General features: G+C 33.6%; 4 protein-coding genes and 1 non-coding gene across 10 annotated transcripts in view; 1 reads left to right on the top strand and 4 right to left on the bottom strand.

Annotated features, from left to right (window-relative positions):
- Positions 1-520, bottom strand: part of LOC115701096 (ubiquinone biosynthesis protein COQ4 homolog, mitochondrial) — a 2,580-nt gene extending 2,060 nt beyond the window's left edge. The window contains exon 1 of the mRNA XM_030628792.2: positions 300-520. The gene's annotated coding sequence lies outside the window, so the exon portion shown is untranslated. The remainder of the gene's footprint in view (positions 1-299) is intronic.
- A 24,704-nt stretch (positions 521-25,224) lies between these two features.
- On the bottom strand, positions 25,225-28,310 carry LOC115698869 (putative methylesterase 11, chloroplastic). The gene is made up of 5 exons (XM_030626075.2): positions 27,591-28,310; positions 26,821-27,060; positions 26,470-26,613; positions 25,890-26,021; positions 25,225-25,773 (listed from the first exon to the last, which is right to left on the bottom strand). The coding sequence occupies exons 1-5, from the start codon at positions 27,969-27,971 to the stop codon at positions 25,495-25,497; spliced, it is 1,176 nt and encodes a 391-aa protein (XP_030481935.2). The 5' UTR covers positions 27,972-28,310; the 3' UTR covers positions 25,225-25,494.
- A 1,459-nt stretch (positions 28,311-29,769) lies between these two features.
- Positions 29,770-36,576, bottom strand: LOC115699635 (pre-mRNA-splicing factor ATP-dependent RNA helicase DEAH10). 5 transcript variants are annotated; one of them, XM_030627138.2, is made up of 14 exons: positions 36,295-36,576; positions 35,552-35,645; positions 35,437-35,483; positions 35,247-35,327; positions 34,873-35,089; positions 34,143-34,545; positions 33,592-33,795; positions 33,061-33,221; positions 32,305-32,490; positions 31,589-31,820; positions 31,137-31,333; positions 30,877-31,011; positions 30,465-30,674; positions 29,770-30,375 (listed from the first exon to the last, which is right to left on the bottom strand). In XM_030627138.2, the coding sequence occupies exons 2-13, from the start codon at positions 35,629-35,631 to the stop codon at positions 30,491-30,493; spliced, it is 2,127 nt and encodes a 708-aa protein (XP_030482998.2). In that variant the 5' UTR covers positions 35,632-35,645; positions 36,295-36,576; the 3' UTR covers positions 29,770-30,375; positions 30,465-30,490. The 5 variants fall into 5 exon arrangements, with proteins under 5 accessions (XP_030482998.2, XP_030482999.2, XP_060958724.1 ...); XM_030627139.2 differs by having other exon boundaries at positions 29,770-30,351; positions 36,295-36,567; XM_061102741.1 differs by having other exon boundaries at positions 36,258-36,499.
- Positions 36,577-45,911: 9,335 nt separating this feature from the next.
- LOC115701178 (uncharacterized) lies at positions 45,912-50,785 on the bottom strand. 2 transcript variants are annotated; one of them, XM_030628900.2, is made up of 14 exons: positions 50,613-50,785; positions 50,183-50,525; positions 49,894-50,087; positions 49,653-49,788; positions 49,004-49,282; positions 48,804-48,901; positions 48,275-48,386; positions 47,985-48,090; positions 47,556-47,649; positions 47,191-47,363; positions 46,894-46,993; positions 46,703-46,819; positions 46,525-46,581; positions 45,912-46,370 (listed from the first exon to the last, which is right to left on the bottom strand). In XM_030628900.2, exons 1-14 carry the CDS (start codon positions 50,691-50,693, stop codon positions 46,257-46,259), a joined length of 2,004 nt encoding a protein of 667 aa, XP_030484760.2. In that variant the 5' UTR covers positions 50,694-50,785; the 3' UTR covers positions 45,912-46,256. The 2 variants fall into 2 exon arrangements, with proteins under 2 accessions (XP_030484760.2, XP_030484761.2); XM_030628901.2 differs by having other exon boundaries at positions 50,183-50,519; positions 50,613-50,779.
- A 56-nt stretch (positions 50,786-50,841) lies between these two features.
- Positions 50,842-50,913, top strand: TRNAT-CGU (transfer RNA threonine (anticodon CGU)). Its single transcript has one exon. It is a non-coding gene; the product is annotated as a tRNA-Thr (tRNA).
- The last annotated feature ends 21,176 nt before the right edge of the window (positions 50,914-72,089 follow it).

Raw genomic sequence — 72,089 nt, 5'->3', positions numbered from 1 at the left:
GATTCATAAATAACAAATATTCATATTATAACTTTTAAACGGTAATAATATACAGAATTTCTAAATCTTAGAAGTAAACAATATCATGTTTTTGTTAGCAAAAAAAAAAAAAATATGGGAAACCTAACTATTATTAAAAAAGAAGAAAAGGAGAAAAGAGAATTGGATAGTAGCTAAATCATATCCCACTAAAACGCCAATGTAGAAATCTATACAAAATAGAGAGAATCACTTGAAAAGAGTCAAAGAACCAGACAAAGTTTTCATTCCATCGTCTCTCTGTATTTAATCCTCAGTACCTGTTGTGAGTGAAGTAATTGTTTATCCGGCCAATGAGTGAAACGGAATTCCTTCTCTCCGATCAGTTAGTGAACTAGGTTGGTAATAATTCTAGGGTACCGCTGATGAGTTAGTGACAAAACCGAAGAAAGCAGAAAAGGCCGAAAGAGAGAGCCAAGAAGTTATGTGCTATGAGTTTGGAAGGATAAAATGAAAGCCACCTTGGCTTATAGGTGCGCTAACTCAAACAATACAACATACCCACAGGATTGCTATTACCCACACTACAAGCCCGTTTAGGTGGGATAAATAATCCCATACAGGTGAGATTTTTTTTTTTATCGTTTTTTTTTTAATTTTAATTTTATTAATATATTTTAAATTTAACTATTATTTAAAGGAAATAATTATCACACATTTATTTATACATTTTCTTTATCAAAAGCTTATTCATTAAAATGAGTGAAAATGTATAATTTTAAATTATTATACATAAGTTTTTAAAATTTAAAATATTATTAATTAAATAATAGTTACTTAAATTAATTCTAAGAAAAAAAATATGACAATAAAATTATATATTATTTTTAAATTACTAAAAAATTTATATAAATATTTTAAAAAATTAATATTTATATTAAATTAGTGTTTAAGATAAATAATTTTATATTATTCAAGTATTTTTATTTTACTATTTTATTATATATTTATCATATATTCTTAATTATATATGATGTATTATTTTTTTTGCTACGAATTATTTATTTTTATTTATTTATTATTATATATTTTAATTTTAATTTATTATTATATATTTTTATTTAATTTAAATTTAACTTTTTCTAAAAAGAAATAAATAAAATAGTCCAGTCCATTCTTAAACCAAACACAGGATTACTTTCAGCATAATCCAATCTTGTCCAGTCCAGTCCAATCTTTTTCAATCCAATCCAGTCCAATCCTGCGTACCAAACGGGCCCTACTAGAATTAGCCTTTGGTTAGCAACCATTCATAAAAATTATTATATATTAAATTATACTTAATTATACTAATACATTTATAGAATTTTTACTAGACACCAAATTTAACATTTTTTTTTATATTTTTTTATTTCAGTTAGTTTTTTAATTTTTTTTTTTTATAATATATTACTTTTTTTTTTTAAATTAAACTCTTATTAACAATAATCAGAGTTTAATACATCAATAGAAAATGATAAAAACTATCAATCCAAACTCGTTCACAATCCACCCTAAGTGCATGCACAACTAATTCATGAACGGAGACATGAACTAGGGATGCCTCAAAAAAACTGGGAAGTAAACTAGCCAAATCAGCTAAGAAAGTGATCAAATCATTACATCAAACAAAATGCTTAGAAAAAGCTGAGATCAAAACTAAACAACCAGACCCTAAAAATGAACAGAAAGCTCCAACAAATAAGAGAGACCAATCTAACCCTTCCATCAAAATAAATGTTCTTTGCTTGAATGACTGAAAATTTCCCTACAATAATAACAAAACAAAAAATGAGTTCTTACGAAATATCTTGTAAGATGAGGTAAACTAACTATAAGAAACAATCATAAAATAAACAAAGGAAAATAAAGCTTATCTCATGTAAGTAACTCCAAAAGTGACCTTGAAAACCTCCATAAATAAGCACCAAGTAAAACAAACAAAACAAAACAAAAAGTACCATACTATAACATAACATACACAAACATAAAAAATAATCTTAATAAACTTAAATTATTAATAATTAGTATATACTATAATTAATTAATTTAACAGTAATAAAAACTTCTAAAAATTTTGAAATTCGTATTAACACCATAAAAAATAACTAACTTTAAGATTTGCAAAAAGATTCTTAAAAATCACAATAAATTAAAAGGTAAAAGAAAAAGAAAATAATAATAATAATTGAAATTACAATTTAGTTTCTTACTTAGTTATTTTTAAGAAATTATAAAAAGTTAAAATAAACTATTGAATAATAAATTAGATTAAAAACTTTACTATGAAAAACTAGAGAAAACTTAGCTAATAATTTTTTTGAAATACTGATAATTGACTACAAATAATTGAGAGGAAGAGAATAATATAATAAAAATATTCTTTGTAAAGGATTTGATATTAGAGCTTTTTTCTCTCTGGAACTCTCTAGTAAGTATGCGAACCCGTTCTTCTCCTGGTGTGAGTCTGGTCCCTGTAATGAGGGTTTTGGTCCATCCAGATTGTCTCTGTGGTGGCTTTCTCTTTGATTTCATGTCTAATCGAGGTTATCCTCTAATAAATGAGACCATTAATTGCTCTAAGTATTATACTCCTCTTTCCAATCTCGTTTGTCCTACTCCGAGCATTTATTGCATTTCAATTCGTCTTCTTCTTCTAATTAATCCAACCTGTCATTTCTCTTCCACTTCTTCAAATCTTTGCATTAAAAACCATCCCTTCACCTTCTCTTTTGCCCTTGAAAGTCGTAAGATGGAGGCGGAGGAAGGATTTTTTGAAGCTCGTTAGATTTTTTTATCATTGGGGCTACCCCGACTAAGTTTAGGGTTATGATTAAGGGATTTTCGAGAGTCATCCTACGGGGTTATTGGTTCTACCTCTATAAAGCAAGATTAAGGTACATCACTATTTTCTCATCTCTTACTTGTTTTTTGTCCTTCGTTTTCTTTGCTGTCTAATTTGTCTTTTTTTAATATGGATGAATTTCTGAGTAGTGTTTCAAGTTCCCTTGTCCTTTCTACTGATGAAAATACCATATTTACCCATGATGCTAATCCCTCAAATGATTCTCCAGCCCCTATTAGTTTACTTCTCAAACTTCACACTGTCAAACCCTTTAATAGGCCTTCCCTCATGGAAACCCTCTCGGGTATCTGTTCATCGCAGTGTAGGTTTCATGTCTGTCTCTCTGAACATGCTGATGGTTTGTTCATGGTTACATTTGGGTGTGAAGGGGATAAGGGTAGAATCCTAGAAGGCCAACCTTGGCACTTTGCTCAAAGTATTACTATCTTTGCTGCCCCCTGAGAGCTCTTTTCCTATCACCCCTGATAATCTTTGTTATGTCCCTTTCTGGATACAAGTGTATGGCATTCATTTTATGTGCAAATCCCACGAGTTAGCTAGGTTTATTGCCTCTGAAGTAGGGGATCTAATTGAAGTTGACAGGGATACAGTTAGGGAGGGTGTAGGGCCTTATTTGAGACTTAGGATCCTCTTAGATGTCAATCTGCCTATTAGAAGCGATATCAATATTCGCTTTATCAGAATGGGGAGGGAGTTCATCAAGTGGCTTGATTTTTGCTTCTATTGTGGTCGCCTTGATCACACTAAGAGGTATTGTCATGCTTTCTTGCAGAAATGCGATGAAACTCTTTCTGAACCTCTCTGTCCTTTTACCATTTTATTGAGGGGTAAGGAGAAAATCTCTGATAAGAGTGTGTCTTTCCAATATCCACACCCACCTGCAATAACTTTGCTTGATATTCCTCCTGTTGACCTTAATATTCTTGCCAGGGGTTCTCTGGGGCCAACCATTAGATTCCTTCATTCTTTACTAACCAGGTTACTTCTGGTTTCCATTTTACCCCTTCCCACCAATCTGTTGTTGTCATGATCCCTACGCCCCTCAACCCCAATGTTGGTGGGATGATTCCACCTTTTGGTAGGTCGGGTATTAGTTCTTCCTCAAACCCTTCTTCTTTCACCTCCTATTCCACTGATTTCATTTTGGTTGCTGATAGAACAAACCTTGCTTGCTTTGAGTCTATGAGAGATGCCTTTCCCACTCAAATCAATACCCCTGCCCCAAGCTGTGGAGGTCTAGCTCTTGGTAGCAATACTATGGAGTTGGAAGTTGGTGCTCTTACAGGCCAGCCAGATCCTTCTGTGAAAGGAAAGAGTTTGGCCTCGGCTTCAGGGGTTAAACGCCCTTCCTTTCAAACCCATCAAGCTGTTGTTGGTGGCTCCTTGAGGTCTACCCTCAAGCGAGCTTGTGCTGGTGACAATGAAGATGGCTCATCTGCAACAACTTTGGAACCTGAACAGACAGGTGATGCGGAGCACACCCGCCCAGAAAAATTAGTTTATTAAGCTAGAATGCATGTGGTTTAGGGAGTACACGTGCATTCAGACGGCTCTCCCTTTTGGTGAAAGATCACAAACCTCTACTCCTTTTTTTGATGAAAACTCAGCTTCCTATCCATGTAGCGGACAAACTCAGGGTCAACCTTGGCTTTGACCATGCTTTTGAATTCCCTAGGAAGTATTTTGGAGGGGGACTTATGCTTTTGTGGAAGGATTGTGTAGATGTTAATATTTTAATTTTTTCATGTAATCATATAGACTATAATACAACTCTTAATGATAATGAAATATTTTATTTCACTGGCTTTTATGGTTTCCCTGCTGCTTCTCAATGTGTTTTTACTTGGAATCTTCTTGATGAAGTTTTTTATAATGCTCCTAATCTCCCTTGGCTCATTATGGGGGATTTTAATAGTTATCTTTTTCATAGTGATAAAATTGGAAGTAGTTATTTTGATAATAATATAGACAGTTTTTCTAACATAAGTTTCAACTGTTTCCCCTTCCTTTTATAGGTCACAAATATACTTGGTAAAATAATACTATTTCTGAAAGATTAGATTGGGCTATTGGGTCTGATTTGGTGTAATCTATTTCCTTATGCGGTTCTCTATCATTTGCCATTTTATGGTTCTGATCATAGAGCTCTTAAGGTCATGATTAATCACCATAGTGATTAATCATGACCTAAAAACATTTGTTGCATCCTTTTCACCAATAAACGGTTCCACTTTGAAAACATCTGGTTTGAGAACCCTGAGTTTTACACCACAATTAGAAATTCTTAGGACATAGGTACTCATGGGATGCATAATTCAGGAGTTTACTCTAGGTTCATTTCTTGTTAGAATGCTTGCATTTCTTCTCTTAAATCCTGGGGTAACTCTATTAGACATATTTTTAAGTCTAGGATTACAACTCTTTAACAGGAAATTGATAGGCTTCAATCTACTCTTCCTAGTGATAGGAATATTATCTCACATGTTAAACATCTTCAGTCCCAACTTGATGCTCTCTTATATAAGGAGGAAGTTTATTAGAGACAAAGGGCTAGGGTTCATTGGCTTAGGGCAAGAGATAGAAACACAACCTTCTTTCATCGTTTTGCTTCTCAAAGGAAGAGAAATAATACTATCAAGTTTCTTAGGGATGATAATGGTACTGTCTTTAGCAACCTTAAGGATATGAGTGATTTAATTATCTCTTACTTTGGGGATCTTTCCCATTGCAATGGTTTCGATATTGAGGTAGTCAACCACATTCTTAACTATTTAGGTCCCCCTCTTGAGGATTCTGAGGTTGATTTCTTAGGTTAGCCTTTTACTTTTGATGAAGTCCGCCAGGCTATTTTCTAGCTCTCTGGTGATAAAGCTCCGGGTCTTGATGGCCTTAATGCTTACTTTTATCGAAAGCACTGGGATACTGTTGGTACTGATTTTGTTTAGGCTGTCTTAGACTGTTTTAACAATGAGACTGATTTCTTTGAGATCAATTCCACTCTAATTGTCCTTATTCCTAAAAAGCAAAGGGCTAGCACTCTCAAAGATTATAGGCCCATAAGCCTTTACACCACTTTTTATAAGGTCCTTTCTAAAGTGTTAGCCAATAGGCTTAAAATGGTGCTTGATAAACTTATCTCTCATTTCAAAGTGCTTTTGTGGTTGGGAGAGTCATTTTTGATAATATTTTGATTGCTCAGGAGGTTATTCATGCTATCAACTCTCGAAAGCATGGTAAATGTGGTTGGGCTGCCTTAAAGCTTGATATGGCAAAGGCTTTTGATAGGGTCAACTGGCATTACTTGAAGAGCGTTACGCTTCATTTAATATCCCTGTCAATTTTGTTTCCCTTATTATGAAGTGTGTGACCACTTCTAGCCTTTCCCTTTCAATCAATGGGGTTGTCTAAGGGTCGATTAAACCTTCCTAAGGCCTTAGACAGGGAAATCCTTTATCCCCTTATCTCTTTCTTCTCTGTGCTGAAGGGTTATCCTCTCTCCTTCGTGCTCATCAAAATGAGGGTCTTCTCAAAAGGGAGTTTCCATATCTAGAAGGGCTCATTCTATTTCCCATCTCTTTTTCACTGATGACATCCTTTTTTTTTTTTGTTCTGCTAATAGGAACTCTTGTAGCTCTCTAAGGGATATTTTCCAGCTCTATTCCCATGCATCTAGTCAGGCCATTAACTTTTCCAAATCTTCCATTTTATTTTCTCCTAACACCCCTTAAGATATTAGAAACCTTTTTTTCACCACTTTTGACCTGGAAGATAGGCCTTTCATTAGCAAATATCTAGGTTTGCCTCATTGTCTTACTCGATCAAAATATCATTCTTTTGCTTTTTTTAGGGACAAAGTCCTTTCTGTTCTCACTAATTGGTCTGCTAAATTGTTTTCTAAGGCTAGTAAAAAGACACTTCTCAAGGCAGTGATTCAGGCTATTCTTGCATATACGATGACTTGTTTTAGACTGCCTGTTAAATTATGTAAAGGAGTTGAAGTTGCGATGGCTAGATTCTGGTGGGGTTCTTCTGGTAGTTCTAAGAAAATTCACTGGAAATCCTGGAAAATAGTATGTCAATCTAAGTATCTGGGAGGGTTGGGTTTTCGCTCTTTAATTCATTTTAATCAAGCTATGTTAGCAAATCAAGCTTGGAAAATTTTTAAAAACCCTAACTCTTTATTGTGCCAGATTCTTAAAGCTAGGTACTTCCCTAACTCCTCTCTTCTTGAAGGTATTCCTGGTCATAACCCCTCTTATGCCTGGAGGAGTATTCTGTGGGGGAGAGATCTGATGGCTTCTGGTCTTATTTGGAAGGTTGGGGATGGGGATAACATTCTAACCATTGAGGATCATTGACTTCCCAATAATAAATATATCTCTTATAAAGATGGCAGCTTACCTATTTCGTCTAAACTTTCTTATTTTATTTCTGACTCTGATCATTAGGATGTATTTAAATTAAGGAATCACTTTGACGAGTCTATTGTTCATGATATTCTAGAGGTTCCTGTTACTGGTTTGCCAGGTAAAGATGATGTTATTTGGTCAAGGGAGAGTTCTGGTTTTTTCAGTGTCAAGTCAGCCTATCAATTAGCTCTCTCTTCTCAAGATATCCCCTCTTCCTCCTCCTTTGTCAGTTCTAAGAAGTTTTGGAGTAAGATTTAGCACTCTAAAGTTCCTCCTAAAATTAAACATTTTGTTTGGAGGGTGGTGTCTCATGCTATTCCGGTTGCTTCCTCCCTTTTGGCTAGACATACTATTGATTCTCCACTTTGTCCTATTTGTAAAAACAGCCCTGAAACAGTTCATCATGCTTTGCTAGGGTGTTCCAAATTGAGAAAAGCTTGGAAATCTTCAAGGTTTGTGGATCATTATTATAAAATATAAACACCTTGATATTAGTAAATTTTTATTATGCTCTTTTGATGCTTTGGATAAGGATTATGTTAACATTCTGTTTTGTTTTTTATGGGCTTTTTGGAATCAAAGGAACAATCATCTTCATCATAACAATGTTATCCCAGCTTCTGAGATTTTTGATTGGTGTGTTAGTTACTTTTTCAAATACTTAGATGCACAATACACTAATCACTTAATCAGCATCCTAGTGCTTCAGTTCATTTGCAAAACAGAGTCTCGGATGCTTTGTAGGAGGGTTCTCTGCAGGTTTACACTGATGCTGCTCTTGATCATCATAACAAGAAGCATAGTTATGGTATTGTTGTCGTGGATGAGCTTGATAGAGTGAAAGCTGGCATAGCCAAGCCTTGTGTTGGAAGTGCTCCTGCTGCCATAGCTGAAGCCAAGGCAATTCATCATGCTATTCAATGGATTCAATTGCTTCATCTTCCAATAGATGTTCTAAAAACGGATTGTAAAACCATTGTTAATAAACTTAATTCTTGTAATTGGAATGTTAGTCCACTGAATGATATATTAATTAGTATTAAACACTTGTTATCCTTCGGTCCTAATCTTAAGGTTGTGCATGTGTATAGGGATTCTAATCAATTGGCTCATAAGATTACCAAACTAAGATTAGGACTAGATAATTAGTTGGTTTGGAATGGTCCTATACCTTCCATGTAGCTTGTTTGCTTTGTACTTTCATTGTCTATTCTAATGAAGCACAAGTTTTTCTCTCAATTTTTTTTATAATATATGTTTTTCATTTTTATATTTCAAAAAGTTCTTTATTTACAAAATTATTTTTTTTGATGTTGTTATCCTTCTTCCCCCATTTTCTCTCTGTTACATGCATGTCATCTCTCTCTCTCTCTCTCTCTCTCTCTCTCTCTCTCTCTCTCTCTCTCTCTCTCTCTCTCTCTCTCTCTCTCCATTTTCTGTTCATTTTTCTTTCTCTGTCCATCATCCACAATTAGATTTTTGAAACCGTCCCAACTTCTGCCCTAATCCAATGATTTCCCAACTTCCTATTTCAGTTACGACTTCCTCTCTTCCATAACACCTCTCTCTCTCTCTCTCTCTCTCTCTCTCTCTCTCTCTCTCTCTCTCTCTCTCTCTCTCTTCTTCTTCTTCTTCTTCTTCTTCTTCTTCTTCTTCTTCTTCTTCTTCTTCTTCTTCTTCTTCTTCATTTCTCAACTATTTTTGTTTTATTGTGTATAAGTGACCATCACTAGGCCAGGTTCGATGTCCCCTTCCCCTACTAAAAAAATATCTAAGAAACCTAAGAAAGCTCCTTTAAAGTCCACTAATTTGAAGGTTGGAGGTGAACCTAAAATGGATATGAAAAGTATTGCAAAGAAGGAAATGTATAATATCTCTTATGTTCCAGAGGCTTCTGGTTCTGAAAAAATACCACTTCCATCTAAGGTTGAAGCTCATAAGGCAAAGAGAATGAAGTCTTTGAAATTTGTTAAGGATGTAAGGCTTCGATGGTTGTTTTTATGTATTTTTTTAGTTATTTTTGTGTTGTTTAACTTATTTTTATAGTTAACAATTTTCTAAGTCTTTTTATAGTATATAAGAAAATGTTTCAAAAACTTCCAAGAATGTTGAAGCAACTGTGCATATATTAATGATTGAGAAATGTGTTTGATTTTAGTTGTATGCACTGAAGAGAAACATTTTTTTAAGAAATTTTGCTTTTATATTTTTGTAAACTTTTTTCTAGTTAATTTCACATGTATCTTGCATGGAATATTAAACATTATAATTTTATTTAATTTGTTTATGTCTTTTAGTATAGTGAAAAACAATTATTCTGTTAATTTTACATCAAGTATGGGTATAATTATTTTCTTTTTTCTTTTTTTTTTTAGAAAAAAGACAATAGTTGTTAATAGGTTTTTTTCACTGTTAATAACTATTTATCAAAGATATAAAAATATAAAAATAATTGTATAAATAATTTAAGGAATCTATTAATTTTAACCACTGAAATTTAACATTCAAATAATGTAAAAGCAACATGTTTAAAAAGTAATAAAATTAAACAGCCTTTTTACAATTTTAAAACAATTGTAAAATGCTATTACTAAATATAAGTAATTTTTCTTTAGATTTACAATCACTTTTTATCAATGCCTCCACTTGATTTAAAATCAACAAAATGCGTGTTTTCTTATTATTTTCCATGTCTGAATGTAAAAGATAAGATAAGTTTTTGTTTTGACATGTAAAAATCTATTCCTTTTGTTGAACAACCATTGTAGTGTATAAACAATTCATAACAAACTTTACAACAACATGAAAACAATTTGATTTTATTTTCAAGTTGAAATAAGATGTTGCAAAAATAATATAAAAGAAGCTTCACAATAACATGAAAACAACTTAATTATTCTTTTGTAGATATTGTGTATTTTTCAACCAAAACACAATATCAAACGATAAACAAATAATAATAGATTTTTCAATATTCAACATCTTCGGGTAGCTGCCGAAAACGATTGTGATTCTGTGTTGCTGAATGTGTTCACGCACAATGGATATCGTGTGAAATCAATTTTCTTATTAGTTAATAGCTTTATGTAAAATAACAGACTTTTGTCATCTTTGATTTGGAGTGGTTGACAACCTTCCGTTAGTTGATATTTTAGTTGTTTTTGAATTGTTTCACGATTACATTGTAGTTTTTCTATTATTATCTGCACTAGTTTAGCAAAGCGCAATCTCTTAATATTATTTCTCCAATTGATTCGTAATCAACTTAGTACATTAGTACTTGTTGTTATTCCAATGACTATTGCTCTGTACCGAAATTTGCAGAGATTCCATACTTAAAACTAGTGTATCAATTAATCATGACATAATCAGTAAATGACCTTAAATGTATCACTATTTTTTTAAGTGTGAATTATTTGCACTAATTTATTCAGATCTATCAATTTTACTTTGATCTACTTCAAAAACATTAAATAACAACCTAATTATGAAAGAAAACACTTAAAGAATTGGTACCTTATATTTTTTGATAGTATAGTATAAACAACTCATAATAAACTTTACTACAACTTGAAAATAACTTGGTTTAATATAGTATTTTCAAGTTGAAGATAAAATGTTGCAAAATAACGCAAACGAAATTTCACAACAACATGAAAATAACTTTTTTATTATTTTTTTTTATATTTTAAAATTTATGTTTCTACTTTCGTCTTTTCAATTTTTAATTTTAATGTTAAAAATTATGGAAAGATTAATCTTACTGAATAAACAATTTAATTATTTTTAGATGGGATGAGTCAAGATATTATAATACAATATATATTTTTCTTTTTCTCTTGTGGTCAACACAATTATTTCTTTATTTCATTATTTATTATTCTTAATAATAAAGTTACATCAATTTCTCATTATTTTTGTGTTGTTATTGTATTTTTCATACATCTTTTATTTTACGATCATGGACAACCAAAAGAAAACATGACAATAACGTTAAAACAACATAGTTTTATTTTGAAATTTTAAAACACACTCACTGTTCTCATTATACTACCCAAAAACTTCAATTCATTGTTTTCATTCCATATTTTCGAAAAATACCAAAAAATACTAAAATATATGAACTAAAACCACCAATATATGTAAATCAACTAAACAACAACAACTAATTAAGAAAATAATTAAAGCAAATATACTAATCAACATCAGATTTGTTTTTAATAAGAAAATCTAGAAAATTTGGCAAGTAATTAAGCATTTATGGAGATTTACCTCAATCGTGATCTTCTCTTGTTAACTTTTCATGGAGATCTCTATTGTTGGTCGTGTTGCCATGGCTGATCAGAAAAAGCTTCTTGTCAAAGTTCATGGTGGTCGGTAAAAGCTTTCTCGTTGGCATTCATGGTGATCGGCAAAAGTTTCTACATTATTGGTGGTGTTGTTTGAAGAAGCTACGTCGATTATGGAGTAGATCTTAGATTATTTGGGTGAGCTCATGATGATTTGAGATCTAAATATTTAGAAAAGTCATTTTGGGAAGGTCATTGTAGATACCGTATTTTTGAAAAAAAAAAACTTTGAATTTTTCTTTTTTTGTTTAATTTTTTACATGAGAGCAAAAAATTAAATTTTTACCAAAATAAAGCTATATGAGAAAATTTTCTCACATTTAATTATACCAATAATAATATTGCACTTCAAAAGATATTAGACATATCTTTTAGCATTTCTCTAAATAAAAATAGAGCTTTTTTCAAGTATATACAAAAAAGGCAACTAAATTATAAAAATACTGTGAACCAGCCCTTTAAACATTTATCCAGCCCACAAATCTTACCAAAAATCTTTAGTCACACGAACCAAAACTCTTACCAACGGAAGCTTCAATCGATCAACCCAAAAATACAGTCAAAATAAAACTCAAGCAGGCATAAAACTACCATTATTTCTGACGACTTCACCTGAGAAGAAGATAAGAATCAATCCAAACAAATTTTGTTTCGTATTGATGAAAGAAAGAGCAAAAAAAATGGTTCGAAACTAAAATTCAACCCTGAATTCCGGTTTAATTCGCAGAAAACTAATCCTCCTAATATCAATTTTTAGATTCATAATATGTAGATCTCTAACAAACAGATCTGGAGCTCCCGATCAATCTAAATCGGGTATATTTCGAAAAAAGAAAAAAAAAGTATTAATACTACAACTAATGTTTATATTGTTGCATTTACGTTGTTTTACAGATTTCTAATAGTGAATTTGTTAATATCAAATAACAAAAAGTATAAACTCGCATGCATCTACAACCACATACATCTACATATGGTTGTAGTTTTTTATGTTGCATTATAGTTGCATTATGATTTCATTAAGGTTTTGTTGACGATCAGAATTTGAAATATGAATGACTACAAATTGAAAACGTAATAATGGTGTTTATTAAATTTATAGGTGCTTCATTTGTCAGTATAAGAGAAATATCTTTAAAGAAACTTCAATAACATGGTTAGTTATATGTATATATTCAATTGGTTGAAATTTAAGTTAGTTTACATATGTCTAAGAGTTGTTTATCCATATATTACTAACAATGTACAATTGATTGTTGTTAAATGTTTTAGAAAAATAAACATAAAGTTTCTTCAAGAAAACCAGTTACAAAACCTTAGTTGCATTTTAGTTGCATAATAACTGAGCTACAACAATAATAATTTATAATAAATACAGGACTCAGAATTGGCAATACATGACTTGCATGTCGATAGTAGTAAGTTTCTTTTCTACTTCATACGAATATTATTATTTTTCTTTTTTTAAGTTTTTATGATAATTTGCTCTCAGCATATATAACAGTTGCATTACAGGTTTATTACAGTTTTCCACAAGTTGACTTACATAAATTAAAAATTTATAATTTCATAAAAAAGACAAAATTCCATTCCTCATCTTTTGCAATGGACAATTTGATGATGGAATGAATTATGCAAATTACGAAGCTAGTGGGCAATTCATCTCAATTAATTGTAAATATGATGAACTAATACACAAGCTGAAAGAAATGCTGGAATGCAACCAAGAAAACATTGACTTCCAACTGAAATACCAAGTGAAAGGATACCGACCGTTAAGATTAAAAGACGATCAAAGCCTATACTTCTACATACAACTAAAACTGAAGGAACCTAACTTCACAACATATCCATTGTGTGTGAATGTGATCAACAACAAAACAACAACAAACAATCCATCATTCTTGGAAATGAGTAACTCATTAGTTGCACAAACAAATGTAATTGCAACAAAACAATGGCAATACACCACCAACAGAAGAATCAACAACTCAACAACAAACAATGTAAGGAACAATGCCGGAAGATGGTGAAACAGTGTTTGACTTCATGGACTATGCAAAATTGGTGGCTGAGGAAATAGTTGAGCAACTTGAAAACAACCCAGATAGAGAGGCAGAAATCACTGATTATGACAAACTACTAATCACAGATTCGCAAGATCCTGAAATAGAAGAAGCACAAATATACAAGGACAAAGAAACACTTCAAAAGTGTGCTTAGTTTCTATGCAATTAGAAATAACTTCCAATACAAGGTAAAAAAGTCTTTCGCAAAAACATACAAAATTTGTTGCTTGGATCTAAAATGCAAGTGGGCACTAATGACATCTAGAAACGGACCGACCAAGTCTTTCATAATCCGTAAATATGACAGAAAGGTGATACACACTTGTGATCTAAACATAAGATGTGTAGACAAAAGACAGACTACAACAAAATTGATTTGAAACTACATCAAGCCAAGATTTACTAACATAAAAACTACTCAAACGCCAGAAGACATTAGAGGAGAAATGAAAATAAGTATGGCGTAAAAATAAACTACAAGAAAGCATGGAGAAGTAAAGAGCACGTGCATGAAGAATTACGCAGAAAAGAAAAAGAATCATACAACCTACTGCCAAGTTTTTTGCACATGCTACAGAAAACTAATCCAAGAACCATAGTACACATGAAAACTGAAGAAATTAATAGCTTCATGTACTTGTTTGTGGCAGTAGATGCTTCAATAAAGGGATGGAACAAGTGCAAATCCATAATCGTGGTTGATGGAACTTTACTAAAATCAATATATGGAGGGACATTGCTCTCAGCCTATACCCAAGATGCAAATGGACACATTTTCCCCCTAGCTTTTTCTATTGTGGATTCAAAAAAAATAACAACTCATGGCAATAGTTTTTTACAAAATTAAGGGAAGCATATGGGGTCAGAGAAGAATAGTACTTGATCTCAGACATACATGAGAGCATAATTAAGGCAGCTGCTAATGTATTTCCAGAAATAACTCATGGCTACTGTGTATACCACCTATTAAGCAACCTTTAAGAAGAATATAAGCAAACTCGATAAACTATTCTTTACAGTAGCAAAAGCATGCACAGATAAGAAATTTTAACCATATGAGTGAGCTTAACAGCTTGGACAAGCGTGTTAGACCCTATTTACAACAAGTTGGATACTACAAATGGTCAAGTTACCACAACAAACACAGCATGTATACAGCTATGACTTCTAGCATTACTGAATCTCTAAACTAAGCAAACTTAGCAGCTAGAGAATTACCAATCACTACACTAATGGAGTCATTAAGAGATTTGATACAACAATGGACATACACAAACAGGAAAAAAGCACAAAAAACCACAATAATCTTGACACCTACTGTAGAGAAGAAATTAATCAACAACTTTGTGAACGCATTGACAGAAAATGTAAGAATACATTAAACTTCAAGTAGCATAACAATTTCTTTGTAGTTTTTTTTTTTTTTCCAGTTTTGTTAACATTCAATACATTAATTATCCTTACCTAATCTACAGGTGAAACCAATAAACAACAACATGTTTGAAGTGGTACAACAAACAAGGTCATAGATAGTCAATTTAAAGGAAAAAAAATGCAATTGCAATAGATTCCCACCAGACAAACTCCCATGTGCTCATACTCTTGCTATGATGAAAGAGATGAACTTAAATGTCTACAATTACTGTTCACAATATTACACAACCAAAATAAGGTTTGAAACATATAGCGGGTCAATATATCCTGTACATAATCACACAATATGGGATGTACATCAAAACATCAAAGATATCATTGTTCTGCCACCAAACCAAAAAATGAGATCCTGAAGACCAAGAAAAAGAAAATTTATAGGTGAATGGGAAACAAAAAAATAGAATAGGTGCAATAATTGTGGCCAACAAGGTCACAACTGAAAGACATGCCACAACTAAGCAATTAAATAGAGACATGACATTTATTTAAATTGTTTAAATTTCTATGTGAACTCTTACAGCATAAAAAATTACTTTGATAGATTGTTATTACTTTCCAATACTAAAATGGTTTTTTTAAGATTGCATAACAGTTGCTAGACAGTTGTGAGCCATGTTAAAAATACATTGCTAATAAGATTTCTACTAAATTAGTTTTTTAAGAGTTAGATAATAGTTTTTTTAATGTTGTATGTGAAATTAAATATACTTAAAAGGTTCATTATAAGTTCATAACACATTTGGTGTTAAGATAAAGAAGATTTTACATACTGGAATGGTTAGTTTAAAATTACATAACAGGTGCTAAACAGTTGCCCTAACAACAAAAGTATTAAGAACCAAATTACAAAAAAAAAAGCATCAATTGTCTCAAAAAAAAATTACAATAAGTCATACATAAATTAAACTATAACATATAACCAGGAAAAATAAATAATAGAATCCATTAAAAAGTCTTATCATTTAACATTTAAAAATCAAACAAGTTCATAAATCAATTCCTCATCAGATGACCCTACTTCTTCCCTTTACCAGCATTCGAAGAATTGTTCTGCTTCTCATCCTCATTGTTTATATTTTTGTCATTTTTCTTTGACCATTGGCAAACAAGAGGGCAGCAAGGCGAGTGCGGTAAACTTTAATGTCAAAGTCATTAGGGATATCTTTGCTATTGATGAAGAACTCTGCAAAAGCAGCAACAAATGCGCCACAATCACTGTTTGACAAAAATAGAAAAACACAACAGTTAATCAACTATTATGCAACACACACAAAAAAAAAAACAAAAAGGAACAACACAAAAGAAATTCACTTTTTTCGCTGAATTAGAAGACTAGCGATCTCCACCACTATTAGTGAAGCTTTCAAATTAGAACCCAAATCAAGAACATTGGACCTATTCTTCCAAAATCCAAGAAGATCAAATAATAATGGGAGCACAATAAAATACGCCTTCATTGTATTCCTTCCAGCAGCATTCATTTCGGTAGTTCTCAAGGAATTAGAAAGAAATATAAGCCCCTCGTTCAAATCCAGACTCCCAAACACCCAATGGATCTCTTTCCTAAGATTTACAATGAACAAAATATAGTTGGCTTCATACCAAGGCTTAGAACAAGAAATTTATAAACTTTTGATATAATGGGCTATTGGGTGAGCAACATGATATGAGGCATCTTCCTTTTTAATGACTTCGCCTTGTAGAATTTTTGGTATAAAGACTGGATAGAATCATCAAAAGGCCGTCTGTTATAGCAAAATTCTCAGTTACAGCAGAAGAATACTTTCTTTTTTTTTTTTTTCTAAAATAATAGAAAATAGTATTCACGTGTTGAAACAATACAAATTAAAAAAAAATAGTAAGAACATGGACACACATTCCAAGATCATCAAAACAAATGTAAAATTGAAAAATAATCAACAAATAACTATATAAAAAATAAAAAATGTACAAATAGATTTAAAGATATTACCGAGTCATTAATAAACATGTCATAGTAAGAAAGATGATAAAACCAAGTTTATCTTCAATATAGTATACACTCAACTTGAAACTCAGAGAGAACTTTTTGGCACCATCCTCATAGACATTAAAGGGCCTATTTATAAAACAAATGAATATGGAAAAAACTTAATTCAAATAATTGCCAGCAAGAATCAATTACAAAAAATACAAAAATAGAATATACAAAATATCACCTAGGATATTTAAGCAATCCTTTGCTAATCTATTCGTCAAACTTTGCCTCAAGTTCAGGAGAAACGGGAACAAACAAAGAATCATCAAGAGCATAAAGGCCATTGACATTAGTAACGATCTTGAAATCTTGCTCATTTCCTGCAGATTGAGAACCTGAAGACATAAGCTCCATTGGAGTGGTCTTCAAATTAGATAACCCAAAATCAACAAAAAGAGATTTCAATGTTAAGGCACGCTTTCTCTTGTCAACAAGAGGAGTACAAGGAAGAGCGTCATCCTCTTCTTCTTTAGAAACATTGGCATTTGTTTTTTCAACTTCCTCATCAGGAAGGGAATGTGGAACCTGCAAAAAAGAAAAATAACAAGTAAACAACTCACATGTTAAAAACTAGAATAAAGCTCTATTGCAACTATAAATCAACTACTCTAAAACGCAATCTCAAAAAATTTAAAATATAAAAAAGCAACATACCTTGATTTTTGCGATTGCCTCCAAACCAACGAAAACAACTTGATCTTTATCAATCTCAAGTACGCTTAGGCCCTTGAAAAAAATTATCTCCCTTTAAATCAACTTCTTTGCCCTTGACATTATCAATATCCTTGGACTTATTGCCTTTACTACCTGCAACAACATTAGAAGCATCCTTATCATCAAACTCATCCTCATTATCAGCACCATCAGCACGATCTTCACCCAACTCATCACCACCATTAGACTCATTTTCAATATTCTCTGATTCTAGTAATCCTTTCTCATCATCATCATCAACATCATTAGAATTAGGGTCATCAATATTATCAGATGTCTTCACCTATTTAACAACAGTAAAACAACTAAAAAAACATGAAAGAAACCAACCCTAATATAACCAGGATTTAAGAAAGCCAAAACTATATATAAAAAAAATACCTCAACAGAAGGGCGGTCGTAAATGAAAATAACTTTTTTTTTTAATATCTTGAACAAAAGACAAGAAAGACTTGAAGTTAAGGTCAACAAAAGACCTCAACGCAATAAAATCATTGGTCAACGATTCCTGACTGGATATAACTTCTTCCAACTTATCTTTTAACATATCTAGATCGTTAGAATCAATTTTTTTTGGAATATGAACCAATCTCAAAGGTTGGTTTGAATGGAGCATGATCATCTATAGATTCATCCAAAAATAAGCCATCTAATTTGAGAGTTTTCCTTTATTCATCAGTATCGATCTGACCATGTCTAACAAGGTCCGACTTCTTCTCTCTACAACACCGTTCTGCTAAGGTGTTCCAGGTGTTGTAAGTTGGGACAAGATCCCTTCTTCCAACAAATAGTCTTTGAATTAAGAATCCAAATACTTACCGCCACGATTTGATTGAAGTGTCTATAATAATTTACCTAATTACTTTTCAGCCATAGCTTTGAAGTCCTTGAACTTTCCAAAAGTTTTAGACTTCTTGGCCATCAGGTAAGTATGACCGTTTTTAGAATAATCATCAATAAAAGTGACAAAGTACTCATAACCTTCTCGAGATTAAATATTAATAGGTCTGCACACATCAATGTGTAAGCTTAAGTTGTTCTTTGGCTCTATTGCCTTTTGTAGAAAAATGTATTTTTACCATCTTGCCTTCTAGATAAGATTTGCATACTAGAAGAGTTCTAACTTTTAGTTCTCTCAAAGGACCATCCTTTGTCAGCCAATTTATTCTATCTAGGCCAATGTGGCCTAAACGTAGATTCCATAGATACGTTTCATCATCATCAAACCTTTTGCCTCTTATTTGATTAAGGCAATGCTACTCTAAATAATTCATTATTTAAAATTAATTGCTCACTTGGCTTGAGCACATAATATATATTACTCTATTTTGCAGAAATAATAGGTGTACTATTCTTGGAAATAATAATCTCATTATTAATAAAACCATTATTGAAAAATTATTCATGCAAAAGAGATAAAGAAATAATGTTCTTGGTACATTCAGTAATAAAATAAACATTGTTCAGTAACAAAAATTTATTATTGAATTTCAAGTGGACTTTGACAACACCCTTGGTAGACACTTGTGCTATATTTTCCACGTGCATAGTCACCTCCCCATCAACCAGCGCCCTTGATGATTCAAGTATCTGCATAAAAGAATAAATATGATAAGTGGATCTAGAATCAACAAGCCATAAGGATTTATCATCCTCCACTAAGTTAGCTTCAAGAACAAATAAATCATATTTACCTTTCTTAACTCAAAGAGATACTTGTTACAATTTCTCTTCCAGTGTCCCATTACATCACAATAGAAACACTTGCCTTTAGCCTTCTTGTCCTTGGACTTTGGGCTAGCTTTGTTCTTCTTGGCCATAGGTGACTGTTGGGAATATTTTACCAGGATCTAGATTTACTAACAAGTATGTTTCATTAACATCCTAAATATGAATTCTCTAAAACAATGAAATAAACACATAAGGGTTTAAGAAAACCTTACATTGATTGCACCGAAATAATATGACTCCTTTCGCTCAAGATCTTTAGCCCTTGATTCCTTTCTGGAGCAGAGCATTATCAAGATCTGAACCTGGATCTCTTTCTCTCCTTCGGATTTGGTTACCACCGTCTTACTCACTATCATTGAGTACTTGACTTGCTATGTGTAGGCATGTCACTCACTCACTATAGGCCGAAATAGGTGAAGAACAATGAAGGAGATTTGAATCACTAAGGAAGAAACTCTCTCATCTAGGTTTGTTGAAGGCATTAATTTGACAAAGTGTCAAAAGTGTGGATGAGATGAGAGCATCATGTTCCTTTTATAGTGTTTCAACTAGGGCTTAGGGTTGAATTATATGGATTAAAAAAGAATAAAATATTGGGCAAAAATACACATATGGCCGTACACTTTAAAAGCTAATTTCTAGTTAGATTTTTGCCACTTTTTTTCAACCACTTATTCTTCTTTCTAATAATACTATATTTTCTAATTCAATCCTATAAATGCCAAAACTATTTATTTAATAATTATAATTAATTACTAAATAAAATTGTCATTTATGTAATTTATTAATTAGACCATACAAAGTCTCTTAATTAACAAATTGACCCCAAAACCTCTTTTCTTCACAATCAAGCCCTTGCTTAGTGAAAATTCATAAATAAGACATATTCTAATTTTAGAATTATAATTGATTAATTAAAATCAATTAACTGAGTCTGCAAATAGTATTATCTTAACTAGTGAGGGGGCCAAGGGCCTATATAACCGAGCTTTCAATAAGTAGATCTAGAAATCACCAAGTAAATTCTCAACTTATTAATTCCTCATTGAACCATTATAGAACTTGGAATTGAATACACTCTTAGTTATATAGAATGCTCTATATGTACCACGATATAGATACGTTATGATTATCCATTGTTACAATCCTAATAGTCAAGGATCCTCTATAGATGATCTACACTGAATAGGGACAAATTTACAATTTTACCCTTCAATGTATTTTATCCTTAAAACACTTAGCTACCTATAAATGATATTTCAGTAAACTAATATAATTACTGAAATGAGATCTTAATCATTTATCTCTATTCAGCCAAGCTCGAAGGAAATCATCGTTTCACTTCTAAGTCTAGATAAAAGCTATAGATTCCATATCTATGATTAGCGCTCCCACTCAATTGTACTATCATGTTCCCAAAATATACGTATCACCCAAACCAAAAGGTAGGCTTAACTAACAAATCAAAGAACACAAATAACACTCTTGAGATCGAACCTAACCATGTCGGGATTAAGATCCATAGACCTAAGATCAACCATTGATATTGACTTAGAAAGATATAACTGTAAGTTTATGATATCTTATCTAAGTTTAATATCGGTCCCTTCCAATGTATACTCCATACATCTGATACTGGTAAACTTTGTCAATGCCCTAGAAAAGGACATAAGACTTATCAAAGGTGTAAGTATACCTATCGTAGATTATCATGCCAGTCTAAATCCAATGAACTGAAAAATCATGGGAATTCAAATTTTGAACATATAATCATGATTATATTCCACTGTGCTGAAGACACTATGATCATGAGCAAATACATATGTTCTGGACTTAATAGAATTTATACATTAAACAATCACGAAATAAATCATGTGAACCGTGCAACATAAAGAGAATTCTGATCTTTATTAATTAGTAAATCTGATTATATTGAAATGGGCTTAATTTAGGGCACAAAACCCAACAAACTCCCACTTGCACTAATATAAAACAAAAAGTGCATTTCAATTAATCTCAACACCTTGATATCCAGATCAAGTGTAGTATGTAGTACTCTCTCCGTAATAGGATCTGAGAAGTTGTATTCAATACAACCTTTCCTCCACCATTACATTTCCTTAATCACGAAATCCTTGATATTGTGAAATTCCTTTCTATATGTCTACTCATCTAGGGATACTGGATTCTTTATTTTTTGGCAACTACTTCTGTGTTAGTCAGGAAGTAACACTAGTAGTTAATAAATTGTTGGTACAATGCCAAAAATGTATAGAACTTTCCATAGATTGAATAAGTATCTTTCCTGCAACTTTAACATTCAGTCTCTCTGGTAGATTTAGAGACTTCAGATAGGTTTGTACACTTCTCCAAAATTACTACCCCACCCCCAGAGTAATCAAAATCTCATCAGTAGACTTTCTAGCACTAAGGCAAGTCTAAAAAACCTGATTTGGTGTAGTCTACGAGTATTGAATACCACCCTTATCGACTAACATATAGTTCCTCTTCTTGATCTTAAGGTTTACTTGATTGTCTTCCAATGTTCCTTTCCTGGATTAATTTGATACCAACTCATTACTCCCACTCAACAGCAGGTGTCTGGTCTAATGTATTGCAAAGCATATCTGAGACCTCTCACTGTTGATTCAAGGAATTCTTTCATTGGCCTTTATCTTTTCTGGAATAGTTGAAACTTTTCCTTAGATAAATAAAATCTATATCTAGAAGTCGAGAAGCTTCTATAGATTTCCATTAGAAAAATGCTCCAGCAACTTACTAAAGTAAGTTGCTAGCACTAGAGTAATTAATTAACCAGGTATACCACAAGCCATAGGTTTAGATAATCTCAAACCTATAACACTAGGAACAGGAAGTTTTGTTAAGTCCATTGAATAGGCTTACTAACGAAATTTCTTTTCTTATCCTTGTAATAGAAACCTTTTGGTAACTCCATATGAATGGTTTTAACCATAGTTCTCTTGGCTTTGCTTCTTAGTTTCTTATACCGACAATCCATTACTTATTTAAACTAATAATGGATTTTATCACAAGTCTTCCAAGTCATAACAGGGTGAGTTCCTTGAAACCCTCTCACTACAACAAGGTACGATGACTTTCTGTCTAAGAACATAAATGGTATTGTCCTCTTCGGTTGTGTTAAGACAACAGAGGAAGTGGGGCCACCTTATTTCGAATAAGATGATAGAATACTTTTGGAATCAAGAAAAAAATATCTCCTCTACTTTGCTACTTTATTTTGAGACTTAGTCATATTCTTAGAAAAGTAGTATTTGTTGAAATAAATACTTTCTTATCTTAATGACCATAGGATGGTCCACCCCTAATCACTTAGAATAGCTATCAAACATGCAAACCTTGGTTAACAGTTTTAGCTTTTCTTAAGATCACGATTAGGTCATCCATGAATCTAGTAATTATTTACACTAAGTACACAACCATTTCATCATTCTACAATTTTCCTATCACTAGGGTATTTCCCTAGAAGGACTTAGGCAACTACTAGTAACTAATCATAGACCTTATACTATCATCAATATGCAAATCAAATTTCTGGGAAGGTAAGTTTGGATACAATTCGAAAATTCAACTTAATGATCTTTGAACTGCATATCCACCAAATATTTATCCACCCCTATCAGTTCGTAAGATCTTTAACCACTTACCTTAATATTTTTCAAAACTGCTAGAAATTCATGAATGAAATACTTATCATATAAATTCATAGAAATTTAAGAAGAGAGAGTTGAATGCCTTAGTGCTTCTAAACTCTTAAGTGCATGTGTCGAATGAATGAAAAGAGAGAGGTCCCTTTCACGTAGGGTTAAGGCCATTTATATAGTGTTAGGGTTTTAAATGACAGATAGAAAATGTCCTTAAAAAATATGGTAGTTACAATATGGTGAAGCTTTCCTATTTTCGTGGGCAGTTTAAGTCGTTCCGAAGTTGTAAGGGCTATTGAAGGTCTTCTAGAAGGCCCATGGAAAAAACCACAACCCATACAGGCTGTCAGGATTTGCATTACGAGTTGGTCGGCCAACCCTATCTAAAAGCTGCTCGGCTATCTTCATTCCATCTCTGGTCGGCCAGCTGATGACATGGCCAGGGTCTTGTCAAAACCTTATTTTTCAGCTTGTGTTATTCTTCCTTGATACCTTAAGACCTGATGGTCAGGAAGTTGCCTTGCATTAAGCTGTCTAGCCTTTTGTAGGCTGTGAGCTGTTCGATCTTCTACAAACTATAAGTTGTCTAGCCTTCTGCAGGTTGTAAGCTATCCAACCTTCTGCAGGCTATAAGTTATCTGGCTTGCTAGTCATCCTGCCAGGGTCTTGTCAATACTTGTGTATCTGTGTCTTTGCTCTTGACTTTGAAGCTGTATGGAATGTACCTGTCCGGTTGTAATGGTTTCTACCACGTGTCTACTAGTTTTGGCCACGTGAAGGTGCCACATCAGGTGGGCAGAAATTGGGATAACAAGCAATATCTCTGAGAACTAGTGACTAGCTTTGCCAGAACACAAAAATGGACTATGTGATGTCAAAATATCACTTAAGCATCAAAAAATACATCCTCGACACGTTTTTCCACTCACCCAGTGTCCATGTTGACATCACATGTTAACCTGGGTGCTGGGATGTCAACTTGGGCACTGGGCCTAGAATTGCCTTCAATAAAATAGTCATAATTCACTCAATATTGATCTGATTTATGTAATTCAACTTGTTTTTCGAAGCTATTTCAATGTTCTATAAAGTCATGTCTCACACTTCAATCGCAATTCTAAAGTTATCGACTCTAAATTTCATCCCAAGAGAGTTACGAGTTTAAGCTACAATTACCTGGAGGCTGGAGCGGGTCCCATTGTCGCGACCCAGACTTCGAAAATTGACGATCAACCTCAGAAGTTAATTTTCACAATTTGATCATCATCTACTGTCAAAAATAGCTAACTTATATTTTTTTTTCTTCATATTTTTTGGATTATTTTATTCCTATTTTCTAAGACCTCCTTCACCCATAAAAGGAGAGCTCCTCTAGCTCATTTTTCACATTGAGAAAAGTAGCCATAAGGTGAGAACATATCTCTCTAGTTTTTCTCTCTAGAAATTAGAGCATCCAGACTTATGTAATTCATCTCGTGAGAATAAAAAGTCAAAGTAGACATAACTTTATTACTGTCGTGATACAGGGAGGGAACTACTATAAATTTGTGTCTCTCTATTTATACTTAACATATATTTCATTCTCATTAATTTAGTAAGCGGGTGTAGTTTAAAAATCTTTGATTTCTGAGTGAACAAGCCCCCTGCCGGAGTGCTTTTCCTATCTTTAGCAATATATTAACTCTAGTTTGTAATTTTGATATCATAGACTTTAAATTTGTCCCTAAGAATGACAATGTTTTGGCCCATTTATTGGCGAATCGGGCTAGGAGGAATTGTATTTCCTGTTCTGGTTCTCTTAGGGAAGTAGCTCCTCATGTAGCTACTAACATTGTGGTTTAGATTTCCTTTTAATGGAGTTTTATTAAGCAAAAAAATAAAATAATAATAATAATAATACTAGCTCGAAACTTCAAAATCAACAAATCCGAACATGCACAATTAATGGCTCATTTCCAACTCACATCAAACTTCTACTATTTACAAAAATTCGAAAAGAAAAAAAAATCTACATCTAATTTAAGCTCTCAAAGTCTCACACCAATAAAATAATCAACCTAAACAGTGTACAAGCGACAATGAAAGTTCTGAATGATGCACCTTATTTAATAATAATCTACACATTGTGGCCTTTAAATATAAGCGCACTATAGCCTTGAAGGAATCAAGGCTCTTTGAGAATTGGTGTACTTTGGAAATAAGTTTTACTTTGGTAGAATCTGAGCTATCTCTACTAATATCTTATGTAAAGCTTGAGGCCTCGAGAAAAAAGGTGAATGATCAGAGCCCTTGATCCGAAAAACATGCTCTGGTGGATTCGAGTTTATCATAATCTCCTGTAGAGAAGGACTTATGGCATGATCTTCTTGTGTTACAATGTAAAACCTGCTAACCGAGCCATAATTCGCTTCGGAAAGAGAGAGTTTCTCCATGACTGGTGCAAAAGGAACAGGCCTCATTGATACCGAGGCCAATACAACATCCTGAAATTAGAATAGTCATGAAAAAACTTCATCAACAGAAGCTCCAAATCACAGTTATTCGATTTCGATTAAAACTAAGTGAGAAAGGCCTCATTATGAAGTGTTATGCCGCATACCTTAGAAGGACTTTGATTGAAGAAAAGATCTTTGACCAATTCTTTGTTGTGTTCTATAGCAGTAGGAGGCTGATCCTTCCCATTAGCGTACAAGAATATCTGTGCTTGTTGCATTAGATCATTTGCACCAAACTGCAAAATATTATAAAAGAGTTTATATCAATATATAATTTAGCCACAGTAAAGTTCACTTTGTATGAGTTAATAAACCATGAATTCATGCTAAGCTGACAATGCAAGCTAAAGACTACTACAATTGTTTAAAGAGGGCACCAATTGTTTTTTTCATTTGATATCTTTGGGGTCAGATTCTAAAACATGTAATGGAATTATTTGGTGTCAGAAGGGTGTTTTGACACAATAAACTAAGAAAAAGTGAAAGGAAGCACACACATTTATATATTTGAATAAAGAAGAAAACAACTTTAGACAAGGGTTTAGTTAAGTTTGTTGCATTTTTGTAGAGGTGCATACTTTTTCGAGTGAGTGTTAAGCTATACATTCTTTTCATATAAAACAATAGTTGTTACTTTATATATTCTTTTTCCTTATGAGTCAATAAGTACAGAAGAGAACCAACCTGTCGTGAAAACAAATCAAGGGTACTCTGCCCACTAGCCAACATTGTTGCGGCAATGAATATGGATTTTGCAACTTTAGATGAAAATAATTCCATTGCATAAGATATACAAGCACCCCCAAAATCATGTCCCACCAGAACTACCTGCACTTAATCAAAATAATATGTTAGTGTATAGGCACTCATGGAACTTGAAATGGATTAGTCTGAAGTTGAAGTTATGATAAACAAAGAATTCAAATATCAACTTTCTATTCAAGATGCTAATTGAATGTTGGTTGTGTGAAATTGATCAAAACAACCTTACAATGACCAAAAGAAGAAAGAAGACAAAGATTAGAGAGTGCAAACCTTCTTTCCATCCTCTAGTTTCTCAAGAATATTAGTTAATGGTTTTACATATTGTGCAAGACTTGTAATGCTGTTGGTATCAGATGATTGGACTCCAGAACCATTTAAGTCAACTGCATCAACTTTGAAGCCTTCTTCTTCTAATAGTGTCATGGTTTTATACCAACACCAGGCACCAAATCCACCTCCATGAACAAGAATAAAATGTTTGGTTTCTACACCCTCAACACTCTTCCGGTCCTATAAGCCCACAAAATGAAGTAAAATTCATTAGTTTAATGAAAGAAAAATGGGCACATTATAATCTACACAGTTATTCTAGACTGGAAAAAAATTCATTTATATAATTTTCCTGAGTGGTAGAGTACATTTCACTATGAAACTCTTATTAACCAAAAACCATCATCTAAAGAAGTGAACCATAGAAACATATAGCTTTAAGTCATTTGACCGAGTAAGATTAAAAGCAAATTAGAGGTAACTTAAACACCAAGTAAATAAAAACCCCAATTGCTACAGTGAGGTGTCTGAAACTCAACATTTGACCGAGTCGGTCAAACCAAAAACTAATCATGAAATGTATAGAGAGGAAGAGGAAAAAAAAATGAACTTCATAGAAAATGGAAAATTAAACCATCAAATGAAATGAAACCATTTCTGGCATACAATCATTCTATACTAAGAAACTCAAATAAACATACACATATATACATAGAGAGAGAGAGAGAGAGAGAGAGAGAGAGAGAGAGAGGGAAGTGAGCCGAACAGACCTGAGAAACGAGAAGCTCCTGAGGGTGAAGCAGAGTATCTGACCCAGAGCGTTGCCTAGAACTTGAGCTTTTAGCAAAGGCTTGCTTTCTTGGAGCCGGAGATGGATAGACGACAGAGGTTGAACGGTTCATAAGGGAGGCCGGAAGATCACCAGTGCCGTTTCTCTGGTGCTGCCGGAAAAGCAGAGCTGCCGCCATGGCCTGTTGTTGAAGGAGCAAATCATCTTCTCTATGCTCTGTTTTCTTATTAGTGGAACGGTTTCTTGTGATGAAGGAGTCGTGAGAAGGTGAAGAAGATGACTTTTTATTATTAGTAGGTCGACGCTGTAATAAGTTGTTCACCTCTCTCCGAGGAGCAAAACACCCCCATGAGTTTCCCATTTCTTCTTCTTTCTCAAGATTGATCAGTATCCACTACCAGACTAAGTCTGTATCTATATATAGTTATATTGTAAGTAAACTCTTCTGACAGAACCAGTAGTATATGTGGAAGAACAATATATTCTATTCTGACGGCGATCTTTTTTTAGTTTTTTTAATTTTTTTTTAAAAAAAAAAAGTTCTATGAAATAGTACATCCTTTCCTTCTCTGAATTTATTAAGTTTTACCATAAATTTTAAAATTTAAAGTCAAAATGGTTTTTTTTTTTTTTCCCATTGAATCTCATGCAAAACGAGTCATATTATATTTTATAAATGATGTTAATAGTGTCCCCCTCTTAATTGATGACATAATCCTTCATGATATTCTTATAATGGGAAGTTTGGTGAGCATGAAAAAGGAGACTTTCAACTAATACTATATAAGCCAGCCGTTTTGAAAAACTATAAATAAATAAAAAGCATTGCTTTCACGAGAAAAAGAAATAGTAATGTATTTTGTAATAATAACTAGTCTATATTATTTTTATTAAAGATAACAATTATTGATGGAATGTTAGTTTCAATTCAAGAATTGAACTTTAATATTAGGAGAAAGTAAAATAAGAGAAGTTTGACCATATCCAGGGTGAAGCAATATGTTTCATTGTTTTAGTGAAGGAGAAAGGTCTAATATATAAAAGTTAGATTAGGAAACGGCACTTGAAAAGGACTTGTTTAGATTTGGTCATGGGAAGCTTCGTAGCTTTCAAGTGCTGTAAGTATGGGCCGCAGTTTTTAACACGGCACGAGCACGACCAGACATGAAAAAATATGAATTTGGGCACGACACGGTATAATACTACAAATTAAATTAGTATGATACGAATAATCTATTTTAAATGCCAAACATGTTAAAAACTTTATATTTAATAATATTAACAATAGCAATTTTAATATTTATTAGGAAATATTTAAATTTTAATAGTTATAATAAATTTTTTAAATAATTTTATATGAAAAATTATATAAAAATAATTGAAACTATAAAACATATATAGCTTTAGTAATTATCTCGTCAATTATTAAAAAAAAAATAGAAAAATAGAGTACGAACTTGAGCCTTACAAGAAAACAGGTCGATTCGAGTAAAACACGACATAACACAGCCCGCACTTTTTATGGCACAGTACAATGTTTGTATTTTTTTTATGGCACGACACAAGACAGAACATATTTTCTTATGACACGACATGACATAATCTATATTTATAGCACGAAACATATGTCTAACACTTTTGATGAGATACTCTCCTCTCCTTCCATTATTATTATGTGGCGTGGCTTCTCTCTATATCTTACCTAGACACAAATTTAATGCACATCCACAGATGCAGAAAATTAGAGGAGAAGATTAGAAAATTAAAAAGAAAAAACAATACAATTTGTATTGCAGTTGGTCTTTTGTACTTGTTATTATTGCTATTGAGGTCACTTACTAGTTTGCTCTTTCATTTATGACTCGTTGAAACCATCCCAGTTGACAAAACTGGCCGACCCAAAAAATCACAATATGAATACAATATAAGTAGAGTAAAAATCAACTTAATTCACTCCCTGGAAAATATATATATATTATTGGGGACTTTAGGAAAGTTCAAATAGAAGTATGTGGATTGTAATTGATCACCACGTCTTAACTTCGTCTAAATTTGTATAGTTTAGGTCCAATTTGAGTGTAGGAAATTGGAGAGTAACAACAACATGCACAGCACACACATTGTGACGACAACAAGCTTTCTTGCTTTACACTTTGGGCTTAAATAATGAAAAACTTTACTCCACTATATTCATATAAAGTACTCGTTTTCCAAATTCAAGTTGAAGTTGAGGTCTTACAAAGGACCAAAAACTAATAAGTTAAAACATAAAACGGTTACTCTTTCTTGATTTCTACAAAACCCACCTTCTGTGAAAGGATGCCTTCTTCAAAACCACCTAAACAATAATAATAATAATGACTGTACATTTTATTATGTTATTTTTTGGAGATTGTAGTTAAATTGGTCAGAGCACTGTCCTATCAAGGCGAAAGCTGCAGGTTCGAGCCCTGTCAGTCCCGATAGATCCAAATCCAATAATGATATGTTTGTAATATAATAAGTCCCATTTTTCTACCCTTTCCAATAATAATAATAATAATAATAATAATAATAATGTTGCATTCTGAACTCAAACTTTTGAAAAGCAGTGGGAGCAAGGACATAAACGAGTTCGACACCAAACAAACTCGGTCCGTTGCAATGTTACTGCAGTGCAATGCGGCTGAAAGAAACTTGTGATGGCTTGTATCTGTTTGGACAGGATTGAGAAGCTTTCCACAATCCCATTGTGGCCAGTACTGCACCAGTAGTCAAATGAATGACTGGAATATAATATGAACACACATGATCATTATCAAAATTTCAAGTGAGATTCCATGGATTAGGTTCATAGTTCACAATAAGAATTTACCTGTTGGGTGTTGAGGTTACAGAAGCTCAACTCTGCATGGAATAAAATTGGGGAGCCAATTCAGTTAACCACAAGTAATCAATTCTAGTTATTTTGTGGATATACTTATGGTTAGTTTGGATTAGTTCGTTGTAGATTAAGCATTCTGGCTTTTTCTGGAACAACACAGAAGAAGGGTGGATCTGCACTATCTGACCACTTGCCAAAGCCCTGCCATTTTGTTAAACGTGAGGCCTTGTAAATGTTATAGAAAAATAAATAAATAAATAAATAAATACAAGACGTGGACAACCTTGGCCAATAAAGAACTTTAGTGGATGACCTTGTTTGCCTTTATTGAAAAATAAAGACTTTAAAGTTCCCAAAGAAACGGTAAGACAATCTGAAAAAGTAGAGAGAGAAAAGCTGATACCTATATGTTCCCTCGGGTTGCTTTAGAGCTGCATTGAGAAAGAATGAAGCAGCAAGACATCTGCGGAAGTTAAGTACGTCATCTCCACAAGAGACAATATGAAGACCCATTTGCTGAACATGTTCTCGGATTTGGCTGCCAGAGAAGACACATTAAGCCGAAAAATATATAATTAAAATGCACAGCTTGATCTAGGAGCCAGCCAGCTAAAAAATTATAAATATAAAAACCTTAATTAAACAAGGAATAAGCATACTAACTTGTGAATATCACGAGCATGTCTTAGGGAGCGATTATTAATAAAGTTTTCCTTGCACCATTTTCTTAGGATCTTGTCAGCTTTCTCTTTACCACACGTCAAGTTCTTCTCCATAAACTCATTAGCTGCTCGAAATACATTAATCAAAGTGATGTGATCTCCCTCAGGACTTGAAAAGCGTTTCATTGCAGCTCTTGCCTAGCCCATACAATAATATTAGACCATAATTTAATATAAAAACTTTAATAAGGAAAAAAATTCTTAAGAGGGATAAAGATTTGCTAATCAACAACAACTTGCTTTTGTAGTTTATTACTTTATTTAAAGAAGTATATGCCATTACTTACTAAATCAAATAGCCTAGAAAAATTGAGTTATCAGAATCATAGGCAGAATTGTTCTATTTAGGAAAATAAGGAAAACATGTATGAATAATATCTCATATGCACGCACCTCATCTAATTTGTCCCGGGGAGCATAAAATATAGATTCCACCGAAAGCATTGCAACGGTTATCAACATTTCTTGCAAGCACTTGAACTCACTGGCTATGATAAGGGCCTTTGAATAAACAGGATCTAAAGGAAGTTTCGACATTTGACGACCAACTGGATCAGAGAGTTTACATTCATCTGTTAAAGCACCTAGCAAAAACAACTGCTCCAATGATTTGACAATAGCTGACCTGCTTAAATATATCACTTTAGATCTTATGTATTCAAAAAATGATGATAAACAACGACTAACAGCACGAAATTACTTTACCAATCACCCAAACATCCCCCTCCATGCCAATATACATGAAAAAAAAATATACATCTTTACATATCTACAGACATGTACACATAAATTAAATTCCACAAAATTGTGTTCTATATTCTGTAAAGATTCATCAGAACTGATATTGTACTCCATAGGTCGTAGGCCATCAAAAATCAACTATAGACAAGTTCATCAAAATAAAAGATCCCTGGTTTTATTATGTTATCAATGGCATGGTTTAAGGATTAGATGGCAGACAAAACAGTTACTGCATATAATTCTCTGACAGAATTAAGGGATATGGCATCGCAAATATAGTTGAACTTATCCGCATACATCCATGATACACCAACACAAACAAAAGTATAGAATAATATGGTATGAAACAAAAGCATCAAGAACTGCACCTTGAAGGCTTTTCTATAAAGTCAAACCCAATGATATCATCCACACCCAGAGCCTTGAGTTGTAAAATTACATTAGCAAGGTTGCATCTCTTGATCTCTGGCTTCGTTGAGTTCTCAAGTTTCTCAAATTCACTCTCTGGGTAAAGACGAAAACACTTTCCAGGCCCTTCTCGCCCAGCACGTCCACTGTACCAATACATCATTGTTTGTCCAAAATTAATCACAGAAAAAGGATCTTAGCGGACTCCTCCAAGGCAAAACAAACAATTTTGATCTTAACTACATAGTTATATAGCACCAAAAAAAAAAAAGGGTTCCCAACAACGACTAATTTAAAGATACTAGATTCCACATTTTTATCCTACTAAAGATTGCAGCTTCTTCTGACATCAAGAAGTTAAAAAAAAACACAGCACATACACATGCGACATAGTCTCCAAACAACATAATAGAGATAGAGATAAAGGTGAAAATCTTCCAACAATGTGTGATTAGTTTCCAAATTAAAATAGTAATAAAAAAAGGAAAGGCTTTCAACCATATGATAAACAAAACCAATTCCTTGTATTGTACATACAGGAACTTTATAGATGTGACAGAATGTTGGGTTATAAACAGATTCAGAATATCAGTGTAAGTGTTGCATAATAAGCAATTTCAAACTAACTTATACTTTATTTGGCGACTGTCAAATGAACCCTACTAAGTGTAGTACACAATTAAATACCAAAGTATATTGCCCCTCAGCATTCATACCTCCTTTGAAGAGCCTGTGCCTTTGAAATCGGTACAACAGTCAAAGATTCCAATCCTTGCTTTGGATCATACGACCGTGCTTTTACCAATCCTGGATCTATAACATACTTAATTCCAGGAATAGTTACAGATGTCTCAGCAATATTTGTAGCCAGTATCACCTAAGAAAAATAAATAGGTAAAATGTCATGTAACATCAACCTAACAAGTAACAACAATCAGTGGGGAAAATAAGGGTATAGATTTACTTTTTAGAAAAATAGTAAGTCATATGTGATTGAGTTGCAAAAAAAAGTTAATAATTTCAGCAAAAAGCAGTAGATTAAGACATGTGACTACTTTGCAGTAACAGCATCAGCAGCAATAATGATAGTGAAGTACAAGGATGTTGACCAAAATGCCAACATAAAATTTCGCAAAAATCAAATAAACATCGAGATTTTCCAGTAACTCTTCTATGTAAAAATTTTAGGATATCAGGGTTTCAAAGTGAATACAATCCACAGTGAGGTTCATCTTTGTATTAAGTACCTTGCGATACCCTGCTGGAGTTGGTGCGAAAACTCGCATCTGCTGTTCTGATGGAAGAGATGAAAATATTGGCACAGTCACTAGTCTTTGATTGTTTTCAGGTAACTGTAAAACTCGCTCTTTGATAAGTCTCTCAACAGACTCAATCTCTTCTTGTCCAGTCAAAAATACAAGTATATCACCAAGGGCCTCCTCCAGATGAATCTAACAAGATGCAGCAATGCACAATAAGAAATTAACCCTTATTTAAAATCACGACGAGGCAAAAATATGATATAAATTGGAGGTCCTAAAACATCCAATGCAAACTTAAGCAATTTTTGTGCTAGAATCCATAAATGAATAGTTAAATACTTGAGTGTGAATGCATCAGGTTACGGAGTACGAAAAGAATAAGAATTTCAACTATTAACTATGTAATAATATGGGTTACATAAAACGTAGGTGCACAAATAAATTAGGCTTCTTAAAGCCAAAGCAAAATATGTTGTCAAATTGAATAGAACTTAGATGACCCAAATGCCATAGCAAAGAATGATAAGAACAAAAACCTGGAATACAGTAATTAAGGTGGCATCTAAATAATCTGGTTCTGGATGAAATGTATAAAATATCTCCACAGGAAACTGTCGCCCTTGGACATGAACAGCTTTCGCACCACCAAAATAATCAGAGAAGACACGTGCATCCAAACTGGCAGACATGACAATCAACTTCAGTGGAGGGAATTTCTTTCCTTGGTCATGCTTGAGAAAAATTGAAGATTGAACGTCATTTTCTTTCTCCAACACCATGCCATTTGTTTCAGTATTTAGTTGGCCATTTGATTTTGACCGCGCAATTTGAACATTTTTTAGAAGGCCTAGTAACACATCACTCTGGACAGTTCTCTCATGAGCTTCATCAACAATTATAACTGAATATCTACTGAGATATGGATCCAACAATGCTTCCCTGTAGATGCAACAGGAATCAATATCAGCTTACCAATGAAATCTGGAAAAGGCAAACAAGGGTAGCCTTGTAAGTTGATAGTCTCAAAATACATGTACACACTATTTACAATTTTTGCGTACTTAGTTTTACATTTTATACTATAGTTTCTGTTATTTAAAAAGACAACATATTAAATTTCTAATAATGCTTACAGATTGCAATCCAAAGAAAAGCAAATATAAATTTAGAAACTATTTTATAGATAAAGAATATTCTGATTTATATTGCTGAATTTTAGTGACTTCAACTACTTAGGAACTACAAATGATGATCTGTACACTCTACCTCAGCAATAGCCCATCAGTCATGTACTTGATCCTTGTTGAGCTAGAAGTCACATCCTCAAATCTGATCGAGTATCCAACCCTTTGACCCAACTCCACACCACATTCCTCAGCAACCCTTTTCGCAACGGTTACAGCAGCAACACGCCGAGGTTGAGTTATTCCAACAGATTTCCCTTCTTTACAAAATCCAGCATTGAACAGAAACTGGGGTATTTCTATAAAGCATGTCACAATATAGATTATTAGATTAAAAAGGGTAGTAACAAGCTAAACTACTCATTGGGTTGGGTCAGCTTTTTCCCCATTACAATGACTGGGAATCAAACATACATATATGTACGTGTGTGTGTGTGAAATGGAAGAATGACATACGGGTTGTTTTTCCACTTCCAGTTTCGCCAACAATGATTAAAATGTCATTCTTCCGAACTTCATCTATGAGTCGTCGTTCGACTGTCAATGAAAATTATTAACAATACAAAAAGTGATTAAATAAACTAATCGACATGAATATGAATGAGAAATATAAAAGATAAAGAGGAAGAGTTTCTGGGAAAAATACCGGTAGCAATAGGAAGAGACTTTCTATGCTGTAACAATTTTTGTCTCCTGCATTATTATAAAAGAAAAGTAAGTCCGTGGCAGAGTAACAGAGTAGTGGGTATTTGGAAGTTTACCTAGCAAAAGTATCAACTTTTCGATTGTCATTAGCAGAGTTTCCACTGAGTGTGGCCTTGTTAAGGCTTCCTTGAGCCATTGGAGGAAGCTCAACTACAAGGCAACGACAAAACAATATTCAAAATAGTGAGCAGTTTATCATTTTGTTAATAAAACACGGAGCTTTTTAAAAATTTATAATGATGTTGTAACTATAACAAACACAGCCCTTAAAAAACCCAGAAAAAAAATGCTCTCTTATATTTTTTAAGTGAAGGTTGAGAAAGAGATTGTAACAGGATATTGCAATTAGCAGTGCTCCGAATATCTAAGAAGTGAGTTTGGAAAGAAGACGGGAATGAATGAAGTCATGGTTTAGGTTTGAGGGTTTTCTTTTAGGGTGTCATTGGTTTTAAGTTCCTTTACTAAACAACCTCTTTTATATCAAAAGTGAGAAGAATGATTGGACCTTTTATAAGTTGAGGTATTCAACAGTATTGCGAAACAACTAGATAAATGCAAACAAAAACATGAAAATACCTAACAATTTCTAAATCAAAACAGATTCTCTATTATACTCAATGACCCGAAAACCAACTTCAATCATTAAAATCTGAAAAACTCAATTACATAAATCATCAGATACCGCGATGGTGTCGGCCCTATCACTCTTCACAGGCACAACCACATACGAAACAGAGTCACATATAGTTGGTTTTTTGGTACCTCAACAGCAAAGCATTGTGATTCCACATAAACGTACCTTGGAAATATCTTCTTTGGACTCCTTTGGTTCTAGTTCTTTAGTAACGCTTTCCTCTGCCAAACCCAGCTTCCAAACTCTTGCGAGGGAACATCATCATGTCTTCAGGGTTCGATTTCAAAGTGAGTACCTTGAGAGGCTTGACAAAAATCTTCAAATAGCAAACTCAGAGAAACTGAAGACTGGGAAATTTTTTGTCTCATAATTTCTTGCCATACTTTTTTTTTTTTTTTTTTTTTTTTTGAAAATAAGGCGTTAAATAAAGAAAATTACACCTCGAGATCATTATAAAAGATAGAAATAGGTATGCAAGATATCTCCATAACACCTGTAATATTCTGGGGAAGACACATCTAGCCACATTATGGGCAGCAAAATTACAAACATGGAAAATAAAAAAAAAAAAAGTTACAAGAAACAAAATAGTAGAGAGTTGATTACATAAAGATACATAATTATCAATATTCCAAATATAGTGAAATCCATTCAGTGCTTTGATAACCAAATCTGAATCGCTCTCCACTAGGACATAGTCGTGATTCTTGAGTCTCGCCATGTCCAAAGCAAGATGACACGCTGCCGCCTCACCAATCAGAGGGTCTCTGAAGTTAAGTATGGACGTAGCAGCCCACACAACCGATCATGTGTGATCCCTGGCCAGGGCTGCAATGCACATGGAGTCTCCACCAACCTTAACATCACAGTTGATTTTGATTTAGTCATCCGGCGGAGGCGTCTAAACAGGCGCAGCCATAGGAAGCACCGGGGGGAACAAGTAGGAGGCATAATCTGTATAACAATAAGAGATAGAATTAATTACAGTCACAATGTTACACTGAGTCAAGTTATGTACCTTATCATTGCGGGTTTTCTAAATCATGTCCACGACGATTGAAGCATAAAGAAACAGGTTGTCAGAATCATCCCCATTTAACTTTAAGTTCCAAAGGAATTTAACCCAATCCCAGACCCTACCATCAGAACCGTGGATCGGGTACACCCCCCAAGGTGAGGACCTCCAGATGTGATAAGCAAAGTTGCAATACAGGAAAAGGTGATCAATCGACTCCGCCTCCTCTCCACACAAATGGCAAGTCTCATCATCAATATGGATTCTCTTAGCCAGGGTATCTCAGATCGGCAGAGCATTCGAGAGAATACTCCACCAAAGGATTTTGTGTCTCTAAAGGACTTTAGAGTTCCAAAGTTTGTTCCACAAGGCCGGTGCCACCACACAGGCAGGGGCTCTCTCATACGCCTATATCAGATAAGCAGACTTAGTGGTGAATTTACTGCATCCCTCTTTAGTCCAAATCCACTTATCTCTCCCCTGACCACTAGGTCTACCCCCTTTCAGGATGTTCGTAATCGTGACAGAGTCAAATAGTGCCCTTAACAAGGAGATGTCCCAGTCCCCATCACTCAACAGCAGCTCCGCTACCTTCACTACCCTCCCAGGACAAGAAGAGGTGGGTTTCGGGTAGAAATCATTACCATGAATCACCCAGGCATCTGTCCAAACGTTCGTGTCTTCCCCATTCGAGATAAGCTTACAAGCGCCTTTTCTGAGGATAACTTTAGTCTTTACCACATTTTTCCAAAACAAAGAGTCAGAATTATTATAGGTAGCATCCAAAAAAAGGCTTACTTTTCAGGTATTTGGCTCTCAACACCCTGTAGCAAAGCGACTGATCCTCTGTAAGTAGGGCACATCCCCACTTTGCGCCTGGTTTAATTCCAAAGCTTTATGGAAACCGAGACCACCTCTAGCTTTAGGAAGGCAAAGGTGGTCCCACGCCTTTGGGTATAAACCACGGTTACCCTGTTCACAGCCCCACCAAAAATCCCTAACCATTCCGTCAATTTTCGAAGCAAGTTTCTTAGAGAGCTTGGTAGTTTGCATGGTGTACACTGGCAGAGCCAGACCCACAGACTTGATAAGCGTGGCCCGACCAACTTTAGACAGCAATTTTAACTTCGAAACAAGGTGTTCGAGGATGAAGTTGAAGTCTGCATCCTTGCGGTTAGATCTAAATAGCGGGAGCCCCAAGTAATTGATGTTCGTGGTAGTCAAGTTGAGCCCCAACTCCTGCATGATACCCCTTTTCATCCCCTCACTGGTATTATTGCTAAAGAATATAGAGGTTTTGAGTTTATTAACACGTTGGCCCGACCAATTACAAAATTTCTCAATGCAGCTCCAAAGACCTTTGGCTTCTGCAATTGTCGTTCTACCCACAAGAATAAGATCATCAGCAAAGAAAAGATGGGACAGAGTAGGGCCTTCTCTACTCAGCCTGATGCCTTTAATAGTTCCTTCTTCAAGTGCCTTCCCCAGGATCCGAGAAAGAATGTCAGCAGCCCATATAAAAAGATACGGGGACAGGGGGTCGCCTTGTCGTAACCCACACTCAGGAGTAAGACTGCTAATCCTTCCTCCATTAAGATGTATATTGAAAGTAGTAGTAGTAATACACTGGGAAACCCATTTCCTGAATAAGTCTGGAACCTTGAAACTGCTGAGAACATGATCAATAAAATTCCAGCTAAGTTTATCATACCCTTTCACTAGATCAATTTTGATTGCGAAGAGGCCTTCTCTACCCTTCTTGCGTTTGGACGAGTAAATGATTTCCTGGACCAAAACATTATTGTCATTTATGCTACGGCCTGGCACAAAAGTCGCCTGAGTAGGGAATATCAGTCTGGGAAGCACCGGACGAATTCTATTAGCCAGAATTTCGGAGATAACCTTGTAGACCACGTTGCAGAGTGAGATTGGTCTAAATTGTGAAACCTTCTTAGGGTTATCGACTTTAGGAATTAGGATCACATTTGTTGCATTGATGCCCCTATGCATGTGGTCGGAGATAAAAAAAAATCATCCACAGCATCGCAAAAATCGCTCCCAACTGAATTCCAATAATGCTTATAGAACAGCACCGACATACCATCAGGCCCCGGAGCTTTCAGGCTACCCATAGAGAACAAAGTCTGCCTAATTTCCTCGGCGTTCGGCACGACTACCAGATCCCTTTGCTCCTCGAGAGAAAGGTGGTTCGGGATCATGTAGTTTAAGATTTCTAAAGGACCATACCGAGTTTTTAAAAATGCTTCCCAAAAAATCCGACAATTCTCTTCCAATGTCAGATCCGCTACTCAACCACACCCCATCTTTGTTCAAGATTGTCTCAATCACATTTTTTCTATTTATGATTGTGGTCGTAGTGAAGAAGAACTTCGAGCACTTATCACCATCCTTGATCCAAGAAACCCAGGATCTTTGTTGCCAGTAAAGGGCTTTTTGTCTTAAAGCCTTGTTAAGAGACTTTCTGGTTTCCAACTCCTCGGCCCAAATCCTTGTCCCAGCTGGACAACCCTGAATAAGGTTCAGATGGCGTTCAAGCTGAGCAATGCGATTGTCTAATTTCCCAAATTGATTCCTACTCCACTTGCTAAGCGTCAGGCGAATGGTCCCCACCTTCTTGAAAATCCTCGTCGGGGCCCATCTATGGGACAATGAGCCCCAAGCACTCTCCACAACCAAGACACTACGAGGGTCCCTGGTCCACCAGGCTTCAAACCGGAAAGACTTTTAAGGTTTGGAATCCTAGTTCAGAGTACTGATGAAAAGGGGGTAGTGATCTGAGTTGCATGTGTGGATAGATTGAACAACCGCCTTCGGGAAGAGACCCAGCCACTAAACGTTGGTCAAATCCTTGTCAAGGGCCGATTTGACATGAGCATCGCCATCACGATGGTTATCCCGGGTGAGACAATTGCCTTTAACCGGCAGATCAATTAAGCCAGATCTATTGATCAAATCATAAATGAAAGGCAAGAATTGATCTCTCCCCCTTGAGCCCATCCTTTCAGAACTCTTCAACACAAAGTTAACGTCACCAAGGATCAACCAAGGCCCCCCGAAATTGAGACCAAGCTCCATCAATTTCGTCCAGAACGTATTCTTTTCATTGAAGTAGGGCGGTCCATAAACACACGACAACAACCAGGGATGATGCGCAGGGTCCGAGTACACAAAACTAGAGATATGATTCTTTGTTATACAGACCGTTTCAAATTCAAACCCAGCCTTCCAAGCCAGGAGGAGGCCACCTGCACCACCAATTGCATGAACAATAATATTAAAATAAAAGTGCAAGCTTTTTAGAGAACGTACCAAGTGAGCGGGGTCGCTTTTGAGTTCGGAAATGAATAAGAAGTCAGGCGAGCACAAACGAACTAGGGCTTTAACTTCTAGAACTGTAGAGGTCTGCCCCAACCCTCTACAGTTCCAAGCAACGCCTCTCATGGCGCCTATGGAGGAGGGTTGTCCATCTCCTCCACAGGGGTAATAATGTTGATAGGAAAACCCACCACCGAGCCCACATCTTCAATAATGACATGATCCTTCCTAGGAATAGCAATATCCATCATCCTGACCCTTGCCTTCCAAGCAGTGAGTCTCGAGGATTGACTGGCAGAGATTGGTTTGTCCACGTGATAGGAGTAACCAGCAGAGACGGCCACTCGAGAGCTCCCATCAACCAAAGATGGCTCCTCAAAATTACCAGAGCCAGGCAATTCACAAGACACATCCGGCTCACTGCCCCTGGGGCCAACACCACGAGGAAAATCCCTAACCACACATTTTACTATAGCTTCATATTCCATTTAGGCACGATCTTTAATGAGTAAGTCTCAACATCAAGTCTCCGCTTCTTCACCGATGTGGTTCTCTCATTAGTTTCAGAAGTCGGTTGAACACCAATGTCACATAGACCCGCTTTTCTTTTAATTGGGCCGTGAGAGGTGAACTCAGCCAGTTCTTGAAGATATCCTTCTTAAGCTTGGAAAAATATGGAAAGAGACCTCCTTTCATCAAGATGCTCAGAATAATCCTGTCCCAAAACAGAGAGCTTTGAATCGTTATCACCACCACTTTCGTTTCCAAGAATTACCACGGGAAGTTTTTGCTTCTCACAACTGAGTATCGGCCCAACACCAATAGGCCCATGCCCAACCATGTTCATTTCTTTGGTATTTGGCCCACTCCCGTGTTGGGATTTTATGCCCTAAATAAAACTCATTTCAACCTAATGTGATTTGTTATCAATAAAAGATTAGAAGTCATTTATGTTTACATGTAGTTTTCATGTTTATGGTTTAATGTGTACAAAATCTGTTAAGTCCAGAACATATAGTTATTCACAATTACAGTGATGTCAACACAGTGGAATGTAATTATGATTATATGCTTCAAAAGATAATGTCCCTGATTCATCAGTGCACTGGATTTACACTGATGTGATAATTAGTAATAAAGTATACTTACACCTTGGATAAGTGTTATGTTCTTTCCAGAACATTGGCAAAGTATGCTAGTTTCGGATGTATCGAGTATACATTGAACTGGGACCGATATTGATCTTGGTAAAGATATTATAATCTTACCGTTGTATCTTTCTAAGTCAATATCACTGGTTGATCTTAGATCAAAAGATCTTAACCGTGACATGCTTAGGTTCAATCTAAGGAGTGCTATTCATGATCTTTGGTTTGTTAGTTAAGCCTACTTTTTGGTCAGGATGATACGTACATTTTGGGAACATGATAGTACAATTGAGTGGGAGCGCTAAACATAGATATGGAATCTATAGCTTCTATCTGGACATAGAAGTGAAACGATGATTTCCTTCGAGCTTGGCTTAATAGATATAAATGGAAGAGCTCTTGTTTCAGTGATTATATTAGCTCACTGAAATATCATTTATAGGAAGCTAAGTGTTTTAAGGATAAAATACATTGAGGGGTGAAACGGTAAATTTATCCCTACTCGGTGTAAATCATCTATATAGGATCTTTGATTATTGGGATTAGAACGATGGTTAAATGTTTATAGCGTATCTATATCGTGGAACATATAGAGCGTTCTATATGACTGAGAGTGCAATTCCAAATTCGATGATGGATGCAATAAGGAATTAATAAGTCAGGGAATTTACTTGGTAAATTCTATATCTGCTTATTGGAAGCTCGGTTGTATAAGCCCATGGTCCCCATACTAGTTGAGACCATACTTCTTGTAAGACTCAGTTAATTGCTTTTAATTAATCAATTATAATTCTAAAATTAGACTATGACAAAAATACCCTCGGTAATCATTTAAAAAGCACTTTTCACTGAAAAGGACTTTTTAAGGGGCAATTGTTGTACCCTAAATTCGGCTGGTACTTTAGAAGATGACACGTATCAACCTTGGGGAATACGAATCAACAAATATAATAGCAATTATATTAAAAGATATTAAATGGAATAACTCATTAAATGCAGAGTCAATCAGGTATATTTATAACTCGTAAACTGCATAGTCTCTAGCGAGACAAGGATGTAAGAACTATTGACTCACGTATTAATGCGAAACCATTTCGTGTCAAAGGATATAACCATAAGGATGACATCGATAATACATAGCGAGGCATCAACCTTGCTATGTGTAGAAAGGTGTTGACGAGTCGAATAGGCTGTTAGAACACAGCGTATAATATACACTATACTAACTAAGTGTAGTAGCTGGAAGGACATGGATAACGAATAGCGAAATATCCATCTCGCCATAGGAAGGCATACTCTTGGTACCTTCACTAATCAGCTCAAGACATCTTTCAATGAGCTCCACTGCTCTGTTACGTCAGCTCTCTGAGAAAGAAGCTGACATTCAAATGATGTTGGCTACTGAAGTTCATCTTGTCACCAAGAACTGCGGTTGTCAGATGGAGTGTTATGTCTTCACGCGCAGACGGGATTTACATTATCAACCTTGAAAAGATATGAGAAAAGTTCCAGCTCGTTGTCAGGGTTATTGTTGTTAGTACTAAGCGAGATGCCCCGGCGAGATACACTTTGCAGTGTGTCTTAATTCACGTCAGTGTTGACCCTTTAAAAGCGGTTTAATCACAGCTGTATGATTTTCAAATAATAACTGCATTTATTTACGTTGAGCGTAATTAAGGCCCACAATTTTGGGAAAATATTGTTATAAGATTTGAATTTGAATGTAATTAACTGCCAACCTATGTTATTATGAATAGGGGCAGAATGTACAGAAAATGGGGACGAAAAATCCTTGAGAGAAAAATAAGAACCCTAGTTCTGTATCAGAAAAGTCTGAATAAGATTGACTTATGGACTATGCAGAGTTAATTGCAAAACCACATAAAAAACTTGGTGTTACTTTTACTTCTTTTATTTTTCAATATTTATTGTGCTAAACCTATCACGAAATTAGGCTCATTATCGTTAACGAAAACCTGCGTTAACACTTTTAACATAGAGATTATCAATGTCAATGTCTATGACTTACACACTCACTCAATTATGCTACCGAGTTCCCATGATGTAAGTATGAGCTAGTCTTTAGGGTAAGCTAGTAACGAACAAGTCAAAAAACTCAAATAACACAATTAGGCCCCACTAGTTCTCCCATGAAAATTTTTAATAAACAAATAATTAATCCCATTAATTAATTTCATCGCTTTAAGTAAACATGCTATTATAATATAAGTATTCTAAAAGCATAAATTTTTAAAAAAAAAAATCACGTGAATCCCCATTTTCACAAGTAATACCATTATTTGTGATGAAAATTATTTTATAGTTTATTATTTAAAATAAAAAGATAAATTTGTTAGAGGAATTACCCCATATACTATTTTTTTTAATTTTTTTTCAACAGTTTGAGTTACTCCGGTAGTTTCTATCTAGGTTGCTATATAGATTTTGATTGCGATTTAAGTTGCTATGTGGGTTTCTATATAGATATCCGTAAAAATGCAAAAATAAATAAATAAATAAATAAATAAATAAAGTATAAAATTAAAAAAAAAACAAAACAAAACAAAACAAAACAAAAAAACTCCAATTTATTATCAAGTAAATTGCATTTTCTATCAAAATGGTAGCCTAGTCAAATAAAAATACTCCAATTACTGTTATTAATTATGTAAACAAAATATTTTATAATTTGGTATTAAAAACTATTAGAAAAATTTATCATCAATTAAAATTATCATTTTCTATTAAGAACACTTTAGTCAAATTAAAATAATTCTTATTATCTTTATTAATTTTGTAAACTAATGTGAAAGAGATGTTCCTCTATGCTTCGACTGTGGTGAATACGATTTGACATATCCGTAATAATGAAGTACACAATAATAATTTAAATAGTATTAAATATTATATTAACTCTATTACTCATTGTTATGAAAATTATAGCTCCTCTTTGTTCCCTTCTCCTCTTGCTGGTGTTGCTCTCCTTTGATCCCCTCTTTTGGAAGACTGGATTAAGATTCATTGTGATGTGAAAGTAGGGAGTGAGTCAATGTGTGTTGCGACGTTGGCTTGAGATCACTTGGGAACTATTTTGTGGATTGGCTCCAACATGTTCGCTTTCTCCGATCCCATAGCCACCATCACTGATTGTCTCTCTAATCTAAATCAACACTAAGAAAAAATACCATGAGATCTAAATAAGAAACACAAGAAAAAGAAAACACAAAAAATAATTTAAATCTAATAAATCATCACAGAGACCTTTTTTTTTGCTGAAAGTTTATCCCAAACCCTCAGAAAACCATTTTTCTCTCATGCTCTCTCTTTATCTGAAACGAGATCTGAACCCAAACCGTCAACGATGAATCTGACCCATCAAAGCCTACACCGTTCAGACCTTCCGCCCTCTTCAAGCAACACCAAGACCCGGTGAACGAGAGACAATCGACATCGTGAGGATCTGCAACAACAAACGAGGAAGATGCAACACCTTCAAAGGAGCTGCGATTTCGTCTTCTCGTTTGATGAGATCCTGTTTTTGTGGTCACCTTCCATGAGAACGACTAGTAGGTCGTCGGAGAGAGAGAGCGGTTTATCAGTTTGTACGATGGTGGTGGGTTGCGAGTGCGTGATTTGAGTATTAAACGAGTTTATAGGTTCGTACGGTGGTGGTGGGTTGTGGGTTCGTACGATGGTGGTGGGTTATGGTGGCAATTGTGGTGATCTGTATATGATGAAGAAGAAAGAAGAGACCGGGGAGAGAGAGAAAGCGTGAAGTTAAAAAAAAAGGCTAAAATAAAAAAAGAAAAAGAAAAAAATTGTTTATTTTAAATAATTTTATTTTTATTTTAAGTAATTCATTTTTATTTTATTTTTAAATAGTTATTTATGCGGACCAATAATATTGTGTCATGTGTACACTATATTTATGTGGACAATTTTTATGTACACATGAACAGCCAATTTGGCACTTAACACCTAAAAATAGATGGAAATGATTACGTGCTAACAGAACATGGGTAAAAGACTAAAATTTTAAAATTTGAGGTAAGTTGCAATAAACTAAGCATTTATGGGAATTATACCGCAAATAACTCTTTTGATCAATTTCCCTTAGCTTCAATTCAAAAGTGAGCAGATAATGCGGTTCTTTGTTTATTTTATGGCATATGACATAGATAATCCCTCTAATGCCCATGTAAACAGTACAACTTCTTTAGACCAAAAAAAGAAAAAACACCAATTAAGAATTTAATAAAAGTATAAAAATAAACAGATGAACATAATGTCAAAAATTGCAAAATACCCATTTGGTGTAAAAATTTATTACCAGCACAATGTCTAGTGACACTAATTTCTCACTAATGTAAAACAAGCTTGTGGTGGAAAACAAAGCTTTGCCAATCAAACACTGGATCAAAACTTGAAGACAGACCAGGTTCATTACAAAACAAGCAGCTGCAGGTCATCCACTTTGGCAAACACCTGTCCTCACCACCCATAGCCAAAGGCGTAACAAAAATTGCCCCAAATTGAGCAAAATGATGAACAGAAAAGGAAAGAAATCTGTTGAATTTTTTTTTTTTTACGCGAGAAATCTGTTGAATTTGATTCACCATAGGATGGAATTAATTCAATACAGTTTTCGCATGAATCACTACACTACCTGCAGATGCTTGGTTTGCTGCACGGTTACTTCCAAAGTTCTTTCGATTTGATTCCCTTGCAATTCTTGTACCAAACTATATGTTCCATAAAGCACAAAGACTTGTTCACTTGAATACTCAAAGAGCGTTAAAACAAGAATATGAATAGTAAAAAGGCTTCAACTCTGTTAATAAGTACTTTAATCAAAAAAAAAAAAAAAAAAAAAACTTTGTTAATAAGTAAGCACACCTGAATGGCTCTTTTAGGCAGAGATGAAGCTTCGTGTAATCCAAGCAGTTGTGCAACCTTCAGAAAACATGATATGCAAAAACAATTAATGACTTGTCCTGGTCATGATCCTGGTATCCACTACTAGGATGAATCCTAACTCAAATAATGTAAGAAAGACGACGAAAATAGCACTTACCTCTCTCAAAATCTTCTTATCACCAACCCCGCTAGGTTGATTCAGGTCAGTAACTTCCCAAAGAGGGATATCCAGTAAAACTTTTATGACATCTTCATCCAAGAAAGGAAACCTTGCCTGATTAAAATTTAATATACTCATTATAAAACACACTAACCAAAGAAACAAAAACATATTGAATAGCTCTGTACCTCCTTGCCATTATCAGCAATGCATCTATCATCTCTTCCTAGGTTTCTTTTCCAAATTCTCTGCATATCCAACTTCATTTCCTCATTTAGTCCAAGCCAACTAATAAATATCAAACCACAAATAAGTAGGCTAGAAAAGCTACTACAATCCACTAAAGATATATTCTTTTTTTTTTAAAATCCACTTTAGATATTTTTAATACAATACAAATATGAAACCTAAAATCTATAAACTATTAGTCCACTTTCTAACAATAAAATGCTTGACAGAACATACTCTACATGAGAAAGCTTTACCTTCCATTTCTATATTTTGTTCTGTGCCTCCCATAGCCAGCACATTGCTCATCAGCACCTGAACCAACTAGGAGAATCCTAGCTTTCGACCTGTATCTAACACGTTCATAATTCTCATGCATCCATCCATCACCACCAGCAGCTAGCCATAAAGCTATTCCAATATTCAGATCCTGAAACATGTGATAGAATATAAGATTCCATCAAACAGAAATGTATAGAGGAAAGATGTTGTTCATGGTATGAACTTCGGACACTAAATTGATGATACAAAACATCAAAAGAAGGTAGAATATAAAATGTGCTTTTGGACATTTGGCATATTTTCTTAATAACATGCTTTGCTTACAAAATTAGAAACATACCATGAATGTGTTCGAAGGACTTATGAGAGACATAACATGCTTTGTTTCGAAGGTCAAGGTTGACAAATCAGAATCAATCTCGACAAGTTTCCACCTGCATTTAATGTCTCATGTGGTAAGAAACATGATAAAATTTCATGAGCAGATTAAGCCAGCGATGATTGAAACTAAACCATCAGAGATTAAGTAAATGAGAGATTCAATTTTGAAAAAGAAGAAAACAAAATTTGATGTTATCTCATTCACATCTCATGTTCAGAATGCACAAGCACCAAGAAACAATACGGGATTGTTCAAAATCAATGAGCATACTCATAATAAAATCATTGAAATTTCATTATATACACATGCAAGAAGAGAATCATCTAAGCAAACACACAAGAAAAGAGAGGTTCACAGTTGTGCAGCATGAAAGAGTTTGTCATGTACTTTCTTGAAGGTGCAATTCTTCTTAATTCGGCTACCCCAGCCTTAGCAGAAATCCTATCAGGTGCAGACTCCCCATCAAAACTCACATTAAGTAAGTCAATCTCATCTGTTTAAAAAAAAAAGAATCAAAGTCAGCCAGAAACAAATTACAATGAATGATCCACAACAAAACTTGTAACTTTTTTTTTTTGTTGTAAATTCTAAAGAAACAGAGAAGGCTGGGTTTTAATGAATTCATAATCATGGAAAATTGAAGTGGAAAATCACTTAACTTATACGTCAGTACTTACATCTAGGATCTAAGCACTCATTCAACAATGCTGCAAGTATCATGGAATCTAATCCACCAGAGAAGAGAACAGCCACTGGAATGAGTTGCTTTTCTACACCACACGGTTCTGACTAAGATGCAACCACAATCCAAACACTTCAATTAGAACCATAAGCAGTGAGAAAGCCAACAATTAATGCAAGAAAATACAATTTCTTTCCCAAGCATAGCCTTAGACCAAATACAAGAGTATGACAAAACTCAAGACTACGTGAGAGAAACAAACAAGATTGACAATAATCAAAATGCTAAATACAACCACCTACAGATGGGCAACTAAACTCAGGTTCTTTAAGGACTCAAAATAGATGCTTTCAGAAGATGATAGAAGCTACAAATGTGGGCAACCCATAAGTAAACAGATGATAAGCACAAAGTAAATCTCAATGATCATCAATTCACTGTTCACCACATGCAAAGCCACTATATTGCTAGTTCATTATGTGTACCTAAAGCAAAAAACATTCTTTAATAGCATTTTAATATACCTGAAATATTGTGTGCAAAGAAGAACGTCTCCTAACTGATTCTCTTAAAGAACAAAGCACAGTCTCTGCTGGAACCGAAATTGAAACTTGTATAGGTCCTACCAAACAAAAATGAAAGTTATAAACATGATGCATCATGCGAAAGAACCTATACTTATATATAATATTTTTATAATTGTTGTTATGATTAAATTACCAACCTGATTCAGGTGGAAATATATTTGAGTAGGCTGAATGCTTGCTATCTTGCATCACAACAGTCTTACAATGAGAAGTATGTGGCTCCATAGGTACAGGTTCAACACATGTTCTCTCCCATTTTATCAACTGCTCGAGTAGTGCATCAGTCCATTCGTGCTTTTTAACTTCAGCAACCAGGCAACTGTCAATATTGGAAGCATCTACACTCAAGCTATAGATACCGCATGGAAGTTCTTCCCAGAATCTAAGACTAGTAGTCCCATGGTCAATGTCTAAATCTGTGGTGGATTAATTACAAAATTTTCAGTCAAGCTGTAAAAGATATCGAACTAGTACACACTCACAAACAGACCCATGACTAAACAATCCGCCTTTATGTAAGATTTTTATCCCTCCTTCCACGTTCCACAAATTTGCAAAGGGAGACGAAAATAATAATTTGTCAGAATGAACTGCAAAATTTCCAAGGCCTTCAGGTTATCATATAAGTACTATACTTGTTCAAGACGACTTTAGTATGCTAACATCAATGCATATTGATAATTCAACACATTTTCCTAAGAAAATTGGTCAACTTTTAATTGTCATCCAAACAACTACTTCTACAGTTCTACTTCTTATATAAGAAAAAAATCAAGCAATAAATACCAGAATTCTTTTCAGCAGAAGAAAGGGGTGACACAGAAGAAAGCATAAACCGAGAATCCTCCACTGTCGGCCAGTGAACAAGCAGACTCCGTCTACCAAATGCATCTCGACCAAACCACAGAGTCCTTGAACTATCCTATACGTCAAATTACATACAGCACATTTCAGAAAACAGCAAGACGAATGCTGTATCGGATTCTAATCAAAATAAGCAGAAAAACTTACCAATTCTTAGAGTTACCTGCCAGTAGATAAGAGCCCAAGGTCCCCTAATTGTTGATAGAACGTCTTTGACAGAAGATTTCCCCCTTTGATCGCAATAGCATACTTTTTTATCCAAATGGGTATTGCAGGAGCAGCATTTCTCCAAAGCTTGCATTAGAACTGCCGCATCATTCTCGTCGCTACCAATGTGCACCCCACCAAATATCTCACCTTTCATGTCCACCAAAGAAACAGAGTCAAACTCAAATTCAAAGTAAAGAACAAGCTCAACAAATATGCATATATACAAATGTATACGAATATACCGTTGTAAACGAGGATATTTCCAGATGAATCTATCAAGGGCTGAACGATGGGACTTACTCCCCTGAGTTGCAAAGTGGCACCAAAGAAGTGTAACTCTGCAAAAGAATCGTGCCCAACTGTGAAACCACTTTGCTGCTTCTCCGTTCGACCATTAGCCAAGTCAAAGCTAAATCCTTCGTCGTCCCCACACTGCTCTTCTCCGTCAATAAAAGATACGATTTCAGGGTTTTCCGAAGACGAAATCCTTTGTTGAAGAAAGAGCTTCCGGGTACCCAGGCTATCAGGACCTCTCCTACGTAAAGCGGCTTCAAGATCATCAATATCAAAACCCAGTTGCTGCAACTATAAAAGATAGTTAGCCAATGCATGTGTATCATATATATATGTAAATTGAAATGGAAGATAGATTGAGAAGAGTGGAATGCTAACTTGATGAGAGTTAAGAGAGTGAGATGTGGAATGGTCAAGGTCAAACCGAATGCCCAAAATAATCAAAGCAATTCCACACATCTCTAACTTGTCTCTCAATCTCTGTCGGCGCCACCCCTAATTCTCACTGCTTTGGCCGCTGAGATTGAAGGAGATGAAAAATGTAAAAGAATGAACCAATATTTTTTTAGTTAAATTTATTGTATAAAAGATAGGACAAATTTCAGCTGCTTCCGTAGCATAGTGGTAGTGCGTTCGCTTCGTAAGCGAAAGGTCGCGAGTTCGATCCTCGCCGGGAGCTCTAATTTATTTTAAACTAGATAACATAGCTAAATATTTAAATATTGGTATAAATTTTAATTTATATTAAGTGTATATAATTTTTTAAAAATATTTTTAGTATATATTTATTATGAAATTTAAATTATATATCATAAATATTTTTAATTAATATCTATTAAATCAAGTTATGTAAATTGAAAAATAAAAAGAAAAGTTTAAAGTCATTATTACCGTATTTCACTAGTAATTCTCACTATATTCAAAGTCGTTTTCATCGCCGTATCTCACTTGTAGTCGTTACTACATTCAAAGCTATTATCATCAGTACCGCATCTCACTTATAGCCGCCAATATCAAACACGTTATAATCATTGTATCTCACTTTGTAGTTGTTACTATGTTCAAAGTCGTTATCGTCACCATATTTCACTTGTAGTCGTCACTACATTCAAAGTCACAATTCTCAATACCACATCTCACCTATAGTCGCTACTACATTTAATATCGATGTCATTAGCAAAGAATATTATTAAAATCAATAGAAGAAAGAAATTAATAAAATTGTTTGAATCAATTTTTTAATTATATGTATAAATATTAAAATAAATAAAATATTTTACTTTTACAAATATACTTATTTACATTTACATTTACTTATTTAGACAAATATATAATTTAATAAAATACATAAATAAAAAATTAATTAAAAACAAACATCAAAACTAAAAATAATTAAAAAAAATATACATATATTAAAAAACTAATTAAAATTAAATTCAAATTAGTTTAAGGTCTAAAGGCTTCGGACTAGCTATACCTTGGATCATGTCCTTAAGTTGGTCAAACTGTGCTTGCACAGAAGGATCTTTTGTTGTGGGGGCTTTATTGACTGACCCTTCTTGGGGAGGCAATAGATTCTAGAGAGATAGGGGTTGGCCGGATATACCCTGTGAAAGGGTATGGTGAAGGTCGGCCAGACCTGTGCTAAATTGTAGACCCTAGCCAGCCATTCCCAGGTACGAGAGCTAGCCTTAGCCGACCAAGCCTACACCTGGCTGTTGTGATTGGCTGCATTGGGCAGGGTCTGGCCGCTAATTACTCCCCCATGGCTGGCCAGACCTACAATGGGCAGGGTTTGGATGCACGTGATGCTTCCATGGTCGGCCTGACCGTCAAAGGGTAGGGTCTAGCTGCCCGTGACTCCGTAGTCAACTGATGTTGGTTGTGTGTTGATAGGGGTAGATCACACCAATTGTTGGAGTTTGGTGGATCTAGATGTCTAAAGTGATCGGTTTGACTTCTTGATCACTGTTATGGATGTTTCCACCCACTCTCGGTCCTTATCGGTTGAAGATTGACCTCTGGGCACCTCGCTCCTCTTGGGGAGGAAGTGTTGTACTCTGGCCAGCCAAGGGTGCTCCTGCTGATGGCAGGTCGTCCGTTGGTTGTACAATGGGGGGTGTTACTAAGCCAGAGATCCCTGACTGGCCCCCCATGCCGCTGGTTGTTAGCATCTGGTTGTTTTTGTCGTTTGACCTTTGAGGAAAGGTCTGCCCTCCCTCTAGCAAGGGAAGATCTGTCCTAGTTCCTGATGAACTGGGTTGATCACCATGTTAATAGACCCTCCCTGATATATCAATAAGTCTTCCTTGAAGTGGATCTCTGAGGAGATCCTGACCTCTTTTATCGGTTCTCTGGTTGAATTGTCTTATCAGATCGCTAGCCTCTTGGTTGCAGCGATCTAACTCTGCTTTGTGGGATCGAAGGATGTAATCCTGGTCATCCATCCATCTCAGTTGCGTCTCTGCTGAGAAAAAACATCGCAATCAGCAGCGCGTGGTTCTTCGGTTAGGCCTACATGGCCAATAGCTTCTCTAAATCTGGCTAACTCGAGATCTTCTCCTAAGTCCAGATAGGGCTTGCCAACTCCTGGGCCTATCTCTCCAGTGTAAAATCGAAGACGAAATCTAGTTATTGTTCTAGGGGGCTATCGCCCCTAGGTCCTTCCTTCAGTAGGAATCGCCAATGGTGGGTCTTCTCTTGGAGGCAGGGGCCTACCACTTGGATCTACCGGGATGCCTGTATCATTTTGGCCAGCTGTAGTGGCCAGACTTGTGGCGCTTGTTCTGGTGACAAGATTAACCACGTCTGCAGTGTTCATGGGAATTCCAATTGTGACTGGGACCTAAGTTTCTGGATCTAAAGTCTGTGGGTCTTGAGGGAGACCCAAAGATGCAGATGGTGCGACATGGATTCTTCTCGTATTAACCATAGTGTTTGATCAGATACGATATCCACGCTCTCAATAAAAGCACCAAATTATTCACCTCAAAAAGTGATCAACCAACAGCGGGGTTGTATAGATTTGATGCTTGCAACGTGTTGCACAAATAAGAATAAAAAGTAATAAATACATAAATTTTTTATAGAGGTTTGGTCCCCTTGTGATAGCGGGTAATGACTTACTCCCCTTTTAGTTGTATTAATACCGAGGGTTAATACTATCCAGATCACTATAGATGAGATTTGTTATAGCATCCTTAGGAATATAATGTATGAATCAAGAATGGAAAAACTCAAGTGATAGCGCTTGTATGGGCGTGTGAGAGAGGAGGTGAAGAAGAGAGAATTTGTCAGACTTAGGCTTAGAGCTTGGAGGCAAGTATAAGGCTTAACTGAGCTTAGGCTTTCTCGGTTAGAGTTAAAGCCTATATATAGGAGGCCTCAACCCTAGATTACAACTTGAAACCCTATATATTTGTATATTTTTCTAGTTAATTACAAAAGACCAAAATACCATTGAATCTAGATATTATTCAGCTATTCTGTTGGGCTTTTAGGGCCTAATTCGAAGCCCAAAGGATGTTGTCCTCGTCAAAAAGTGCACAAAAAACCATGTAGAACATGTCTTGGCCAGCCAAGCCTTTGTGGAGGACAAACTAGCTCACCAGCTCCTATGAAGGAGCTAGTCTGTCACTTGATGCCGGTTTCAGTGTCGGGGTCTCTGTTTGCTTAGGTGTTGACTTGGTCTTCTTATTGGTGAGTTGTACTGCCACGTAGCACTGATTTTGTCCATGTAAGCATGCCACGTCAGGATGACAAAAATCAGGATAACAGGTAGTTAGATAATATTAAAATTATTAAATCTAACAATATCCTAAAATATCTCAATTCAAAATAAATATCCAACTACCTTTTAAATTTCTAGCTTATTTAAATAAATTTTAATAAATTAAACAAAATAATAAGATAAAATGATATAATATCTTAATTTGAAAATTAAAATATTTCTAATATCACACTTCTAACCTTATAATTTAATAAATTAAACTAATAAAATAAACTAATTTTTTTTTTAAAAAAAAATAGATATTTATAGTTAGAATATTATCAATTTTAATATTAAAACAATAAAAATAATAGTATATAGCACGAATTTTAGGGTTTAAAAAATCCTAAAATATCTAAATTTTATTATTTTTAAATTTCTACAAAAATATTTAAGTATTTTAAATGTATTTATAAAGTTTATATGTCTAATAAGTCAAAAATGATAAAATATCGGGAAATTTGAATTTCTATGCTTACATTATCTTAAATTTTTTTTCCTAAACTTATACTTACCAAGATTTTTAATATATGACAACTTTATTGTTTTTCTTAAAATACCCTCCCCCAATTACATCAACTCCTCTCTTTCCATCTTTTCCCCTAAACGTAAAATGGACCCATCGGGCCCAAAGAATCGGACCCGTCGGGCCCATCGGCCCAAGGAATCGGGCCCCATCGGACAGGGCCATCGGGCCCATCGACCTCATCGGGCCCAAGGAATCGGGCCCCATCAGACCCCTATATCAAGCCATCGGGCCCATCGGGCCCATCTAGTTGTCATCTTCAACCTCCAGCCATGCCCCCATCGGACCCGACCATCGGACGGGCATTGGACCCCATCGGACCCGATTAAAAAAATTTCATTTTCGACAAATCTCTTCCTAATCTTCTTAAATCTAACCTTAACTAACAGATTTCACACAAAATTACAACATATTATTCTATTTCATGAATTTAAGCACAAAAAATTAAAGGAAAAAATTGAAAAAATCACTAAAAAAATTGAGGGGGGCGGTCGGCATGGGTGATATGGGTTGAGGGGGGCGGTCGGCCGTGGGTCACAAAGTCCGGTCGGCCGTGGGTGGTCTGTCGTGGGTGGGTGGTCTGCGTGTGTGGGTGAGGCACCGAGCGAGAGAGAAAGAGAGAAAGAGAGAAAGAGAGGCGAAAGAGAGAGAGGGCATCAGGTTTCAAATGGGGGGTATTGTGGGAATTAAGAAAATGTTATCCCATTTTACCAATATCCCCTATTTTAAGTTTAGGGAAAAAATTATCCCCTAATGCAAGCATAGAAATTCAAATTTCCCTAAAATATCTTTAGTAAAAAAAAATATTTATGCTATCATTTTTCTTCATTCATAATTTAAGCAATCAAAATAATAATTAAAATCTCAATTTTAAAATTGAATAATTATGCTTATGATATCTATAAAATATCTAGACTAATTTAAAATTTTATCATTATTTAAATTCTTTATAAGATAATTATCATATTATATGTAAAATAAATATATCAAATATGATAATATCTAATCTTATAATTTAAACAATAAATAAAATTAATAAAAAAAATTAAATTTTAAAATAACCATAATAGAAAATTTATATAAAAATCAATTTTTCAAATTCAAAGTCTCATAATTTAAAATTTTATCAAGATAATTATCATATTATATGTAAAATAAATATATCAAATATGATAATATCTAATCTTATAATTTAAACAATAAGTAAAATTAATAAAAAATAAATAAATTTTGAAATAACCATAATAGCAAATTTATATAAGAATCAATTTTCAAATTCAAAGTCTCATAATATATAAAATAAATTTAAATTAATAAAAAATAATTTTAATCTAATAATTAAATTTATATTTAAAAAATAAGATTCTACATAAAAATCTACCAAAATTTGAGTTTTATTTCATTAAAAAATAATTTTTAAAACTTAAAAATAATGAAAAATAGGAAAATTGGGCGCACATTCGGGGAAATTCTAATTCGATTTTTTCAAAACTTCAAAAAATCATATCTTTTTCAATTTTAATTCAAATTAAGTTCTGTAAAAGGATAATTTTCTTACTTTTTCACCAATTTTTCAAATAAAATAATTCTAGATCAAAAATCAAATTATTTTTCATAAAATAATTCATAATATCATAATCAATCATCAAATATCACATAAACTAACATGAACACATCCAAATTAATTAAATATTGTTTTAAATCCATATTTTATGAAATAAATCATTACCATAGCTCTGATACTAGTTGTTAGAACTTGTTTTACCAAGATCTAGATTTACAAACTTGTATGTTTGATTATAACTCTATAATCTAAAATTATAAATATGAATTTCCTAAAACAATGGAAAAACACATAAAAGTTTATAAAAAATATTACATTGATGGCAGCAGAATAATATGACTCCTTCTATTTAGATTTCTAACCCTTGATCCTTTCTATCGCAGACTATGATCAATATCTAAATCTGGATCTTATTCTATTGTTGGAATTCTATACAATCTTCCACAAAGGCCTGAGTATTGACTTGAATTGTGTAAGAAATTTCTCAACTCATTATAGGGTTCAAAAAATATGAAGAAGAAAGGAAGAGGATTTCAAACTCTAAGAGACTCTCACTTTATTTTCTAAGTTGTCTGACAAAGTGAAAACTAGGTTTTTTTTATTATTATTTTCAATAAGAGTATCTTATTCTATTTATAGGATTTCATCTAGGGTTGGATTTGGAATTATATGAAATTAAAAAAGATAAAATAATGACTCTTAATTGAACTCATTGGCCGAACCCTTGATGGGCCCTAAATGATTTTAATTTTGCCATTTTATTTAACAACTTATCTTTTCTTTCACCACCGAGTTGGAAGTTGACGCGGTTCAACCTGCGTAGTATGTTTAAGCAGTTGGCAAATGACATATTTTAACTCTAACTCTATTAATGTCTATCTATTTAATAATTATAATTAATTATCAAATAAATTTTTCATTTAACCTATTTATTAATTAGACCTTAGAAAGTCTTTTAATTAGCAAATAAATCCTAAATTCTTTCTTTCTTCTCAAATAAGCCCTTGCTTAGTGAAAACTCAAGAGCAAGACATAGTCTTATTTAGAATTCTAAATTATTAATTAAAACTAATTATTTGATTATACAAGACAATATTATCCCAGGCAATGTGGGGACCATGGGCCTATATAACCAAGCTCTTAATAAGTAGATCTAAAATTTACTAAGTAAATTTTTTATCTTATTAATTTCTCCTAACTCTACTATAGATATAGAATTGCACTCCTGATTACATAGAACGGTCTATATGTTCCAAATATATAGATATGAACTATCCATTATTTTAATTCAAATAACCAAAGATCCTCTATAGATAATTTACATCGAGTAAGGACAAATTTACCGTTCTACCCCTTAATGTATTTTATCCTTACAATACTTAGCTTCCTATAAATAATATTTTTGTAAACTAATAAAATTACTGAAATAAAAGTTTTTCTATTTATCTCTATTAAGCCAAGCTCAAAGGAAATTATCATTTCACTTCTATATAAATATAATATGCTATAGATTCCATATCTATGATTAGTGCTCCCACTCAATTACACTACCATGTTTCCAAGATGTAAGTATTTGGCTGATCCATTGATCAACTTTAACGAACAAGTCAATGAACATAAATAATACAGTTAAACTAGAACCTAACCAACTCAGGATTAAGATATATTGATCTAAGATCAACTAAGTGATATTGACTTAGAAAGATATAATGGTAAGTTTATGATATCTTTACCACTGTCAATATCGGTCTAGTCTGATGTATACTCTGTATATCCGATACTAGTATACTTTGCTAATACCCTAGAAAGGAAATTCTACTTATTCGAGTGTAAGTAAACTTTATCGCTGATTATCATGTCAGTGTAAATTCAGTGCACTGAGAAATAATGAGAATAAAGACTTTGAAGCATATAATCATGATCATTTTTTACTGTATAGACAACACTATAATCATGAATAACTATACGTTCAGGATTTAACAGAATTTACATATTAAACATATAATCATGAAAGTAATCATGTGAACCATGTAACATAAAAATATTTCTGATCTTTTATTAATTAGTGAATCTGATTATACTGAAATGAGTTTTATTTAGGGCATAAAATCCCAAACACTTCCACCAAATCTCCTTCCACCTTGTGAAGTTGAAGCGTAAGATCAGTGTTTTTCTTGGATTCAAATTCAAGCTTGGTGGAAAGCTCTTGTTTGGCCTTTATTGAAATATCTTGGAAGTTGGTAATGAGTGTAAGGTCCTTTTCCAAGTTGTGGATCCAGAAGCTTTTCTCTTTGATGTCCTTTTGCACCTCTTCCACCTTAAGGTTAGCAGCCTTCAGGTCACACTCAATGGTTTTGAGTTTTTCCTTAAGGCTGAGTTCATGAGTTTCCAAAGTTTCAACTCGCACGTTGGTCATATTGTAATGCTCCTCCTTATAAGATTTGATCGTGTCGTTAACAGCATACTAGAGCCTATCTTTAACTTGGCGATCCACGAGTTCCTTCACTTGGCTTTGGACCTCTTCCAATTTGGCCATAGTTTCCACCCTTTTTGTGTCTGAAGCCTCGCGTTCAGCTTGAACATTTTCTAGCTCCAAGGTCATTTTGGACACTACTTCTGAACAACACTCAGCCAATAAATTTTCCTAAAAAGAATAAAGAAAAAAAAAAGGAAGCCTTAGTAAAAGGTGCTGAGTAAAGTAAATGTTGAGAATAAGTAAGAATTCTTACTCCAGCAATTTGATGGCAAAGTGAATAGGCTAGGAAGGTTGGATCTTGACTAACTATTGGGGCTCACCTCTCTGGACCGAGTTGACAGTAGGTACAGTTGTTTGTTCAATCAGATCGGCCGCAAATAGACCCAATTAACTTCTAACCCTAGGCCGAAAATTCTCTAAAATTATTAAGCAGTCAGGGACTAGAGCATGGGCATTAGCATTTGAACCCTTATTAGACAGTTCAATATTGTGTCGAGAAGCAATCACATTGGTTCTCTGTCTAATTTCAATTGACTCCACTTTAAACTGCTTTCTGGAAGAGTTGATCTGCCTCCTCAAGTTGGACACATTATTCTTATGTCTGCTCAATTGGCCGACCAAGAAGGATAAGGTAGTTGGAGGAAGAGTTAGAGGAAACTGTTGGGTTTTATGCCCTAAATAAAACTCTTTTTCAATGTAATCTCTATTCTATTAAATATCAATAAAGAAACATAAGTATTTTGTCACTCATTTGTGTGTATTTTGGTTCATGTTATCATTTACTTGTCTAATTGATTTATAAATTCATCTAAACCCTTTTCACATTTATATTCTTGCTTATTGTGTCGTCAGCACAGTGGAAAGTAATCAAGATAATGTGATTGAATGTATATTCCTAGATTTATCAGAACACAGGGTTTAACTGATATGAAAATCTACAACATAGTTTACTTGCACCGTGGATAAGTGTTATGTTCTTTCCAGAGCATTGGTCAAAGTAAAGCTTGGGTTGGATGCATGTAGTATGCATCGGAAGGGACCGATATTGAACTTTGTTTTAGATATATTAAACTTACCGTAGTATCTATTCAATTCAATATCACCTAGTTGATCCTAGATCAAATGACCTTAATCCTGATATGTTTAGTTTCAATCTCAAAAGTATTACACATGTTCCTTAATTTGTTAGTTAAGCCTACTTTCGGGTCAGGGTGATACGTACTTTTTGGGAACATGGTAGTGCAATTGAGTGGGAGCATTAAACATAAAGATAGAGTCCATAGCTTCTATTTGGCAAATAGAAAGTGAAATGATGATTTCCTTCGAGCTCAGCTAAACAGAGATAAATGGTTGAGTACTCATTTCACTTAGCTGAAATATCATTTATACGGAGCTAAGTGTTTTAAGGATAAAATACTTTGAAAGGTGTTACGGTATTTTGGATCCCTATTCAATGTAAATCATCTATAGAGAGTCATTGATCAAATTAGGATTATAACAATAGATAATTAATAGCGTATCTATATGGTGGAATATATAGAGCGTTCTATATAACTGAGAGTGCAATTCTAAGTTCCAAGAGTGGATGCAACAAGGAATTAATAAGCTAGTGAATTTACTTGGTAAATTCTTGATCAGCTTATTGGAAGCTCGGATATATAGGCCCATGGTCCCCATACTAGTTGAGACAATACTGCTTGTAAGACTCAGTTAATTGATTATGATTAATCAATTATAATTCTAAAATTAGACTATGTCTAGTTTATGAATTTTCACTAAGCAAGGGCAAAATTGTGAAGAAAAAGTTTCTATGGTACATTTGTTAATTAAGAGACTTTAATTAGTCTAATTAATAAATATATTAAATGAAATTATTATTTAATAATTAATTTTTAGTTATTAAATAATTGGAATTGGCATTTAAATGGTTAAATTGGAAAATTGGCGTTTTTGAGAAAATCAGATGCAGAAATGATAAAACAGCAAAATTGCAAAAGTGGGGCCCATTATCCACATTCATGGCCGGCCACCCTTATAGGGTTTTATCATTAATTTTTTCATTATTTTAATGCCAAATAATTCTAACCCTACCCTAGTGGTTTGCTATAAATAGGTAGTGATGGCTTCAGAAAATATAACACATCTTTCTTCAGAAAAACTGAGTGCCTTCTCTCCCTAAACCTAGTCGCCACTTTAAGCCTTATTCTTCACCATAAGAATTCGAAACCCTTGAGTGATAGAGTAGTGCCCACACACATCAAGTGGTACCTCAATCATAGTGTGGAAGATCGTGAAGAATCCAAATTCAACAAGAAGGACATTCGGGCTTAGATCTTGATAATACTCTGCGACAGAAAGGATACAAGGGTTAGAGATCTGAGTGGAAGGAGACATTATATTCCGCTGCAACCACTGTAAGGTTTCTTATACTTTATATGTGTTTATTTATAATCGTTTTAGAAGTTCATATTTAGGATGTTAAATAACATACTTGTGAGTAGATCTAAGATCTTGGTAAAATAATTCCAACAGTAACAACATCTCCCTAGACGATGACAGGGCATCAAATCTTGAACTAGATCTAGGGTTTTGGGACATAGGAAATAAATTTCAGAAACTCTTTCTCATCTAATTTTGCCTTCTTCCCTTCCCTATCAGCATTTGAAGCAGACCTCTTTCTATTGAAGACCAACCCTTCACCCTAGTTCTCATCATTTTCAGTGATGACAATAATTTATGTCTATGGTGGAGGAACCTGCTGCAATTGCTCCATCTAAAGGGCAGGAGATGCGAAAGTCCCCTAGGCACGAACCTTTGGAGAAACCTCTAACACCTTGGTTAGGGGTGATGTCTCTTTGTTCCATGACCGGGAAGAGGCTCTAGTATTATTTTTTCCTTTGGCAGGCTTCGTAGCTTCCCTAACCTCCTCAGTGTGGATTTCTATGCTATTTAAAAAGTCGTTTAGAATGTCTATTTGAATGATCTGGGGGTTCTCTGCAAGCAAAACACAAAATTCAGACACATGGAAGCAATGGTAAATGCATGCAAATCAATAACAATAAACCAAACAAGACTCTAGATAAAACCATTGACACTATTGTAATTTTGATTCCCTTAAGCAAAGAATGAGATATCCTCTCAGCCTAAGAAGCTACCGTACTGGAAGAAACTTGAACACTTCATCAAGATGAAAAGATCTACTCTAACACATTGGGAAGGCTAAAGAAAATGATTTGGAGTTCCTACTATTTCATCTACCCTATCATAATAATGAATCATGGGGTATCTGAGATGGTCGAGTTCTAAGAAATAGGGATCAAATCCTCCCTGATCAATCTTTTCTTACTCTTCTAGATGTGGAGCACAAAATAGATGGAAGGAAGAGTTACATCTTTTGGATGTGCTAGCACCTAGAGCACCTCCATCTAGAATGGCTGGCTTGAAATAGATTTCTAGCTCCGTCTCTTCATCCATTGGTTCTAGATGTAATCAGGTCTAATCTTCCAGCCAGCATTTATCTTTTTTATGGCCTTCTTTATCTCATTCGTGTGATTTTTGCAATGACTTTTGTAACATCAATAGATTCATTATGGACTTTGAAAGCAATGTAGGCATCAAAGCTTTGATGAGGGATGATCAGGCTAACTTGCTGAAGGTTTTGCAGTGTTTACCAAACCTTCTACTTTCAAAGCCTCCAGGGAAAGACCTCTATACAAAGTCTCCTTTTCTAGAAGAAAATGAATTATTGATGAATGGGAGACAATGTCTAAAAAAAGATAAGAAAAAGAAGCTCCAATTAGACTCTATCGAAAGATGAAGGAAATTCGAAAGAAAGAAGAAAAAGTGGTGTCAATCGCCAGCAATGTTAGTCCAATGATTGAGTTCAAATTCTTTTCAGAGGGAAGCCAATGGTGAAGAACCAGTAGTCTCGCAAGTCATAGGTATATTTTAAGGTGTTGGTTGGGCAGATTACCTTAGATTGTTTCACCAACTTGTAGAAGTCGATCTTACTCTAGTTTTTTCACATGAGATTTGACTTTACTTGGTAAAAGTAAAGAATTTCTTATAGTCTTGGAACTTTCACTTTTAAATTTTTACACCAGATGAACCATCCCACCAGTAATCGTTGGATTTTATGCCCTAAATAAAACTCATTTCAATATAATCAGATTTACTTATTAATATAGATCAGAAATAACATTTAATGTTGCATAGTTCACATGATTTATTTCATGATTATATGTACATAATGTATAAATTCATATGAAACCCTTTTCACATACTTGATCCCGTTTATTATGTCGTCAACACATTGGAAAGTAAACATGACTATGTGAATAAAGTTTCCTAGATTTATCAAACACATGGTTTTACTGATATGATAATCTGCAACAGAGTTTACTTGCATTCGGAGAAATGCTATGTTCTTTCCAGAGCATTGGTTAAAGTAAAGCTCAGGTTGGATGCATGGAGTATGCATCGGAAGGGACCGATATTGAACTTTGACTTAGATTTATTAAACTTACCGTAATATCTATTCAAGTCAATATCGCCTAGTTGATCCTAGATCAAATGATCTTAATCCTGTTATGATTAGGCTCAATCTCAAGAGGCTATTCGTGTTCTTTGATTTGTTAGTTAAGCCTACTTTTAGGTCAAGGTGATACGTACATTTTGGGAACACGGTAGTGCAATTGAGTGGGAGCGCTAACATAAATATGGAATCTATAGCTTCTATCTGGCGAATAGTAAGTAAAGGATGATCTCCTTCGAGCTTGACCAAACGAAAATAAATGGTGGAGATCTCATTTCACATAAGCTGAAATATCATTTATACGGGGTTAAGTATTTTAAGGATAAAATACATTGTAGGGTGAAACGGTAATCTAATCCCTTTACAGTGTAGATCATTCATATAGAGGATCATTGATTAAATTAGGATTATAACAATGGATAACTAATGATGTGTCTGTTGGGTTTTATGCCCTAAATAAAACTCATTTCAATATAATCAGATTTACTTATTAATATAGATCAGAAATAACATTTAATGTTGCATGGTTCACATGATTTATTTCATGATTATATGTACATAATGTATAAATTCATCTGAAACCCTTTTCACATACTTGATCCTGTTTATTGTGCCGTCAACACATTGGAAAGTAAACATGACTATGTGAATAAAGTTTCCTAGATTTATCAGACATAGGGTTTTACTGATATGATAATCTACAACAGAGTTTACTTGCATTTGGAGAAGTGCTATGTTCTTTCCAGAGCATTGGTTAAAGTAAAGCTCAGGTTGGATGCATGGAGTATGCATCGGAAGGGACCGATATTGAACTTTGACTTAGATTTATTAAACTTACCGTAATATCTATTCAAGTCAATATCGCCTAGTTGATCCTAGATTAAATGATCTTAATCCTGATATGATTAGGCTCAATCTCGAGAGGCTATTCGTGCTCTTTGATTTGTTAGTTAAGCCTACTTTTAGGTCAGGGTGATACGTACATTTTGGGAACACGGTAGTGCAATTGAGTGGGAGTGCTATCATAAACATGGAATCTATAGTTTCTATCTGGCGAATAGTAAGCAAAGGATGATCTCCTTCAAGCTTGACCAAACGAACATAAATGGTGGAGTACTCATTTCACATAAGCTGAAATATCATTTATACGGGGTCAAGTGTTTTAAGGATAAAATACATTGTAGGGTGTAACGGTAATTTAATCCCTTTACAGTGTAGATCATTCATATAGAGGATCATTGATCGCATTAGGATTATAACAATGGATAACTAATGATGTGTCTATATGGTGGAACATATAGAGCATTCTATATACTGAGAGTGCAATTCTAAGTTCTATGCGTGGATTCAACGAAGAATTAATAAGTTAGTGAATTTTAGTGCTAAATTCTTGATCTACTTATTGGAAGCTCGGTTATATAGACCCATGGTCCCCCCACCAGTTGAGATAATATTGCTTGTAAGACTCATGTAATTGGTTTTGATTAATCAATTATAATTCTCAAATTAGACTATGTCTATTTGTGAAATTTTCACTAAGTAAGGGCGAAATTGTAAAGAAAGAGTTTTAGGGGCATATTTGTTAATTATGATACTTTGTATGGTTCAATTAATAAATATGATAAATGACAATATTATTTAATAATTATTTATAGTTATTAAATAGTTAGAATTGGCATTTAAATGGTTGAATTTGAATTGGCGTTTTTGAGAAAATCAGATGCAGAAAAGATAAAACTGCAAAATTGCAAAAAGTGAGGCCCAAATCCACTAGTATAGGGCCAGCCACTTTTGTAGGAAATTTAAACTGATATTTTCATTATTTTAATGCCAAATAATTCAAACCTAACCCTAGTGGAATGCTATAAATAGATAGTGAAGGCTTCAGGAAAATTACACTTAAATTTTCTATTTTTCCTTCAGAGAAAAACCTGAGCCTTTCTCTCTCCCTATCTTTAGCTGCCACTTCTTCTTTCTCTTCCCTCTTGAATTTCGAAATTCTTAGTGTATGAGTAGTGCCCACACACAGCAAGTGATACCTCAATCATAGTGAGGAAGATCGTGAAGAAAGACTTTTAGCAAGAAGGAGGTTTCAGCATCAAAGATTCAGAGAAAGAGATCCAAGTTCAGATATTGATAATGCTCTGCTACAGAAAGGAATCAAGGGCTAGATATCTGAACGGAAGGAGTCATTTAATTCCGCTGCACCCAATGTAAGGTTTCCTAAACTTTATATGTGTTTATTTCATCGTTTTAGAAAGTTCATATTTATGGTGTTAAGAAACATACTTGTGAGTAGATCTAAGATCCTGGTAAAATAATTTCCAACAACTGGCCTCAGAGCCATGGTAATTGATTTACTTGCAAGAAATTTGGACTTTAAAACGATTGTTTGTATGTTTTTTGGATGGTATCATGTTGTATTGAGTGTTATTTGATGATTGATTGATGTTTGTAAATTTTCGTGAAAAATAATTGCGATTCTGTTTCTGGAATTATTTTTATTGGATAGTATGGAAAAAATTAAGCAAGTTAGCCTTTTACAGAACTCAATTTCGATTTTATTTGAATTAGTTATGAATTTTTGAAGATTTGAAAAAATTGGAGCTGTGCTGAAATTTTCCTGCGATCGCGAAAACTGTCCGTACAGCTCACAATTTTTTCGTTTTTCTTCGATTTTTCATGCTTTTTCATGGAATTAACTTCCGATTTTTTGTGTAGTTCTATATATATACTATTACTATTCCTAATTCAATTCTAATTATCATTTTGAATTAATTTAATATTTTTTAAATTTAATTCAAGATATTAGTGTAATTTGAATTTGAATAGAATTAGTATCTATCTTCTTGCTTAAAAATCTATGTTATTTTAAAATTTGATTATATCTTATCTTATTTTAAATTTAAAATAAGATAATTATAATTATGTAATTTTTAAATGATATAAGATATTTTGCTAATTTTTTAAATTTTGTTATTTTATTTATTTAAATTACATTTAAAATTTGAAAAAGATATTCATTTATCTTTTCTAATTTTTTATTTAATTTTTATTTATAAAATAACATTTAAAATTTTAAAAGGAGTTAGCAAATTTTGAAATGATATTTAGGTTGGTTGAAACCTAATTTTTCAAAATTGTAGGTTTAATTTTAAATTTAATTTTTTTTTAAAAAAAAAATTCGAATATTTCAATTTTTTTTAATTTTTCGAAAATGATTTTTTTATTTAATTAAAAATTTCGAAATTATTTATTTATTTAAAATTAAATAAATCCTACATCCAACTATCCAGCTAACCTTGTTGCAGGAGTATGTGTTTTAGCTTGTGTGTAAGTTTTCAAAACCTATTATTACTTGATTACAAATAGTCATGGTTACTTTTTGCCAGATCTAATGATCTGATGGCTTCCTTGGTCAAGATAATAATTTGTAACAGGTATATTTACAATCTTTTTTCATCTGTGTATGACCTAGCAACATGATAGGACCCATCCAAATTGTGCCTGTGTGTTTAATTTTATTATAGATGCATATAGGTTGTTGTTGCTAAAATAAACTATCATAGTTCTTGATAGAATTTATTTAGGCCCATTTAGTTATTGGGCTTATTCAATTAATAACAGTTGTTCTTATTAAGGTTAAATTCCTCTCTTTTGGGCCTTGTGTGAGAGTTGGGAGCCATAGAAGTGGGTACGACATACTGAACCCAGCACCCCCTCACATGAACCACCCCAATTGTGAAGGCCCATTTGCCTGATTTGAATAACTGTACTAGGTTAATTAAACTAGTTTAACCTAATAAAATTGATTAGCAACATAATTAATTTCATTTATTTTGAAATTAATTTAAGAAAATTATAGTTTAAAGAATTCTTTATTCTAAGCTAAACTATATGTATTTTCTTGTATTTAATTAAATATAGAATTATAACCATCTAGATTCTTTCTGGAGCTTAATTTAAATTTTGCATTAAATATTCCTATTTAAGTTGATATTTAGTTATCTACAACTAACCAACTTAAATCTGAATATCTTTTGAATTTTAAATTTCAAAATTAAGTTGAAGAATTTTAGGCATTGGTTATTAAGATTCTTTAGATATTTTTTAAGTTAATATCTTTTCGAATATTAACTTAAAATGGAATATTTTAGATATTTTTTAGGTTAATATCTTTTCGAATATTAACTTAAAATGGAATATTTTCAAATTAAGTGGTTACAACTTAATTTTTGATATTTTAATTAAATTTAAATTTGAAAATATTTAAGTTCTAGATTTTTTCTAATACAACTTAAATTAGATATTTTTTCAAATTTTGTGGAAAAGATACTTAGTCAAATAAGATATTTTCTAGATAATTATTTCTAGACTACTTATTATTTCTAATATTAAATAGGAAATATTATACATTTGTGAAATTAATTATTTATTAATTAATTTTGGTACAATTTATTTTAAGTATATTTTTCCTAGTATTAAACTAGAGATTAATAATTAAGCCTTCTCTACACTTAATTATTTATTTCTTGAATTTAATACATTTAATTAATTTGAAAATTAAATATCTAAGTTGATTTTCATCATCATACTTAAATATTTCTTTTTCATGACACTTAATTAAATAGAAAATTATTTTTAGTTGAAATTTATTTTTTCAACTAAATTTAAATAATTTTCAAAATATATTTTTTCTTTATTTTATTAATCAAATTTCGAAATTGCATTTCTTAAATGCTGGAATTTCGAATTTTATTTGAAAAATAGATTAAAGTTGTAAATTATTTATTTTAATTTTGGACCAACTTAAATCAATAATTTTTTCATTTAATGATTAATTAAAATAAATTGAATTAAAGTATATTATTAGAAATTGAATTAATTAGTCAAAGGAAAATCTAGATAGATGATATTTTTGCTTGAAGTATTTTTCTAGTGTATTTAATTAAATAGAAAATTAATATTTAAGTTGATTTTCATCATCATACTTAAATATTTGAAAATTTTCTTATATATTTAATTAAATAGGAAAATTATATTTTTTGTTGTAAATTAATTTTATTAATTAATTTTGGGCCAACATTAAATTAGAATAATTTTTCCAGGATTAATTTTTTATTTTAACATGCATTTTCGAAAATTGTATCCTTGAATACTTTAATTTTTCGAAATGCAATATATATTTATAGAAAATAAAATTTGAGTTGTAAATTAATTTAAATTAATTTTGTAACAACTTAAATTGAATATTTTTCTAAATATTTATTGGAAATTATTACTAAGATGGAAGAAATACATGTTATTTTCATATCCATCTAAGTAAAATTTATAAATATTAAATTAAAATTTATATTTAGAATTTTTCATTCTAAATTGGAAATTTTAATTAAATAAATATATATTTAAAATAAATAGATTAAATAAAGAGAATCAAAGAAAATACAACTCTCTTTAAATAATGAGCTTTATTATTAAGACATTCGATCTCCATTGTGGGTTTTACACCGCGTTTGTTTTAGTGAGTAATCCTCCCTAATGGAGGAACGTTCATTAGCAATTTCGCACCGTTTAACCTCGCATGATAAGTAGTTTGTAAGTGTTTTGTATGGTATGGATCACCCTAATGGTGGCGACCATACTTGACTTGCAAATTATGAAACAATGGTGGAAGCTCATAAGATAGAATTGCCTTGACTCTCGCCTAAACGGGACAACGCTGAATTCCAATCTTGATCGAATAAAAGGTTGCTTGAATGTTTAACATTTTAGACGAGCTGGCAACTCTATTCAATAAATGATACTTTGACTCTCGCCTACCGGGACACTGTATCAGTTTGTTGAAAACCTTGGAAATTATTTAGGGTTGTATGTTTTAGTATTTTCACTAGTCATTCCTACTTGCTATATGTTTATAATTTCTGAATTGTGTATGAATTTATATTGAACCATGTTATTTTCTGTTATTAAGATGTAGATTAATTTCGAATCTTCATTGTTGGTCTAACATGTTTGTTTTTCTAATGAGATAAATCCCTAATGGATTTTCACCATTAGACATACAAAATAATGTTAGATCTCGAAAGATAAATATTGTATATGCGACATCTAGCTGTTCATCAATTGATGACACCTTAGACTAGTATTTTTACGATATGAAACAAGAAGATTGTATAAATAAGATTACTTTGACTTTCGCTAATCGAAGCATCGTTGGATTCTTATTTTAAACGAAATTATCCTAATTCCTCTTAGCTTATTCATTTCGAATTAGCTTTAAAAACATAGCATTGGATGAATGGTCTATAAATCATTTCATGTCATTTTATATGACGCATATGATTATAATCCCGAAATTCTATTCCCAATTGATATAAATCCTTAATCTTAGAAATCTCCTACTTGTATGGGCAAATCTGACTTAGAGTTTGTATTAGTAGTGGTGGTCCAAGAAAGAATTACTCATTATATTTGGTTGAATTTAAGTCTTTGACTTTAATTTTAGAATCCAAACAGAAATTTTCTTATATTTCTAATTCCAGATACAATACAGTTACACTTTCTCAAGTGTTTAATATCCATCTTTTATTAATGGATTCAAACTGTATGGAATAGGAGTTAGGTATTCTCAGACTGTGATCCACTTGCAGTATTCTAAGAACTCTTTGATGTAACTAAACCTATGTCATCAAAAGACACTACCACATTTTTTTTAATCTATGGCATTTGTATCTTGTTCATAGTGGATTTGACAAGATCAATCTCTGCAAAGAGTTAATATGCCTATATCCACTGAAAGTAGTTCATCTCATTCGCAGATGGATGTACATTCAGGGGTGGATATGAGTTTTTCGTTGTATTCTTAAAACGATCACTCTAGATTATACCTTATGCAAAGAAATTTGAAATGTTTGAAAAATTTCATTAATTTCTAGCAATGGTTAAAACCATTAAGGTAAGTGGTTAAAAATCTTGCGAACTGATAGGGGTGGAGAAATAGTTAGTAGATATGCAGTTCAAAGATCATTAAATTGATTTTTGAATTATATCCAAACTTACCTCCCCAGAAATTTCGAGTTGCATGTTGATGATTAGTTACTAGTCGTTGCCTAATTCCTTCTATGGTAATACAATTTCAGAATGATGTAATGGTTGTATACTTAATGTAAATCATTACTAGATTCATGGATGACCTAATCAAAATCTTAAGAAAAGCTAGAACTGTTAACCATGGTTTCTTAGCTATTCTAAGTGATTAGGGGTGGACCATCCCATTGTCAATAGATAAGAAAGTGTTTGTTCAAACAAATACTACTTTTCTAAGATAATGACTAAGTCTGAAAACAAGTAGCAAATAAAGGAGATATTTTTCTTGATTCCAAAAGTGTTCTATCATCTTATATAACATATGATGATCCCACTGCCTCTGTTATCTTGTCACAACCAAAAAGGTTAATACCATTTTCTTAGACATAATTCACGGTACCTTGTCGTAGTGGGAGAGTTTCTAGGAACTCACCTTCTTATGACTTGGGAGACACTAGTGATTAAAATCCATTGTGAGTTTAAACAAGTAATGGATTGTCAAGATAAGAAAGTAAGAAGAAAGCCAATAGAACTATGGTTTAATCCATTCACATGGAGTAACCTAAAGTTTTGTATTACAAGGACATAAAAGGAAATTTTCGTTTATAAGTCCATTCAATGGACTTAACAAAAGTTCCTGTTCCTAGTATTATAGGTTTGAGTTTATCTAAACCTATGGCTTGTGGTACACCTGGTAATTACTTACTCTAATGCAAGCAACTTACTTTAGTAAGATGCTGAAGCATTTTCTTTCTAATGGCAATCTGTAGAAGCTTCACAACTTCTTAGGCATAGATTTTATTTATCTAAGGAAAAGTCTAAATTATTCCAGAAAAGATAAAGCCGTGAAAGAATTTCTTATATCAACAGTGAGAGGTCTTAGATATGCTTTTGTATGCCTTAGACCAGACACCTGCTGTTGAGTGGGAGTAATGAGTAGGTATCAGATTAATCCAGGAGAAGAACATTGGAAGACAATCAAGTAAATCCTAAGATTAAGAAGAGGAACTATATGTTAGTCTATAAGGGTGTGTTTAAAACTCTTAGACTTACACCATATCAAATTTCGAAATTTGCCTTTGTGCTAGAAAATCTTTCTGATAAGATGGTGGTTACTCTGGGGGTGGAATAGTGATTTTGGAGAAGTGTAAAAACCTATCTGAAGTCTCTAGGTCTACCAGACTGGGACTGAATGTTAAAGCTGCAGGAAAGGTACTTATTCAGTCTAAGAAAAGTTCTATACATCTTTGGCACCATTCCAAATTGCCTAAACTACTAGTGTTAATTTCCTGATTAACCAAAAGTAGTTGCCAAAGGTATAGAATCCAGTATCCCAAGAGAGTAGACATATATAGAGGAATTTCACATTATCAATGATTTTGTGATTAAAGGAAGAGTAATGGTGGAGAAAAGGTTGTGGTTAATTCAACCTTTCAGATCCTATTACGAGGAGTTTACTACTACTACACTTGATTTGTATATCAAGGTGTTGAGATTATTTGAAACACACTTTTTGTTTTATATTAGTGCAAGTGGGAGTTTGTTGGGTTTTATGCCCTAAATAAAACTCATTTCAATATAATCAGATTTACTTATTAATATAGATCAGAAATAACATTTAATATTGCATGGTTCACATGATTTATTTCATGATTATATGTACATAATGTATAAATTCATCTGAAACCCTTTTCACATACTTGATCCTGTTTATTGTGTCGTCAACACATTGGAAAGTAAACATGACTATGTGAATAAAGTTTCCTAGATTTATCAGACATAGGGTTTTACTGATATGATAATCTACAACAGAGTTTACTTGCATTTGGAGAAGTGCTATGTTCTTTCCAGAGCATTGGTTAAAGTAAAGCTTAGGTTGGATGCATGGAGTATGCATCGG

The sequence above is a fragment of the Cannabis sativa genome, chromosome 8 (assembly GCF_029168945.1).
Source record: "Cannabis sativa cultivar Pink pepper isolate KNU-18-1 chromosome 8, ASM2916894v1, whole genome shotgun sequence".
Taxonomy (NCBI): Eukaryota; Viridiplantae; Streptophyta; class Magnoliopsida; order Rosales; family Cannabaceae; genus Cannabis; species Cannabis sativa.
This window is presented reverse-complemented; position numbering and strand designations above follow the sequence as displayed.

What these genes read in the sequence shown, in the direction of transcription:
- LOC115699635 (XM_030627138.2), bottom strand. Translation starts at nt 35,631, where the DNA reads ATGGCTCAAGGAAGCCTTAACAAGGCCACACTCAGTGGAAACTCTGCT. An exon ending in ACTGATGGGCTATTGCTGAG is followed by an intron (nt 34,546 to 34,872) that starts GTAGAGTGTACA and finishes TTGCATCTACAG; the next exon opens with GGAAGCATTGTTGGATCCAT. An exon ending in CCTTAATTACTGTATTCCAG is followed by an intron (nt 33,796 to 34,142) that starts GTTTTTGTTCTT and finishes GCATCTTGTTAG; the next exon opens with ATTCATCTGGAGGAGGCCCT.
- LOC115698869 (XM_030626075.2), bottom strand. Translation starts at nt 27,971, where the DNA reads ATGGGAAACTCATGGGGGTGTTTTGCTCCTCGGAGAGAGGTGAACAAC. An exon ending in AGGAGCTTCTCGTTTCTCAG is followed by an intron (nt 27,061 to 27,590) that starts GTCTGTTCGGCT and finishes GTGGGCTTATAG; the next exon opens with GACCGGAAGAGTGTTGAGGG. An exon ending in TTGATTTGTTTTCACGACAG is followed by an intron (nt 26,022 to 26,469) that starts GTTGGTTCTCTT and finishes AATATTTTGCAG; the next exon opens with TTTGGTGCAAATGATCTAAT.
- LOC115701178 (XM_030628900.2), bottom strand. Translation starts at nt 50,693, where the DNA reads ATGTGTGGAATTGCTTTGATTATTTTGGGCATTCGGTTTGACCTTGAC. An exon ending in AAATATCCTCGTTTACAACG is followed by an intron (nt 50,088 to 50,182) that starts GTATATTCGTAT and finishes TGGACATGAAAG; the next exon opens with GTGAGATATTTGGTGGGGTG. An exon ending in GTCCTTCGAACACATTCATG is followed by an intron (nt 47,364 to 47,555) that starts GTATGTTTCTAA and finishes CACATGTTTCAG; the next exon opens with GATCTGAATATTGGAATAGC.